The 70,524-nt window shown below is 48.8% G+C and overlaps 2 protein-coding genes across 3 annotated transcripts; both read right to left on the minus strand.

The window, feature by feature from the left end:
• Positions 1-12,512: 12,512 nt before the first annotated feature.
• On the minus strand, positions 12,513-15,927 carry INS (insulin). The gene is made up of 3 exons (XM_086472201.1): positions 15,741-15,927; positions 13,791-13,793; positions 12,513-12,649 (listed from the first exon to the last, which is right to left on the minus strand). Exons 1-3 carry the CDS (start codon positions 15,925-15,927, stop codon positions 12,513-12,515), a joined length of 327 nt encoding a protein of 108 aa, XP_086328327.1.
• A 17,066-nt stretch (positions 15,928-32,993) lies between these two features.
• TH (tyrosine hydroxylase) lies at positions 32,994-51,283 on the minus strand. Of its 2 annotated transcripts, XM_086471991.1 has the most exons (14): positions 51,194-51,283; positions 47,102-47,113; positions 46,645-46,848; positions 42,390-42,564; positions 41,323-41,411; positions 41,039-41,106; positions 39,251-39,301; positions 38,216-38,361; positions 37,676-37,811; positions 37,473-37,542; positions 37,073-37,129; positions 36,375-36,470; positions 36,074-36,207; positions 32,994-33,153 (listed from the first exon to the last, which is right to left on the minus strand). In XM_086471991.1, exons 1-14 carry the CDS (start codon positions 51,281-51,283, stop codon positions 32,994-32,996), a joined length of 1,488 nt encoding a protein of 495 aa, XP_086328117.1. The 2 variants fall into 2 exon arrangements, with proteins under 2 accessions (XP_086328117.1, XP_009951616.1); XM_009953314.2 differs by lacking the exon at positions 47,102-47,113.
• Between the last annotated feature and the right edge of the window lie 19,241 nt (positions 51,284-70,524).

Consider the following 70,524-nt stretch of genomic DNA (forward strand, 5'->3'; position numbering starts at 1 on the left):
GTTCGATGAGACAATACAAAAATTAGTGGAAATAATGCTCTCGAATTCAGCAGGCCCCAGTTTAGGGCATCCCTAGGTGAGCCTCTATAGCTACGCAAATACCTGGACGTGATTAATGATTAGCAAATGTAATTACAGCAATGGAAATTGCATCCCTGGTTCAAATCTGCCTGCCACTCCTCCCTTTATTTTTCTAGGTGGGTCTTTTGCTAAGCCATCTCAGTCCACCAGGTAGATCTTTAGGCAGAAGAAGATTCTTTTTTTTTGCCTGGAAGTAAGTTGTGTGGATTTTTGTTTAGATTTTTTTGCATTAAAGGCAACCATTTCAAATATGTACAGATCACACGGATGTTTTTTAGTCAAAACAAGCACAGTAACCACAAGAGGTGCCAGACTGGAACAACCTCTTCTCCACTAACCTAATCCAAAGGGGAAAAAAAAGAAAAAGATGTTTTCCAGAGATAGGATGAATTCCTTTGTCTCTGCGTGCAATATAAGGAGAGAGAAAAATCTAGCAATGGATAGCAGGCATCCCCTAAAAGGGACTTCTAGAGGAAAGTTGCTTTCCCTCCAAGAAACCTTAGTGTCGGAGCTGGGGAACGATTTCAGGTCAGACCTGCTGGGTCCTGCTCCAGGGCTCCCATCATCGGAGACGATGAGTGCCTGCAACTGCTGTTTCTTACAAGCTGCTTCGGAATCCCTTTCTGGGTGAACCTCACTGTTTCCAGTGAGTCAGCCCAGGGGCTTCAGGCTCATTTGGGCAGGCTGACTACTGCCCTCACTCCCTAATTAACTTACATGAACGTCATCTCATATTTGCCTGCGTCACTGAGGTGTTTCAAGAGCTCCCGTCCCAATCCCTTGTTGAGACCCTACTCATGCAGGGCAGCAGGCCCTGCCCCAAGCCAGAACTGTCTTGGGGAGGACAATATTTCTGGGGATGCCTCACTGGTACCCCCACATGCAGCAATGCAATCGGGTCACAAAACCCCTCCGGTGGCTGATGCCTGTTTCACGGCCGCTTTCTCCCACCCACCGCCGCCCTCGCCGTTCCTGGAGACCCACATAAAAGCAGTAATAGCACTGTCGGGGTATACAAAGTAAAAGATGACTCACTGCGAAGCCTTTGCTCCCACCTTCGGGATGCAACCAGATAGGGAGCAATCTCCTGGGGAAGGGGGGTGGAATTTAAGTCAGACTGATTTTTTTTTTCCTGAAAACCTTTCATTTAGTCTAAACCACCAGCTTGGGATGTTGGCATTTGGCTTTTAAATTAAAGATGCTTTTCTGGGTATGGTTCTGCCAGGAGCACAACAGCCGGAGCCAGGTTCTTGTCTTGGGAGTGAAAACAGCCCCAGATCCCCGCAATGAAATGGGAAATCAGACCCTGAGCTTCACTAATTGCTTTGGAGGGTCTGCCCTGGCCAATGGGTAATTCATGGGGAGGTGAGAGCCAGGGAACGATGCTAGCTTCCAAACAGGCTGCAATGAGGCCATTGCAGAAGGCTGGGGCAGAGAAAGTGATTTCCACCGTGCCTGGAGGGTTTTGGCAGTGGTTCCCACCTTCTGGGCTGTTCTTCTCCCTGCCCCTGGCATGTGACCTCCATTACCAAACATGCCAGCCCCTGTGACCTACCTCTCTCTGCCCACCAGTTTCCAGCATCAGGTTTGATCCTGTGATGCTTTTCAAAGACCATCTGCTAGGGGCGAGAGCATGGCGAGCTCTTAAGCCCAGAGGGAGGACGGAGCTCCCTTGCAGGCAGCAGCACCCCTACATCTCAAACCCATCTGCCCCAGCCACGGGGACTCCCACACAAGGCTGCGAGAGCCACTTTGACCAGACGCAATGGGCCGTGGGGTGTGAGCACTTCGCTCGGTTTAACCTGGCCGTACTCCAGCTGGCTTTGGCGTTTGGCGCCTGGGTGGGAAGGCACTGCTGCCACGCGTTTACCCAAACACCAGCTACTTTCTCACCTGCCTCTTCGCCGGCTTTGCCACAGCACAGGCTTTGGGGAACCAGCCTCCCAACCACAGCTTTTTTTTTTATATAATACAAGTTGCTGCAGGGCTCTACGACAGACAACCACTTCCCTCTGGGGCTTCCTCCCCAGGGCTGCTCCTGGGCTCTGCAGCCACCCTGCCGCAGTTGGTGACTTTATCGGGGAGGGAAAGCAAAGCATGCAAGCTGCGATCCTGAACAGAGCAGGGAAGAACAGCTCTGAGACTGTCTGGCTAGAAGCCCCTTCCTGACCTGAAGCCCTAGGACCTTCACGAGCGCTTTGAACCTCGCTGCGCCCCGGCGAGCGCCCAAGGAGGAGGCGTGCGCTGGTGTCCACGTCTCTGCTGGGCTGCCCGGAGGATACACGCTTTGGCCATCAGACAGAGACAAAATAGTTTGCAGCACAGGTTTTGTTACAGAGGTGTGGTGAGGTAGCCAAGGGGAAAGGCATCGCCGCAGAGCTCCCACCTCCCTGGGGGCTGAAGTCTTCTCCTGCTTCTGCACCAGGCATTGGGTGTTGACAAGAAGTGAATTCGTATTAGGACACATGGAGGAAATTATAGGTTAAGACTGATTTTAGAGGGCTGCTCATACCTAAAATGGATTTGCTGACAGCTTGGTGGTGCTTTCTGATTTGGAGCTAACAAAAGTCCAAACAAATCATGGCTTGAGTCATTTTGCACTGATTTTTTCCCCCTATTCCTTCACTGAACCCATCGCAGCTTTTGCCATCCCATCTTCCTGAAGGCCTCCCAGTCCCGGTTTGCTGTGAGTGAGGCTCAGGTTTTGAAGGAGTCACCCACATCACAAGCAAGTGTTGGCTGTCCTCTCAGATTTTATTTTGACTAGCTATAAACTGGAAATACCAGGCTGTCTTGGGTCAGGGCATCGCCACCTACAAGCTGGGACCAGCTAACAGCACATGATATAGTTGGTGAGGCAGAGAGTGTCTTCTGCTGCGCAGCTGCATGAGATTTCTGCTGACCAGGGAGGAAAATCAATTGGAGAGCAAGTGCAGGGAGGAGGAAACTTTTCCTTCCCAGGGATTTATTCTCATTTGATCCTGGCTTTGGGAAGGGAACAGTAACATCAGCGTTCACTGCCACACCTCAGCTGCGAGGGGGTATGGGCTGCAAAACAGGGTGGTTTTCCAGCAGAGATCTTCACTGCCCATGGCTCTGCCCTCATCTGTGTATTGCTTTTCCTTGCAGAGGAGGCCCTTGCAGCGATAGCATCACTCTCTGGTGGCTCCCACACCCTTTCTTTGCAGGGTGTAAATACTACTGCCACCCCCACCTTCACTTCAGGGGCTGAAGGGGAAAGAGGGGCAATGGATCTGAGGCACCAGCGAGAGCATCAGGCACATGGGAAGCCTCAAACACAGGTTTTGAGTGGAGAAAGGGGGATTTCCTACATGCCATGGCCAGAGAATTGTACCCAGCTGCTCCCAGAGCAAGCACCAGATGCTGGGGTGAGCAGCCAGTCCCACTGAACAAACTTCATCTCCCATTGATTCAAGCAATGCAAATCTTTTGTGTCGACAGCTGAACTGTCCTGCTGAGTAGTTGCCTCTTGCCCACCAAACACCACTCCAGTCCAGACAGGCTTAACTTCACCTCCCAGACATTAAATCTCAGAAGGCTTTTGGCTGCTTGTGCACTGGGAGGATTCTTCTCATACCCACTGTCTCTGTTGTGACCAAGTCTCTCTCAATCCTTTTTCAGATAAGTAGAGTGAGCTTCCTTGCTCTCCAGTAAAAAAGCAGGTTTCAGGCAGGTCGGGTCGTTCCTGCTGGTCTTTTCTGCTTCTTCCCCCAGCTCCCTTTCATCCCTGATGTATTTAGCTGTGAGAACGTGTCCCATTGTCTTTTATCAGGCTTGCAATAGGCTTCACAAGGGGTGTTAATCAGCCTGTGGCTGTGTTCACCATCCACAGCATCTTCCCAACACTCAGTGCTCCGCTTTCCCTACTTAACCTCACTTTGCAAGTGATTTAATGACATATTTATCTCATCCACATCAGGATCCCCTTGCGGGCTTGTCCTAACTCAATCCTAGAGACACCTGACTTAGTTACATGACTCTTTCTAGTTACTGATGTGCTTAGAGACAAGTTGCAAAATTGCCCACTGGCGCTTGAAAAGCTTTTGTTTAAAAACCTGAGGGATCCACACAGATAGGAGGGACCAGGCATGAGTCTTTGCCAAAGTGCATTTGGGTAACTAATTATATTTCTATTATTGTATGTGAGTGGAGAGGTCCCCCCAACCACTGAGGCATTTCATGGAGAATAATTTAGACCTTTTTCCTAAGACAAGAGGCTGTTATAGATACTGCCAGATGTTAAGTCTTTAATTCACTAAAGTAATACAAATTAGCTGTGTGTTGCTGTCTTTGGCCTAAATTCACACGAAGCTCTGCCTAAAACGCTCAGCTGGTGGGCAGAGCTGAGCCCGAGCTTCCCACACCTCCCAGCCCACCAAGTCCCTCCTGGCTCTGGCACCGAGGTGAGGCACAAGGACTGAGCTGGTGTTGGGACGGAGGTATGAATTGCTTTGGAAATAAACTACTATAGGAGTGATTCCTTAATAACTGAGTTGCAGCAAAGATGTCGGTTGGAAAGCCCAAAGCCAGAACTGAATTAATGGCAGAATTTCACTTGACAGCTGGGAGCAGGCACTGCAAAATGACCCACGTCTAAGAGGCTCGAGCATATCCCTTGCTGGGAATCCTCATCTCTGGCTCACCCGCTACCCGAGGTCTCCAGGGGGTTTTGTGGCAGATCCATTCCCCCATACTCTTACAGCTGAGCATCACCAGGCTGGTGGCTGAGCCAGGGTGAACCTTCACTTCAGCTCCCTATCGCTCCAGCCAGGGTTTCATACATTTTTCCGGTGCTTCCCAAGCCACTGTCGTGCGTGGCTGAAGCTCTGAGCACTCCCTCTGCTGGCTTCAACATCATTTCATAACCCCTCGTTAAGGCCTCGTCCCCACTGGGAAGAGATGCTGGCTAGGGCAATGGCTAATCCCCAACAGCTACAGCATAGCTGATCGAAGCTGTATCCCGGCCAAGGAGGAGGATCGTGATGCCATGAAATGCCTCGTGAGCCGGGTGAGAGTGAGGATTTGAGCACCAGCCCTGCAGTAACACTGGGTTGGGAGATGTCCCAGCTTTGTTTGAAACATTATCATTTATATTCAGGACATATATCGATGCTCTGGCAGTCCTTCAGTGCCAGGGAGAGTCAGAAGAGCCCAGGGTTTGTTGCACAGCGCAGGCTTTTTGGGACAGGAGGTTATTGTGGATCTAAACCTAGGTGTGCTCAAAAGTGAGTTTCTGACTCGAAAACACATGCCCATCCAACCCAAAGCACTCTGTAGGTACATGCTGCACCAGAGGAAATATTGGGCAGGTGGAGTTTCCCTAGAGCATACAGCAGAGAGGTGTGCTGCAGGGCGGCAAGTGAACTGGTGGTGAGGGTGCCCCAGGGTGTGAGAGCCGGGCTGGCAGTCCCATCTTCAAGAGCCCAGAGGTTCAAAAAGGCAACCTAAATCCTCCTTGGAGAAATACTGCCCTGAAACAAAGGCCAGAGCAAGAGGAACAGCAACCCAACTAGTTGTCACTCCAGGTCACTGGCCATGCCAGCAAGGGCTGGCATTACTGTCGGGAGCCACCCCATGGATCAGCGGGCAGTTGGTTCGCATTGCTCCGGCCATCTCCTTGCTGCCCCAGCTCCCTTGGTCCCACAGCCTTGGTGCAAGGTCTTACTCCAGCATCACACCTCCGGCGAGTTTTTCTCCGCCACCTTGCATGGTCTGCATTTATTAATCTCTCCCCTCTGTTTTGGGGGATCCCTGGTGCCCACGCCACCTTGCCCTGCCCTAGACGGTGCTGGCAGGCAGCTGCAGGCAGGGGTGCCGGATCCAGCTGTGGGCTGCCCTGCGCTCCATCCCCTGGCAGCAGCTGGGACTGCAGGAGAAGGGAATCTGGCTTCAACAGATTCCCAGCATTTTTGTGGTGCCCTATTTCGGTGACAGAGCCACGGATAATTGCTTTGCTCTGAACAGATATGTGAAACCTCAGGATCTTTTCCAGGTTGTGAGGACTGTGAAGCCCAACAGGAGAGGATGAATTCCTCAGGAAAGGTTCCAGAAACTAAAACTGCATACAGGCTAAAGGAAGAGATTGTGATGTAAAAAGGCTTTTTGGAGGCGAAGAAGGCTCAGTGATGTGAGGTTAGCAAGGGCCAAGGCGAATGGCTTGAAAGTTGCTCCCAGTCCTGTGTTCTTAAATGGGATGCACAGCAAAACAGGCCAGTCAAAGCAACAGCTCCGCGGGGTGAAGATTAAGGGCAAGCATCTCGAGAATGACATCAGGGCTCTGTAGTCAAAACTATAAAGGAAAAATGGGCATAACGTCAGTGCTCGGTGCCGCTCCATGTCCCCGGGGTGAGGTCAGTGATCTTGCAGGAGCAAAGGAGCTGCTGGAGGAACGCTTTCTGAGAGGGACTTCAGCCTTCGGTGGTCCTCCCACCTCCTTGGCATAAGCCAGGCTGAGCCAAGTGCTGCCTCCCCACCTCGGCTGCATGAGCCAGAGGGTGACCTTGTCCCCTCCCCACCACCAAGAAGCACCCACGCTTCAGTTGGCCAAAACACACGTGGGTGCACAGGGAGGCACTTTGGGCACCTGCCTTGTATCACCTGCACCGGGACTAGGACTGAAAAATAACCTGTCTACATTTCATCAGAATTTTGTGGGTCAGGTTTTTTCCTCGTTTGGGGTTGAAATTCATTATTTCAGGGCAAGGTGTCAGCATTTTGAAAAATGTGGCCAGTTTTAGGTTGCAGACATTGAAAAAGTGACTGGAAAAACATTTTTAGAGGCAGAAGAGAAACACACTGTGACTTGCAGCCTGGGTGTGCTTTTACTAGGTGTGGGTCAGGTCTCGAGCTGTTTCACCGGGATTTCTCTGCTGGCTACTGAAATCAGTGGAGCCCAAGGGCCAAGAAAGTATTCATTGTGCATAAGTTTTAAAAATCCTCTCCAAACGTTCCCATAGCAGGTAGGAAAAGCTGGAAACTGGGGTGTACAAGATCTGCTGGCAGGCACACCTGCAGAGACAGGACCCTGCTGGGTCCCAGCCTCCAAAGTGGAGGAGTTTTCTGATAAGTGGAAAAAAGGGTAGAAATTTTTTCCAATGAAACTTCCACAAAATGGTTTATCGTCAGTGTAGGGTGGGTGGTGTCATTTATATTTAATTTTCCGTTTTCTGATTAGAAAAGAGGAAGCTGTGTTACTTTCTGACAAAAAGTTTCAAAAGTTGGCAGTTCTGTAAAACACCCCCACCCCCAAAATCCAGCGTTACAAAGTCCAAACTACAACAACCTGGAAATCGAAAGCCAAATTTGTATCTGCTATCCGTTTTCTTCCAAAATCCGAAAACATTTTGTGAGAAATTTCAGTGTGAGCAGCCACGTGCATCCTGAAAGTCCTGGCATTTACCAGGCACAAAAAAAAAAAAGAGCCATGTTTTGACCGGCTCTTTCAGCAACAGAAAGCAGGTTGGAGGAGCCCAAATGGTTCATCCACCTCCTGCTGCCGCTCCTGAAGTCGGCTGGGGATGGAGGGAAAGGACTGAGGCTCGGATCATTTCCTCATGCGCTCCTACGGGCTTGCTTCGCTTCCCGTTATTGTCCCGGATCCGATCCTGCCCGCTCTGCCCAACAGGACCGTGGGGATGCAAGAGCCAGCCTGGCATTGGGCTTGGAAAAACCGGCCTCCTTCCTCCCTGCGGCACGGAGGAATGATTTACCCAGAGACAATACGCTGGCAATGACTTTCCAGATCAATTTATAGCCTGACTTAAAGCTTTCTTCCTGCCCAGGGTGACAAGAGAAGGAAGAAGTGCTATTTTTTGTTCAAAATAAGTGTCTTTGGTAAGGTTGGTCTAAATCAGAGGGAATTTGGTGCGTTAACACTGAATCTGCTCGGTGCATGCTTTCCAAGTCATCGCTGCAAGTCAGTTATTAAGAAATCATGCTGCAGATAAGGAGAGAGGCTGTAAGCAGGTTTAAAATTTCCTAAAAAGCTGATAAGATGGTTAAAAAAAAAATAAATCCCAGGGTATAGTCTGGCTATTTCTTATATAAAGTGAATCTGTGAGTTCCCAGGATAATAGACAGCATTCTTCTATCTGTGCCTTCCAGAAAAGGAAATAATACAGTTGGAACAGCTCCGGGAAAGTGGCAGCCTTCCCTTCCTCTCCAGATAAGCCGGAGCAGTGCAGCCCATCCAGCAACCTGGAGGACATGGTCTGTCACCTGGCCCCTGGGGACCCCACCAGTCAGTGCCCCTCAGCAGCTCCCCTCCATTCCCGTTTCTGTGCACATCGATCTCCTTTCCTCGAAACCGGAGCGGAGCGCTTTTGGGTAAGGGTTCACACACACAGCAAACAGGGGCAACTCTGCTCCTTTTCTAGGCAGTGTTAACAACTCGGCAGCCCAAAGAATTTGTCTTGCAATCCCCTCTGTGGCTCAGCTTTCAATTCTCTATTCAAGCAGCATGAATGAACCGAAGCCTTTATTTGCATTCTCTTCAAATTGCCCTCCACCGCTAGCATGAGACCTTTGGAAGTTTGTTGCAAGAGTAGCAGAGCCAAGATATTTTAGCTGGGCATGATGCCCCACCGCTACCGCAAAAAATCACTTCAAAGCGACTGCTGAGTCAGAATAAAGGGGGCTGGATGTATTTGCTTCCCAAAGATCACAATGCAAAGCCCGGCAGGAGGAAGAGCAGGGAAGGAGGTCAATGGATGCAGCATTCCCTGTCCCTGAGTCACTTCTCCTGCAGGAATTCATAAGGTCTGGCATCTTCCAAGCACATCTGAGAGCAGGGAATGGGCTGGGCAAGGGCACGGGGGTTTGAGGGGAGCTTTATGAAGAACTCCCATCCTGAACCACAGTTAAGGACACCCTGGGGTGTTGCCCATCCTCAGGTTTGGGTGGGGTAGGGGACTAAAGCTGCCTGCCCTGCCGCAGCGCAGGGTCAGCGAGCCGGCAGCATCACGTTTGCAAGCCGAGGAGCCATGTGCTCTGGTGTGGAAAGCGCGTAGGGTTGCCTTCAGGCTTCCTTCCCTGGAGTCCCAGAAAAAAGGGGGAAAAGTACCTTTGTTCTCCTTTGGCCTTCACCTAGCTGCAGCTTTTAAAAAGGGAAGAGCTGGCCCTTTATGTTATTTTCAGTTCTGGAAGGCAAAGTGTACTCCTAAGGACTTTTTTTTTTTTTTTTTTAGGTTTTCCACAGCTTTTAAATTGATGCAGTATTTTCTCCTGCACCTCCTGGAGAGCAGTGTAGCTCACCGTATGCCTCCAGGACACCTCTTGTTTTGGGGAGGAAGGGAGCCATGGCATCTGCATGTGCTCTGCAGAGAGCTCAGACTGCTTGGGACCCCAAAGTGGATGTGGGGCCATCCCTCCCTCTCCTACCCTAGGTGGTCACCACTCCCTCCTCTTCCCTTCTCCACCAAGGGACCTGCTGACTCTTTTTCCCAGGAGGCACAAAGGCAGGGGAATGGTACAGAATGTCCATCATGGCCCCTTTCTGCTCCTCATCTTTCTCTTTTCTGCTCCAGCCCCAGGGAATCACGAGCTGGGCCTCCACCATGTCCAGACCCCCATCTCACCTAGCGTTCAAACCCACTGAGAAAATACCAGACTGCATCTTGAGCTGGGTAGGAGAGGATGGTCCTGCCCTATCTTAAGATTTCAAAACAATTCCCACTCCGCGTTTGCTGAAACCTCCTGGAATTTTTCAGCAGGAGGAGACGAGTCCACCCTGGGGTAGCGCAGAGCCTGGTGGTCAGCACGTGGTCTTGGGCAATCAGGCGCAGAGGATGAAATCCTGCAGAGCAGGCACCTGAACCTCCCGCGTCCCTTCATCCCTTCGAATCCTGCCTTGTCAAAACCAGTCCGGTCCTGTGGGAAGTGCTGGTCTTGATGAATCAACATTTTCCAGCAAAAAACATGGCATTTGCAGTTTCCCAACCAGTCCTAATTGAGAGCATTCAGAAAAAGCAAACAAACAAACGAGCAAACCAAACAATGGCAGAGGGCAGGAAATGAGCTGGGCATCTCCAAAGAGCTGTCCTCGCCCAAACATTGCTGCCAGGGCAGGACTGCCAGCAGCTAAACAGCTCTGGGGTGGGTGCAGGCACCACCATGCTCTGTTGCAGGAGCTCTACCTGGCTGCAGGTGACTGCTGGTCCCTTTGGTGCTGAACACGTGGAGGCTATCTCTGTAATGCAAGATGCAGCTCTGATACTATGCATGAAGGCTCTAGACTGCTCTGGTCTACACCTGTCCTTGGCATGACCCATGTGCCCCATTCCTAGATAAGCCAGAGGTATCTCCACAAACTTGGTTATATCCCTCTTCTTCCAGCTGTTTCCATCACCACTATGCAGCACTGGGAGAAGTGCTAGTACCAGTCTGGCAGTCAGGCACTCAAGGCTCCTCCTGCACCACCTCTTTCTCTTCCAGTTTCCATACTTCCAACCTTTCCCATCAGCAGACCTGTACAATTTTGTCAGGTAGGTATGGATGAAAATCTCAGATTTGCACTAGAAAGTCTCAGGCTTGTCTCAGAAGAGCCTCTCCGCTCACTTGCTTTCCATGGGCCCCTGGTGCTGAGTGCAGGCTCTTCTTGGTCTTAGGTGACGCAGGACAAACCCAAGTGACTCCAACAAGTCTTGAGTTTTCGGCTGTGGAGGGGAGCACTTCTCTTGGTTGTGCTTTCCCTCCAGATCATGCAAGTGGACCCAATGGCTCTGCCTTTGGGATCAGGGTGGCATCTTCTTGAGGCAGATGGATGTATGGGATTGCTGGAACTCCATTGCATGCATAAATATGATAGTGACCTTACCACGGTCAATATCTCTGCTATTTTTGCTGAATTAACACCAGTCCTGATCTCATGAGGCACCAGGACAGGTAGAAGAATTGTTTCTGGGGCGTCCCCCTTAGAAACCACTGGAGCTATATGCTGTGAGGTTTGGTGGGAGCCAAGTAGCTCAGAAACAGCAAATGTCTTGCCATGCTTTCATAACCACAAGATTTTGGCCCAAGGCTGCCTGTTGCAGTTGCAAGCTCTGCTGCTGGGAATATTCAGTGGGGCCCAGAGGAAGGGGTGATGGAGAGGGGTGGAAGAGTAGTCGGGGGGAGCAGCACTGGCAGAGCAGCGCTGGTGTGGCAGCTGTAGGAGCGGGGCCCTGTCACAGGCTCTTGGATGCAGGAATGGAGCCCATACGAAGGGTCACCACAGGGGATCACTGGTGCTTTCTGATTTCCTGTTTTACGGCTGTGTGTTCTTCTCAGCAGCTCCTCTGGCTGCTTTTCCAGCCCTTCAGTTTGCAGTGGTTTTGCCAGTTTTGTGCTCATGATAGCAGCAGGAGCAACGCATCCTGGCAGCTTCCGTCTGTGTGGCTCTGATGGGAGGCAGTTGGATCTGGTTTGGGAAAAGAGGCTGTTAAAACCACAGCCTCCTCTCAGACCAGCTTTCAAAATCTACCACGGGCAAAATGCATCCCTGGCCACTGCTGCCACCTCTGCCAGGCTGCGCCCATCCCACGGGGACCTCCTGCATGGCTTCCACTGCACCTGCACGGGAGTCCCTCGGTAGAGGGGACATCACCCTTCCCCACACTCTCTGCCACCCCAGCCAGCTGGCATTGCCATGGCAGCTTTTCCTCCCCGAAAGCAGTGATTTTGGGGCCAGATACTTGAAAGAGGTTTGCAGGAACAGGAGCAGTGATGCTGCCCTGAAACACCCAGCTCTTGGCCAATACACTCAAAACTCCTTTTGGATGAAATCTGCTTTCTGCATGTGACTTCTCAAACACTTGTAAACAACAAGCATGTCCCACAGCAGGGACTCTGCCTGGGCCTCCCACAAGCAGAAGGGAGAACTGGACACGCTTTCTAAATTGGTCATGGCGGTTGTCCATGATTTTTCTGGGTACAGTTAATAGGTGACTTAATTCTTTGCTTAATTTGAACTGTTTCCAGTTAAGTTCAGCCTCCCAGCTTCCTGGCTATGTTTGGGCTGTGAACTGCAGGAAGTTGATCAGCATGACGTTGCCACAGATATTGCCCTGTAACATTTCCCTAGAAAGAGAACTCTCATTCAAATGTCTCTGCCCTCTTCTCCTTGTCCCCCAGGCACCTGGGGTACCAGGTGCTCTGTGTACCTGCTCCAGCAGTGCATAATCCTCCTCGAGTTCATTTGGATGGCAGAAGTGAAGTGGTGGGTGGCTCCAGAACCTTTTAAAACTGCCTTACCCGAGGACAGAGGATGACACCCTAAAGTAAATGTCAGTGCCCCCTCTCCAAGATGTGGACGCATGAACCAGCACAGTCCTTCAAATAGATCCACAACATTTATTGAATTGCTTTGAAGGTGCAGTAGCGTAAGTGCGTGTTTCTGTGTGTGGCCTGTGAGCTGCCCGCCGCTGGCCTTGCTGCTAATTGCAGTAGTTTTCCAGTTGGTAGAGGGAGCACGTGTTGTGGCAGCATTGTTCGACGATCCCTCGCTTCACTTTTTCAAACTCCTCCTGCTGGAAGGGCAGCTCTCCTACCTCACCATGCAAAGGACCACTCACTGCCAGGAAAGAAAAAGAGAAGCTGTGGGACATGGCACAGCGACAGCCCTGGTTGTTGAGTCCTGAAGACACCAGATTTTCAAGCCAGAGTTGGCTGGAAAATGAGGAGGAAGTTGCAAAGTTTTCCCCAGGTTGATGTTGCTTGTAGCACCTTCAGGCTCGGTGTCTCCTCTCCCAAAAGAATCCTATGGTGCTTAGAAGGAGCCAAACCAAGTGGATATCAGCAGTGTGAGGGACAAAGGGATACAGGGGCTTTATTGTCTCACTACCAGAACAGCTTGCCCAGAGAAGCTGTGTCTGCCCCCTCCCTGGCAGTGCTCAAGGCCAGGCTGGACGGGGCTCTGAGCAACCTGGTCTGGTGGGAGGTGGGTTGGAACTAGGTGATCTTTAAGGTCCTTTCCAACCCAAACCATCCTATGGTTCTGTGATTCTATTGAGGAAGGTGTGTGCAGACAAAGAGAAACCCTGCACCCTCCCTGGGGTGAGCAGCTAGTAAGTAAGACGATAAAACAGGCTAGTCTTCTCCAGAGAGATGAGCTGCTTGGGACTGCAGCCCCCCTCGGGCAGTTACCCGCTCTTCTGAAAGCCTGGGCAAACAACTGCTCCTGTTGGCTGCCTGGATGTAGCCTCGAGCCGATGGCAAAAGCATTTGTGTGTGTCCCTGTTCACAGCTGGGGACAAGTTTTTAGAAGGAATGATGAATTGCAGTGTTTGGACAGAGAAAAAACTCAACAGAATGTCTTGTTCGCTGGTGTGAATTTGAAAAATTGTGGAAAAAACTGTTCAGGTTTTAGTTGCCCAATGAAAACATAGAAAATGGCAAATAAAACAGTAATTTTTTCCTGTAGGAAGAGAAGAGCCCCTAACAACGAAAAGAAAATGCCTGGAAAGCGAGAATGAGATGTGGTTTTTAGGGCAATATGAAAGTACAGCACAAGATGCAAAATCCCCAAGCCCCCAAAGTGTGACGCAATAAACGAGGCACAAGAGTAACAAGAAATCATTATGCTAGTGTGCTAGGAGGAAAATTTGGGAAAGATTTAGTCCAACATTAAGTAGAGGAGGAAATAGCTAGTCAATGTTTCGTGATTTACTTGTCTTTATCCTTCAAGCCAGCTGTGAGCAGACTGTAAACACAACCAGCTTGTGTGACAAAGAGAGGTTGGCTCAGGCAAAAGTCCTGGAAAAAGAGGCAGCGAGTCCTCAGATATCTTCAAACTGGTTGTCCCTGACAAAATTCTCCATGCAGTACTTCGGGAATTTGGCTAACGAAACTTGCAACCTATTTGTGGTGGTCTTCAGAAACAAATAATCAGAGAAGGGAGCAACTAACAGCCCAGCTGGCCATTCAAAACAAATCATGGCAAACCCTCTGCTACGACATTACCTTGCTTCCCCTTCTGAAGACCTCTAAGACTATTTCACAGGATGGTTACATACACAGGAGAAGGAATGGGATAGGAATGAAACCAGTGTGTGATGGGAAGAGAAATTGTGGGAGCAGGGGAGGTTAAGTGGTGGTCCATCTTGAAACAAGAGGATTGAAATGGCTGGGATTTGGCAGCAGTCTCTTGCGTATCTATTCAGTCTTCATTAGTAGCCTGGAACACAGAAGAGAGGCTGTGCTTGATGGTTTCACAGAGAAGCCAAAGCTAAGAGGAACTGCAAGTACCCATCTCCAGGAAAGACATCACCCTTGCATTACAGCTGGAGCGTTACAGGTCCTGGCCCATCTAGATACAAACCTCATGTTGAAGGGCAGCTCTCTGGACTGCCTCATCCCACCTGCATTGCCATGCAGACACAACATGCTGGACCGGGGCAATGAGCCAGCACAGCACACAGGGTGGGCAGGCAGGGTTGTCATCTCCTCCTGTCATCTCCTAGCTCTTGCACTTGGTCAGTGGTCCAGGAGTCCTTAGAAGGGGAGCCAAAGAAGCTCCACCAGAATTTCACCACCATGAAATAAGAGATGATATAAAGCTGTGGGGGCTGCAAGCCTCTTGAAGGGCAGGATTAGTACTGAAAATTACCTTTGAAGCTATAGAAACACTGAAAAGATGGGAAGCTGTTCAGTAAGAAATGGGAAGCGTGCTAAAGGCAGGCAGGAAGACTGCATTGTGCCTTCAGGACAAGGGTTTGACTGTGGTGGCAGTCCTTCCAGGACTGCTGATCCACCCAAGGGAGGGTCAAGGCATCCAAGGAAGACAGTGATCGTTATCAATCAATTAACAGTGCAGTGTTGCTTTGAAAAAGGCAAACCACTTGTGTAGACAGGAACATGGTGTGAAAAATATGCAATACCGTTCTTGCAGTTTGCTCACCCTGGCAAGGCCTCAGCTGGGATCCCGTGTGCTTCTCCAGGCATCACCAGTCAGTAAGGATGTGGAACAAATGCAGAGCCATTTGCATGGACAGAGATCTAGAAAATATGACCTAAGAAGGTAGTGGAGGGGTGTAGAGGGGGTTTAGCTGAGAGCAGGTTAAAACTAGACATGGGAACAGTCTTCAAATATTTTGAAAAGAGTCCCTAAAGAAGAAAGGAGTAGACTCTTCCCCATGTCCACTATGGAGAAGACAAGAAATAATTTACAGCAAGGGATGTTCAGGTTAGCTCTTGGGAAGAAACACTCAAGAAGAAGGTCAGTTAAGCATGGGAACAGGCAGTTTCAGAGGGCAGAAGAAGCTTTCTCACTGGAGGTTTTTACGAACGTACTAGGCAAGCATGGCTCAGGAATAGGATGGGGACAACTGATCCTGTCTTGGGGCAGAAGTAGGCTTCCTGGGTCCCTTCCGCCTTTATTTGCTATGAACACTCCCAGGCTGGTGTAATGGCCACACAAAGAAATAGACAATTTTGAGGTTTCAGGCACAATTCCATTTGCCTCATAAATCCTCCTTCCCTGCCTGCCCTCCCATCTACCTTCTTAACCTGAAGAGTTTTCATTGGCAATGTGATGCTGTTGGTACGTTAAAGGTATTCCCAGCATTCCCCATCAAGGACATTCCTGGTGTCACTGTCAAAGATAGGCAGTTGTTACGTTTTGCATTGCATAGCATACAACTGCATTCACCGTCAGCCTGACTCACCTAGAGGCTGCTCAACATCCCGTCGGGCTTTGGGGGAGTAGAAGAAACCCCGCTCTCCACACACCAGGTAGAGAGCCTCCACCAAGTGGGAGCCACAGAGGTGCTGGTTGGCAGCTGCATGGCTGGTCCCAGGGCTGGAAAGAGCGAGAAGGGCCAGGAGAGGCAGCGATCGGATCCAGAGAGCCATGGTGAGCAGGGTGAGGCCTAGGGTTAAGAGGCAGAGGACACACAGGGAGGTCTAGGAGGGAGAAATAGATTGTCATCGAGCATCTTACGTCCTTCAGCTCCTTCAGCAAGAAAGTGAGACTGAAGTAGCCGATGGACGTTCCAAAGATGCCCTAGCATGAGAGGGAAGGAGAGCTTTCTGCATCAGGCTTTACAAGTCACAGTAAATGACTAACGATTATAACCAGAATTCCATCTCCATCCACATGCTCACATCAGTCTTGGCCTCCCTGCTGTCTTCCCCCAAAAGGCCAAACTAGACTGGAAGAGCCATCCCACCAATCCCTGTAGCATACATGCTTGGGAGAGCCAAAATCAGCAGACACCTTCAGGGGAAAAACCCTCTCTGCCAAATCAGAAGGGGCTGTTATTTATGATGAAGGCCCCGAAACAGCACAATGTGCTCAAAGACCTGAGGAGATCTCATTTTCTTGGGCTAGGGAGCCAGCACTTGTCACCACTAGCTACATCAACTTAAGAAAACAGCTCTGCAAAACAGGTGGAAACTAAAAGAGCAGCAATCAGACTTACCCAAAGAAGTGGCAGCAAAAGATGGAGAGAAGTTTGCTCTGAGAGATGAAGACTGTTTGGTTGGTAGTAATATCCCCACTCTCTCTTTCCCATATTTATATGCTTTACATTAGCCCAAGTGACCCAAGAGCTAGCGCAAGCCCCACCTCCTCGATGACACTCTAGCCAAAATTTTTGCTGCTCGTGCACATTAATTTCCCTCTACGTAGCATCCACAGGTCTTTGTGCAAGTTAAGATGGAAGCAACAGTTTGCAGTTTCCATCTCATTTCATCTGACCTGTTTTTGCTACCCTGAACCTGTGTCCTGAGCCATCAGTGACCCTTTTAGCAGGAGATAATGGTGCTATTACAGCTGCAATGATTACTAATGACACTAATGCTGGCAATAGGCACTGCTGGCATTGAGGTGGCTCAACAGCTGTTTCTAAAATGTAAAATTAAAGGCAAACACGTTAATCTGTTTGATTAATATCACCTTGGAAAGTATGCAGCAATAGGACCAAGTTGTGGGTGAGACCATGCTACTGTCAGGTGTTAGAGGAAGGAAAACACATTATTGCACTGAGGCTGTCTGCGGTCCCACTCGCTGGCCATGCGGCACACAGCGAGAGACACGCGTCCACAGCTTGGGCTGGGGGAGGAACAACATCTGCATTTTGCAGGAGACCTTGGGTGGTCGTTTTAGCTCAGCACGGGGCCAGAGTTGGAGCATTTGAAATTTTGTATGTGAAAAAAATAAGCTTTTCCCCCTTCACCCACTGAAAGGCAGGTCCCCTTCTTCGTCTGCCAGGTGCCCTTTCGAATTCCTGTTTGGGATTAAGCAGAGCAGAGACTCAGTCTCTGCTGTTTGCAGGTGAGAGCTCTGAGCACCTCAGCTCTTCTCTCTGGGGCTCTGCCCAAAATTGTGTCTTTGACACCAAGAAACATTTCTGGTAAATCCCAGCAAAAAACAGGAGATAGCTGATTGTCTCCATGCTGGCTGGTAAGTTTGCTTTTAGTAGGAGATGATGGGCCAGGGGTGGTCCACTGGCTTTCATGGGTCTGATTTTGGCAACAGATCTAGCTCTCTCTCTCTCTTGCACAACATCACCCCATTTTTTGAATACCTCTGTGCTCAACATTTCTGCCACCAATAGCATGCCTGTACCTTTTTCTGCTTAAAGCATACTTTTGTGGGTTTTTCTGCCTGAAAAGGCCCATTTTAAATGCTGGGGATAAGATGATCTTCAAACTTCCCATTGCTCTAAATTTTGAGACTATGAGAGCTCAGCACCACGGAAAAGGAGACGTTTTCATTTGTTTGAACTCTGCTGCTTGTTTAACTTAGAATAAGCCTGATTCTCCATACACAGTATAAATCAGAAGGGAGGTCATTGAAATCAGCAGAATGCCTTGAGACTCAAACCAGACCCTGGATTTCTTGAGTAGTCAAAGCAATTCCATCCATCAGCATCTAGGAGGTAGGAAGTCCCATATGCCCCTGTCATGGCTTTAAGTGTGAAGTATCATATGTTTGCTAAATGACTGTGATTGCAAAAAGGCTCCTGAGAAGTGCTAAATCTCTGATGAGCGTACAGGGGAGGGGACTCATTTGCTCAAACGGATGTGAGACAAGGTTATCAGTTACATCCTCTGCCATGTAGGTCTTTCGGCCTCCTGCTAATAAATCCAAGTTGTGGTGCTCAACTACAGTTAATAGCATTTCTGCACAATGTGTAACACTATCTCTGTTTCCCTTCCCCTCAAAAAAGATATTGGATGTACTTGAATGACCTAGGGGTATACTCATAAAGAGGGTCTCAGGTTTCAGTAAGATATGACACTTACTCACACATTCTTTCTACTGGGAGGAGATGGGGAATTAGCAGCTACACAGGATAAAACCTGGCATTTCACCCCATTTGAAGTAGGTTGTCAGAGCCAGGAGCCTTGTGCCATTCGCGCCTCCTCCAGAGCAGGGAGCCCCCACCCGGCATCTCACCCGAAGGGGACAACTTGCAGAATTACACACAGCCCCCCCACCCCCCCCCACAACCACACCCCCCACCCCCGGATCCCCTCAGCAGCCATTCTCCTGTGGTCACTGCCCTGCGTGAGGCCAGATGGACCTCAGTCCAGTGGTCGCTTCGGAAAGGCTCCGTACCAGGGTGTTCCCCAGGTTAATCAAATGCTGCAATTTGCCTAAATCCTAAATGATTTTCCTTCTTGCACTTTTGAACGTTATCTGAGCTCAGCTGAATTCATGTTTTATTGACAGTGGGATTTTGTAAGGAGGCTCCTCTACCCACTAACTTCTCCCTTCTAGGTATCTTCCCTGCTGGGCTTCCCCTTCCCCAGGGCTTACTCCACTGATGTAGCAAAAAAAATCTGGTTTATTTTGTGTTGGAAGTGCCATGTTATTAGTCTGTTGCTTCTCGTACTCTTGGCTAACCAAATCCTGGAGGCAGCTTTGAAAAGCTCGTGGCATTTCTGCAGCATGCCCCAGCAGTGGAAGGGCTGACTATACCCAAGTGTTCAGGAATCCCTCTTGGCTCGCTGTAGTTCGGGTGCTGAAATAAGCCACAAGATTTATTGGAAGGAAAAAAGATATCATGCTAGCTCAAAGTTCAGCATGGGCCAATTTTTTTTTTGTAAAAGTTTCCTACTATGACTTTCCCCCCCTTCCAAAATATGATCACTTTGATTATTTATTGGAAATTGTATTTTCTTACCATAAATGGCCCTTTGGAATATGAAAAATGCTAGCTGTGATATAAACGGATATAAAAGGGATATAAACTGCGGAAAGTTTTGTCTTAGAGGGAAAATTCCCATGTCAGCAGCGAACTGAGAGAGAAGGCCAACAGGGGAGCCCATTTCTTGATGGAAAAGCTGTTTCTACAGAAAACACTCTGTAGAAGTAGAAAACTTCTGCTCACTCCTTCCAGGTTGGGCTTCCCCATAACTTTCATGTGATCAGGCAGCAACGGACCAAACGCTTATTTGCTGTTTCAACTGTACATGCCTCTGTGACCCCCCAGATCCTCAGCTCCATGTTAGGCTCACTTGGCCGAAGGGTGGGAGGGGCTGGGTGGGAGTGGGCTGCTCCTGGCTCCTGTCCTTCGTGATAAACTCCCTCCAGACGTGACTCGAAGCCGCCTCCCTCCCTCACATCCCCCCGGACCCTGCGCAGTTGCAATAGTGGGAACAAGGTTTAGGCAATCCCCAGTGTCATGTAATCGAGTTTTACAGTCCATTGCCAGCACAATAAAATCTTTACTACTGTAGATGTCTAGCATTTTCGAACCCTGTCCTGAAAAAATAACAAGCTCACTATGGGGGAACTAGTTAACAATTACAAGTTTGTGCAAGTTTTACTGACAGCAAAGGTCAGGTCTGGAGGCAAGTGAGTTCTTGGAGAGCACCCGGGCACCCCGAATTGTCACCTGTGTCCCTGCTGCTGCTCTCACACTCGGCAGCCCCCACTGGGGCTGCTCTGCCCATCCCCAAAAGCAGAGCAGAGAGCAACACAGCGGTGACCACATGCCTCCTTTTCCCTGGAGAGCAGATTTGGCAGCTTGTGAAACAAATAGCCCCAGAGGAGGTGCCGTCTGCCAATGCACCCCTGTGCTGTGCCAGCAGCCTGCCGAAACACCGCCCTGAGGCACCCGGAGAAGTCTGCACCCCTAAAAGCAGCTTTTAGGGGTGGCCAGCCCACGGGAGGTGCCCCAGTATGGCCACTGGTAGCCGGGGATGTGTAGCTGGGACAATGCATTCAAGCACATGGGCCATTTGAGCTACAGAGGTGCAGCTTTTCGCTCGGCTTGGGGAAATGAGGACCCCACCCCAGGTCTCAGCGGTTGTCCCCTCCAGGCTTTGCTCCGCTCCCCGTGCGTGGTGCTGCAGCAGCCAGCAGCGTGGAGTGGAGTGAGGAAGCTGGCCTCCTTGGTGCTCCTTGTCTCCGTGTGGTTTCCAGCAGCTTTGCTCCCGTTGGCGTGTCCGAGCATCCAACTGCCCCACCGGCTGCAGTGGTGCGAGGTGAAGGGCGGGGAGGTGAACCTGGCACCGAGGAGGGTGCTTAGTCATGGGAACGCTTGCAACCAGCCCCTGCGATGCCTGCAGAGATACGTGGCTGGTGGGGCAGCCACTACTTGCTCAGGGGGAGGGGAGGAGAAGGGGCTGCTATAGCAAAGGGTGAGGCTCTGCCGCTTATCTGGAGCCACACAATGAGAGATGCCCTTGCTTCAAAAAGGGGCATTGCGCAAGCAGAGAAGGGGCCCACTCACTGGGATACCAGTAATCTCAGCTGCTTCTATCAACTAATCCAAGTGGCCGCCGCCTGAGTGCAGGGCATGTGAGCTGTCCCCATTGCCCCACCAGCCACCAGGCTCAAGGGAGACACTCCTGCCAGGCCGTGGATTTCACAATTTTCCAGGCTCTTCCAGGCCAGAGACATTATCTTGCCGCTTCGGGCACAAAGGGTTGATTCATAAAACAGAGGGTGTAACCTAAAGCCCAGTGTAACCAACCAGGTCTGACCCATTGGTTTCCGTCGCTTTTGGGTTAGCTGCAAACAGTGGAGAGGGTCCTGAGTACATCCGCACCTCTGGAGATGCAGCTTACTGGCAGAAGATGCTCCAGGAACCAACTCCGAAGAGCCAGTAGCTTTCATTAGAGGACGAGGGAGTTTCCCAGGTGCGCTGTGCCTCTGAGAATGGCCTCCTGTGACCCAAACCCTCTGGCCACCCCTCCGGAGCACATCGCACCTCTCGGCAGGGAAATGCTGACCTTTGGCCAGCCCAGCTCGCCAGGGACCATGGAACTTGCAAATTGGTTTGGCTGTACCTTGCTCAAGCCTCCCTGGCCTCTGCAGGCTCAAACCTCTACACAAGTGCAGCTTCCCAAGCAAAATAAACCAAATTTAGTGATCTCTAGAGTAAAGCTCCCAAAACCTTTGCCATCCACCTTGGAAAGAGCACATGCAAGGCTGGAAATATAGATGGAAAAAACAGGTATGCTCCTTTTAACCCAATTAAAATATTACCGGCCACGTATTTTTTGAGAAGGTAGAGGAGAAAATAGCGCCTAAAAGCTGCTAATAGTTCCTAGATGCAGCTATTAGCAGACGCAGCAGAACAAATTTGTTTGTTTATCAATGAGAAGATGAAATCTGTGGCTATTAATGACCCAAAACTGATCTTTGGCGTAGATAGAGAAACATTAGAAGAGATGATGACACCCTGCTAGAAGACAAGTAATCAACAACAAAAGTAACAAATAACTACCACAGAGTGGAGAAGCACTAGAAAAGTAGCCTGATCAGCACTAATCCAAAAATACACGTTTTCAGCACTGATACCACATCTGTCCACAAGAACAACCAAATCAGACCTTGACCTGATCCTCAGGAACAACCATGAGGGGGGCCATTGAGTCCACCAGGGAGTTTTCTCCAGTGTCCACAATTGTAGGCACTAAAGTCTCATGGTGCCACCACCATGGCTCCCACAGCAGGTAGCATCACATGCACCTCTTGGAGAGCTAAGGCATGGATGAGCTGGAAAAGCGTTTGGTGAAATAGAGAAGATGACCTGATCCTTGGCCACGATGCTGGAAAGCATGGGCAGGCCACCAGAGAGCAGCAGACATAGCAGTAAGTGATGGGTGCTACAACCGTCTGAGGCAGCAAGGGGGTAAAGAGAGAAATGCCAAAAAATGAAGGCATGGTTTTTGCTGGCTGGGACTGGATTTGGCCCCTGCTGTAAAGTGGTCTCATGGATTGAAAATAAATGATCATGTCACATAGTTCTGTGTTTTCTGCTGCTGCTCATCTCTGCAGCTGTGGGTGCACTGTGGACATCCACCACGGTTTCCCTGACGATAAAACTGGGGGCTGCAGGTGATGCTCTGAGAGGACATTGAGGAATAATGTACTCATTCTCACACCACACTTTCCACTGAGTTTAAATATGAAGCTTTGAGACCCCGTTTTCTAGAATAAACTTCACTTTAAAAGCCCCTGTTTTTCTATTGGGTTGCTCTTGGAAATTTTGGCTATTGCTGCCCTGATGCTGCTACCTTGAGGCCCCCACTTTTCTGCAGGGGATGTAGCTTGCTATCTGGATGTGCCGCTCACTCCTTCACCTTCACAGAGTGCCCCAAGCTTTAGCACTTCAGGTGCCTCCAGCTGGGTTGGGACCCACGACAAGGAGCTGCGATTTCTTCCTCCTTCCCCCTCCCTCCCACAGCATCACCCACTTGGGAACTGGTGCTTCGCCGACTGGCACAGCTCTGCACCAAAGGACTCTTCCTAAGATGGCATCTGGCAGTGAATATAACCCAATCCACCATTGCTCTTGTGAGTGACGGCTGCTCCCAGGCATCCATCTCCCTGGCGGTATCGCAGGTTATTCCTCGCTCCTGGGATGCTCCGCTGGTGCCGGGCTATGCTGAGGACTTGCAGAAGGGCTGACCCCCTCCCTGCTCGCGGTCGGCCAAACCCCGCTGTAGAGTGCTCTGATCTCCCCTGCCATGGCAGGGGGACTTCCAGGTCTGATATCATTAATTATCGCCGGGTAAGTGGATTGTTTTGAGCACTTAAAGCTGCTTTAAGGATTTGGATGCACACCGGTAACCGGTCCGCAGGCTTGCCTGTGGCTTCCTAGACAAGGAGGTGTAAATCCTACTGATAAGGCTTGTTAGTGTTAGGGGGCTCGGGAGGGGGAGGCGGGGGGGTGTTTGGAGCCAGGCACAGGGATCTCCGGGGGCCGGGAGGGGTGAGCCCACCACTGCAGCCCCCTCCTCCTCCCGGGGAGCCCCTGGCCGGGCGGAGGCACTGGGGTGCTGCGGGCAGTCGGGGTCAGGCTGATTTACAGCAGCAGAGGAACCGGGGCTGTTAATTCAAAGTTGCCGCTTATCGGTGTTTAGAAAGCAAGCTCCAATCTGCTGGTTAGCGATTTGGCCTTTGCTGTAAATAGAGGGGCCCTGTGCTTTGCTCTGACATTTTTGTCCTTATTATCTTGTCTCAGCCTCCAAGGGAGGTGGGAGAGTTATTTAAGGCTGACCTTAGTGGAAGGAAAATGAACAACTCCCTTACCCCACCCTGTTTTTCTCTCCGCTGTCCTGGGTAACAACTGTTGCATTGAACTATCTGTCTGAGATACTTAATCCTCCACCATCCCTGCAAATATTTTGTAGATCAATTCACCCTGCTGTGCCCAGAGAAAATAATCTCAAAGAGACCAAGTAGAACTAATGTCGGGAGTGAAAAAAATGGATTTTGCATTATTATCCCTCCAGGAAAATCAATGAGGATGGGCCTGGACCCCATCAGGTGCTGGAGCTCACCACTGAGCTTGTCCAGTCTCACATCGCTGTGGTTCAGGTCTAATTCAAACCTGTGTTTCACATGAGTTTCAAAACCAGTTGCTCCACCCCAAGCTGAACCTCTGAACATCACATACAGAAACACGTGATAGTGGCTGGTTGGAGCTAGAGGGAGCATTTTGGAAAATTTAGATCAAGACCCAAACCCTCTACAGTTCTGGAAGAGAGGATTCAGGGGGATGCAGGAAGAGTCTGGGTGGGTCCAATCCCTGTTGGGATGTACGCAGTTTTGGGAGGCTTGCAGTGCAGAAGTCAACACATGCACATCCTCCAGCTGCTCCTGGGTGATATACACCACGTACAAGATGGTTGAAGTGAATTTGTTAACAGATACATGAAGACAAGAAACCCTCATTCATTTGAAGCACAGCACCTGCAAGTCTGAAAAATGTCTAATCTCCAAACGCCCATTTTATTGACCTGCCACCGCCAGCCAGCTGCACAATGAGAGTGCTGCAAGGCTATGGTAGCACATATGGGGTGCAGTCACATAGAGTTAGTTTTTGCAAACCTCTCTATTCAGTTAAAAAAAAAAAAACAAAAAACAAAAAAAACCCCACAACAAACAGCAACAATAAAAATCTCCTGATCCATTTTCAAGTCATTTCCGATACTTTCGGCTTTCAGGCATGCCAGAAAAATGTCAAAAGATCATCTTTCTCCTAGAAAACCCAGCATTTTCCCAGACATTGTAATGAACAAGTGTAGGAAAACTGAAAACAAATTCTTTGCAGTGGAAAGTGCAGTACCTTTTCTGGTCCCTGGGGAAAAAAACAAGTCTGATTTGAGCTGGGTTAGCAGCACGAATGACAGCTCAGGTCAGCCGCAGCCTTACCCGAATCAATTCCCGTCTCCGGGGGGGGCGGTGCGTGTGTGCGCGCATACCTGCAGCTATAGGATTTGTAAATAATTGAGTTCTTCTGATCCGTACCATCACAGCACCAGAAGAAAGATTTGGTCCTGAGGGGGCTGACAGAGGTTCAAGCCCCAGATCTGCCACTTAGACGCTTCTTCCCAAAGCTGTTTAGGCATGTAATTACTTTTCAGGCTCTGCGCCTGGTCTGAGTCTCTCTGATTCTCTGCCTCCTTTTATCTGTCAGCCTTTTACAGGGACAAGAGTACTCCTCTACCTCCCAAGCGTGTAATGAAGATGAATTCATTACAGCTGTAACACTTTAACGAGCACTGTGAAGACACAGGGTATCCTTACAAGTCCTAAATTAGGAAACTCCCTCTCAGAGAGTGCTGGGGTGCCTGGATGCAGGGTCCAGACCTGTGCCGGCAGTACATTAATCCACCTCTGTCCATGATTCTGGAAGGGATTTAACCAGAGAAAGGGTCTGGCTTTCACATAAAAGCCAAGCTTGCAACAGTGACTGGAATTAGTTTCCTTAAACATCAGGCTAACTCCGGAGTAGGAAACACTTATGTAGCCGTGGGCATCTCTTCTGGTCCTCGGGGGTGCATTCCAGTTCCTGGGCATTCTGTATCCCATCCACCACTCCCACACGGATGCAGCAGATGCCATAGGTCACCTAAAATAGTCCCTATGCTTAAGCAAGCAGGATCCACCCCTTAGAAGGGTGGATCCACTCTTAGAAGGGTGTTCAACACCTTTAGCATTGGGGTTGCCCCGCCTGGTTACACGCAAACCAGACTCCAGCACCAGGCGCGGCGCGTACGCCGGCGTTCCGACCCGGCCAGCGTTACTGGAACTGAACAGAAAGGGTGAGAAGTGCCGGGGCGGAAAGCACGCAGGGAAGGCAAGCCCCCTGGTGTGTCACTATTTAAAAGAGACCTCCCATGCATAATTGTGCAATTGGTAATATCCTGGCAAAGATCAGCTCGTCTGCAAACAAGGGACCATTTTCCACCTCCAAGTTCACATTTCGCATGGATTTTGTGTACTACCTGCAGGCGAGACGGCCGACTTGAATCTGGACAGCAGAAGGATGCAAGAGCCAAACTCAGGATGCTAGACCAGAAATATATTTTTTTTTTATTCTTAATATCATGTCAGCAGCAGCACAATTCCAAAATTAAAAATAATTCTGTTTTGTTATTTCTTTACGCAGAGAGACGGACAGACAGATCCACCCACAGCAGCAGCAGCGACAACAGCGAGAGACTGCTCAGTGAGGCACTGGGACACGCAGACACCAGAGGGTACGGTGGGGCCTGGCTCTGAGGAAGGCTTTTCTCCTTTCTTCCTCCCTCGCCAGCCCATGCTCCATCTAGGGAAGGTTTAACCTGGGCTCACCCATCACCTTGGCTTTCTATTTTTATTGAGATTTTTATTGAGCTTTTTATTGAGCTTGCAGCCACGTTTGGTGAGGTCTGGGGACATGGCATGAAGGCTCCTATGACCCATCCAAAGGACACGAGCTCATGCTTACCTCTAAGCAGCCACATAATCCTACAAATCTGCTCCACGGTCAGGAAAAGGGAATTTATAACATCTTTTGGTGGAGGGTGGGACTGGGTGGATCCTCAAAAGTCTTTTCCTCTGAGCGATCTTGCCCAAGGCTCTCTCTACAGATCTGACCAGCCTTGTGCACAATACTTCAGGGATACCTTAAGATGAAATTGAAAGCATGGGGGAAAAAAAAAAAATCTGAAAAACCTCAGGAAAAAGCCTAAAACCAAGAATATTAGAGGGCTACAGGAAATCCCAACAATATCAGAGATTACAGCAGGGGCTGTGGGTGCCTCTCCAGCCCACAGGAAGCCGATGGGTGATAGAGACCAAATGTTCCCCGATACAGGAGAGCGGCTGAAGGGAGACTCAAGGATATGCCGCCTCTATTAGTGGGACTGATATGGGAAACAGCAATAAAATCTTGCCAAATGAGCCAAGGCAACATCAGAACATCAGCTGCTTCAATGGGAAAACTGTGGCTTAAAAGAGTCTATCAAGTGACTTGAAATAAGTTTGTCTTCAGAAAAGGAATACCATCTAGTGGCCCAAAAAGGCAATAAGGAGGTGCAGTGGCAATTAAAGAATCAGATGAATTTAGAAAAAGAAAAGGCAAAACTGCAGAAGGAAGGAGAGGGATTAACATATATAGTGCAGTGATTCACCCTGGAGCAAGGGAGAGCTCAAAAGGGGCCTGATCATAGTAAATGCAAAACTAAAATTAGACACTTGCAAAAGCAGATTGGGATGCAAAAATTAAAAATAACTGCTGTAGCTGCAGGAAGGGGTGGAGAGAACTGGATCGGGAGCCATCAGAGGAAGATGATTTCAAGGATGATATGGGCAAATGGGAAAAGAAAGAGAAGTTGAGAATAGCAGCATATGCCACGAAGACCACAAGTGCCGTCCCGGGGCAGACAGGTATGGCAGGATCAAACTGCTGTAGCTGTTAAAATGAAAAAAAGTGACCCCCCAGGCAGGTAGCTGCAGATATGAAGCCACTCAAAGAAAGCACAGGAGTAGAGTGGAGTGTAGGACTTAGAGCAACTGCTTCAAATTTTTAATTAAATGGGAATTAAGTGGTAAGTTGATTAGAGCCTGTGCTCCACCAGCTTTTATTTGTTGCACGTTGGGCACCTCCTTGATGAAGATTTAATCACGCCATCACGGGCGTTTAATCAAATTGAATCAAACAGCCCAGCAGACTGGTAAGACAAGGATGCAACTGGCAGCATTAACATCAGTCTATAAGCTTGAGGAAGATGGAGAGTCTTTAATGACCCGATGGGGAGCTGCTCAGGTGTCAGCAGGACATGATTCCATGTACCAACCACCCACTCCCAACGGAGCACAGGTATCTGCATTGCCCCTGCCAGCCCCAAGGCTGAGCCAGGCTCCTTGGACTGCAGAAGAATTAGGAAAGCTAGCGGCACAAATGCACCCCCATGATGCACAGCAAACTCCCATATGGCAAAATGCAGGGGAAGAAGCAATTTACAGAGTTGCTTTCACATTAAGAGACAAACAATATACTTTTACTTGCATCCCACAGGGCCGAGCACCTGCCCTGCTGCACAGGCTGACGTTAGGAAAGAGTTTGAACGATGGTACCGAGGGCACAAAGGAAAGAAATTGGTTTATGTGGATGATATTCGGGGGACCACAGCTACAGAAGAAGAGGTACAAGAGCGAAGTAGCTGAGTTTTAAAATTAATAGACCAAATGGGATTTAAAGTCAATTTGAATACGGCACAATTAACGCAACCCCAGGTTAACTGCTTGGGAATTGGAACTGGTGAAACAAGAAGATGGATAGATGCTAGAAAGGTTAAGCTTTCGGTGAAATAAAGACTCCCACTAATCAGTCCCAACTCTGAAGAGTGCTAGACGGATTTAATTTCTTATGACAGCATATCTATAACTGTGCTAGTATCTCATGGCAGCGTATCCATCTTTGCTACTACCAGCAGAGCATTATGGAAATGACAGAAAAAGAATCAGGAAGGGAGCTGGAGCAAAGAGCAAGACGATGCTTTATCTAATGTGAAAGAAGCTGCTTGAAAAGCTTCTGCACTAAAATTCCCAGCCTAAGGAAAATTATTTATAATAAGAATTTCAACACAAGCTGATTCTGTGGGAGCAGTACTGTTCCAGAAAAATAGTGAAGGAAAATGGATACCAGTAGCAAACAAGTCCTCCCCACTCCAGGGGCTGGACCAAAATCTCCCTGGTCATAAGAAAGCCTGGTTAGAGGCAGTCTGGGCTGTAATGGTCTTTGAGGCTCTCCCCCCAATAGTCCCATTGCACCCCAGTCTACTCATACTCTGCTCTCAAGCACAAAGAGAAGAAATGGATATTAATGTGGATATCCTTTTAAAGGAAACTGGTAATAAACCAAAGGTATTGTGCACTCATGGGCGTGCTAAATTTGAACAAGGAGGAAAAATAATCCAAGATACTGCTATTAGTGGAGTGAGGGAACAAATACTGGGGAAACTAGAGAAAGGATCATGCGAAGGAGCTTACAGGCTGTCAGTAAAAGACAAACCCCTCTACACAATATCTCTCTACAGATAGCTACTATGCTGATAATAGAATAAAATACTGGATGCATGATAGGGAGAAAAGCGATTGCAAGCACATAATGGGACACCCATGGAGAAAACAAGAGGTTTATTTTACAAGTTTAGAAGGAGAGTGGGAATAAAATACACGTAAGGGATGTTAAAGTACATGGGAAGACTGAGAGCAATACTGAGAAAGAATTTAGTGAGCAAGTAGATAAATTGACTCAGACAAATTGTTTACTGCAGCCTCAACCAGGAATCAGCCAAAAGAAAAGATGGGATGGATACTGTGGCTGGCCAAATGAGAGCAACTTATCTTAGACTGTCGTAGTAAGTTACACGAAGGAGTACAGGGTACTCTGGAAAGAGTGTAAAGAATTTATATTTGTCCCCAAATGGAGCAAGAAATAAAGCACATAAATAAAAACTGCATAAGGTGTGCAACGATGCCAAAGTGGACTAGGAAAATAAAGCTGCCGAGTCTCCCGCGTTGGCTCAACAAAGGACCTTGGCAAATACTGCAAAGGGATCATCAGATAAACTGTCACAAAGTAAAGAAGGGTATCAGTATCACTTTGTCACCATGAATATCTTTCCAGGATGGGTTGAGGCTCTTCCACCTAAAAGGAATACAGCCACTGGAACTGTAAAAATGCTGTTAAAGAAAATGGTCCATAGGTGTGGAACAGCAGATGAGATGAAGGGGGGGGGGGGGGGGGGGGGGGTGTGTCTGTAAGTGAAGTAACTCGAGCCTTAATGAGTAACCTGGGGATTAAGCAAGGACTGCATATACCCTATCACCTGCAATCCTCCAGACTGGTAGAAAGAAATGAGTCAGACTATTAAAAATAGACTAAAGAAAATTGTAGGACAATATCCCAAATGATGGGCTAAAAAGTTAACCTCAATATTACTAGCTTTAAGAAGCAGTGACAGATTAAGGACCGCTTTACAACCCTACCATATTTTGTTTGGACAGCCTATTCCTTGGTGGCCCTGTGTCCAAGACCTTAAAAATATTATGGCAGGATAAAGAAGAAAACAAGGCTCGAGTAGAAGCAGCAACATGAGAAAAATAGGTAAAACTAGAAAGGAAGAATCCAATTCATATATGGCTTATGAAATAAGGGGCCAAGTAATGATCTGAAATCAGATAAAAAGGAACAAGCCTTAGAGACAAAATGGAAGGGGACCTATTATGTTACTAATAGGATAAGTCCTCTAAGATATTAAATAGATGAGGGCAATGGTAAATACAAACGGGTTCATGTTTCTCGGATGTCCCCCTCAGGGGCCAAAAAATTCTGGAATCTGTCATGAATTTGTCAAGAACACAGACACAGAAAATGCCCCAGAGAGGAACCTCCGGCGCCTGTTCAGCCTGAGCCCCCGCGCTGGCAGCACGCCCCAGCGCAACCTCATCTCTCGGCAGCAAGGGGGTGCAGCCTGCGCGGTGGTTACCTCCTGCGTGGCTCCAGCAGATCTGTTTATACGCTTGCATACTAACGGGGCTGGTTTATGCTTCGAATTTGGCTTATTTTCTATTTTCGTAGGGCAACAGATTTTACTACAGCTCCTCAAACAAGCAACAGCTGACAGTCTCGGAGCAGCAACGCAAACCCCAAGGCAGGGCGGAGGAGTTGAGGGCTCCTGCAGTTGCAAGGATTTTTAAACTTGCCTTTTCACTCCGTATTAATAGCTTTGGTCTTTTTATAAATTACATCAATTTTAGACATTTAACAAGGCAGATGATGACTGTGAAGTGCTTTGGAGAGCTAGAGGCAACCACCTTCAGACCTTTATGGGCTTTGAGGCCAGACCAGGAAGCAAACGCCTCCACGGAGACTGCCAGCTCGGTCCTGATCAGGAGCCTGGCATCACTGCAGGGTTTGCAGCATCCTTGCTGCACCCGCAGGCAGTAGCCCAGGGGACTACCAAAGGAGAGGAGGAACAGCAACCTGCAGGCCAGTAACATAGCATTGCTATTGCTAACAAGGCCATAAGCTGTGCATTAACTATACAGGCTTCAAGGTTACCTGTTGCCTGTTTGGAGCTTTATTTTAGCCTGTTTTACTGGAGTCACCAGTAAGATTTTAATGACTAGGTAGCTAACCTATGACCTAACCTGCCTTAGTCTTGCATAGCTTGCTGCAGCTACTTAATCTAATAGTAATAACTTAAGAACCCAAATTCAAAATTGTTACAGCTCTTAAGGGAGCCTTGAGAATTACAGCTCAAGATCTGGATCCACCCAGATTGGGAAATCATAGCTGAAACTTTGGAAAAAGTGCTCTAAAATTACAATAACTGAATGAACTCAGGAGTTTTATTCATTTACGGGACAATCCTCTCAGGGGGAACAACCTGAGGAGACACAGCTAGCCCTAGGGTTGAACTGCTGATTTCAGTAACGGCCTTTTGAGCTGTTTAGGAAGAATTTCAGAGGTCAAATAAGAAAGGAAACAGAAAGGAGGGATTGAAGCAGGTGGGAGACTAAGTGCTGTCAGTAGCTAAGTAGTTAAAATATGAGAGAACTGGGGGTTATGTATGTGAAGGTCTGAAATGGGATAAAGTGTAACTGATTGTAAACTATTATAACTGAGCCACAGTAGAAGTAACACTGGACAGCGATGGTATATATAAGCATTGAAGGATACTTATACCTAATAGCCAAAACTTAACTGCTAAGCCTTGCATTTCTTTACAGAGGAAATTAGAAAAATCATATATAGTGGATAAGGATATAGTCTATACAGAAATGTTATAACTGCTCATGCAAATAACTATGTGTAATTCTCCCCTTCACTGTCCCCCACAGCTGTTTAGCTGCCTCCACACATCCCAAGCCCAGCTCTGATACTGCACAGCTGCATAACCTTGGGCCAAACTTCTGAGCAAACCGCTAAGTTATGAGACAGCCTGCAACAAGATAAGGAGGGCAAAAGCAGGGGGAGGAAAATGGAGAGCTTTGGGTCAGATCAAGCCATTAATATCTACAGTGAAAGCTGGATGAAACTGGGTTTGAACATCCTAGCCATATGTTACCTTCCTCAGAAATGGCCAGCAACAGCACTAGTCATACACCTGAGCTACATCAGGTGACAGTGGTATCGGGATATCTAAGAACAGGACAATGCTGTACCTATGTAATAGACTGGAAAAGTGAAAGTGTGTGAAATCTTCCCAAGGACTGAAACTCAGGACACCAGTGCCCCCACTCAGACTGCAATAACTGATAAACTCAGGACACCAAGAGTCTGCCGAGGCTACCGACAGCCACTGGCATGCAGGAACATCAATAGCCGTGACTGCTGTCTGCTCTGAAGAAGAGCAGGCAGGCTCTTGAGCATTCCCTGCTGCGGGAGGTTCTAAAAGAGGGCTTGAAGGGGGTGCCCACGGCTTGCTTTGTGGTGCTTGTGCTGGGGAGGATGCAGGTAGATCAGGGCTGCTCTAAGCCAGACAGGCGACTCCTGGCTTAGGTCGATTTAGAGGTTCAGGAGAGCTACAGTGTTTATTGCAGCCCGGTGGGGTGGTGCTGCTCAGCGGTTTGTGCCTAAGCATCGTCCTGTGTGGGAAGCTGGGAGCTGAAATTTCAAACCTCATAGGTTTGGTTCAGGCAGAAAAGCTTCTACAGCAGCTCTGCATTTCCCAAATGTACGAGGCTGTAAGAGGCAGGAGATGGGGGCGACTGAGGGTCCCTCATGAAGTTGCTATAAGGGTTGCTTTGGGGCTAAAAAAAAATCAGATTAATTTATTCTTTCAAACTGAAAAAAAAAAACAGATTTTCTCTCTTTTTTTTTTTAAATAAAGAAGATTTTCTCCTCTTTCTTGCACCCAGGAGCCTAGCACACAGCTCTCAACTTCAACTTTGTAGCTCAGCCACACTTTTGGTCTGTGCTAAGCCTCTTCTAGCAGTCAATCAAAAAGCTACCCAAAAAGCCAGAAGGCTTCGGGTCTGTCCCTCTGCCCTCCTCCAAGCTGGCCCTACATACAAAAGTGGAAAGCTGTTGGGGTCGCGTGGTGACAGGCAGCGGTGCAAATGTTTGGAGAAGACAGGTAAGAGTTATCAGCTGGGAACTGGGTGAGGGCAGAGGGGACAATTTTGGGGCTGCGAGAGAAGAGGGGAGGGAAAGAGCCCAGTTCTTATATTAACTGATAACACTGAGCGCGTTAATCAGTGAGTGAAGCTCATCCCTTACGCTCTCCAGGGAGTGACAGATCATCTGAGGGCTGTCCAGGAGCTCGATGCTGTGGGTGTAGGGCTCGTATTTCACCGAGAAGGGCCGCTTGATGTGTGCCGCGTAGCTCCTGCAAGGAAAGGGTGCAGAGGGCTTGGTACGAGAGATGGGTCATGCGTCTCCCTCCTACCCATTACCATTTACCCAGATCACAACAGGTTAATGCCTCCTTTAGGCAGAGTTTCTGTGCAAAAGCCCTGGTTTCCCACCTTTCCAGCTCCACAGGTCTATAGCAGTAGTTGAGATCCCTCCTGTTCAGCAAGGAAGACCATGAGTTTGAGTGTGAGTTTCCATGGGCTGAACGCATGGGCTTGCATCAAACTGGAGGTGAACTGGTCACCTCCATGGCCATTGCCAGGCATCCTTTACTTCAACTTCTTTTTTTTTCTTTTTCAAAAATGCCAAGGAGATTTAGAAGCTAATTTCAGGGAAAGCCTCTGGTATTATAATATCATATTCCTAAATCCTTTCTGACATTCATTTATTGACTCATATGTGCTTGAGGAGGAGGGAACTAGCCACAAGCCATATTAAGGATGGACTTGACAGGCAGTGGCTCAGGCCTGGGTGAGAGGCTGGGACTAGCACCACTGAAGCCATTTGCTTGAGCAAAGTTGCACTACTGCACCCAAAGCCAACTAGAGTCTAGATCTCAGTGATGAGCCTGACTTTACCTGATACCTCTCAAGAGCAAGACCTGTCACTCCCTTTCTAATAGAGAAATACATGGTCAAGTGAAAACAAATCAAGGGTAAGGTTTCCCCAAAGGTGCACATGTTCACCTCCAACACTAAGATTTGTACACTTGACAAGGCAGGGGTTTTTTCTTTATAGTGGCTGTGTTACCTATGGAGCTGGGAATCTGTAATTAGGTACTCATGGCTACATTCTCATGCTGGAAGGACCTAGGAAGACGAGGGGACAAACAGCACCAGCAAAAGGCATGTTCCTCACCTCTGCTGAGGCTTCACCCTTTCGCTCCTGAATTGCTTAGCTTAGGGTACCCTCTTGTGGCTACCGTGGGGCTGCTCCGGCACAGGGCTCGGGCAAGCACATCCCTTTCTCGGAGATGCTCCTCTGGCTGGTACTGCATGCCGCAGGGAAGCCTGGTCCTGAATTGCCGGGGGTTGGGGGGAACACCAGACAGGGCCAAGGGGCAACATGGCCAAAGCCGCAGGCTGGTGCTCGCAGGGAGCTGCCACACTTGCAGGGAAACAAAACCAAGCGCAAACGGAAAGGTTTTCTGCATACTCACATTGTCCAGCTCCTGAAAGATGTGGCTTATCTCAGTGCTATCAGGTAAGGTCCAGCTCACCTCGGTTATTAATGCTATCAGCCACAGTGATGACTCGCAGCACAGCTGCTAATGGTTAGAAACTTGCCCTCCAGCATGGGTGTGTTCACTTGACACCTTTGTGAAGCATACCAGTATGACATAGGTGCCTGGAAGGGCACTGAGGGTGTGTGTCCACCCTAGAAAACTGGTGGAAAGTTTTCTTTCTGGGAAAACAGGCTTTTCTTGAGGGATAACACTGATAATCAGGTCCACAGTGGCAGCTGCCAGTAACGCAAAAACTATAGATGGTTTAATGTTTTCACCTAATAGAGTAACATCTGTGTGGTCTCTGAGCTTTGCAAAGAGAACCATTTACAGTGCTTGTCACTGTCAAAACCCTCTAGCCTAACCTTGGCTGTGTATATGGTGTATTTTTCCCTTTTTAAATGCAAGGAAATGACTCATTAGGCTGGGGGGGGGGGAGGTTAAAGCAGCCTAGTGTGTGTGAGAGGACAGGCTGCCCCGGTGCTTGTTTTTGAGCATCTGGACTCTGGGTTGTATGAAAGGTGCAAGTGAGGGTAATAAAAGCAGAAGTTGAAATATATCAGTCCTCACAATGTTATTTATCTTAAATACTCCACATGCAGGAACTGCAAAGTCACGTACATTGTGTAGTACTCCATCTCATCCTATCCCTTTCCTAAGCTAAGCTAAAATGGTATAGGCAAAGTTTTCCTCTGTCAGTCAAATGTTAAAGGACTGAGCTTTCCTCCTGTGGGCAATTCTGGGTATGGCCAAGAAAATGCTCTTCTGAGCAGATGTCTGTGGGTAGAGCTGCCCCTCTCCATCCTGTTTGCAGTCCCATGGGATGGAGAAACCCAGTTGCACTGGTGGAATGCTGTCTGGGGTCTGCTAACCTATGTTAACCAGCCTAGGAAGCAAAAGCTCCCTTTTTTCCATGGATAAATCTATTCATGTCAAGCTAAACTTTTTTTGTTTGTGTATGAGCTACTAACAATGCCTGGGTTTTTTTTGCTGGTTGAATGATAAATGGGTAAGTTATCCAACAGATGCTCAGAAAGACAAACAGCTTTCTGCATCCTAAATTCAGAGAATGCCACCACTTTAAGCAGCTGGTCAGCCCTCTCCTAAAACTTTCACCCACAGAGTAAAATTTTTACATGATGCAGAAGCCCATGTTTCAGAAGGACACATGCGGGCAAGATGCTCCCGTGAAGGACAGCCAGTACCTGACCTGTATCACTTGACCCTTCTGCAGCAAGGAAGCAGAGAGGGTCCTGGTGGGTGGTTTGGGTCTCCAATTGCTGGACCACCAGCCCTCTGTTAAGTTGCTTGGCCTGCCCTGGCAATGGGAGATAGTCTGCAACTCCTTCCTATAAGAACTAGGCAGATGAGCTGGATTTGTCCCTTCTCTTGCTCCCTCGGTCTTGTCTCCAAGAGTGCCTCCCACTCCATCCCATTCTTTCATAACCACGCTCCCCAGCATATTTGGGGGGGGCTCTTGGATGAATCCAAGGGACTGAAGCTGCACCCCATAGGAACTAGAGAATCACGTTATTTTGAAAGACCTGACAACAGTTTCCAAAGTACTTCTGAGACCTTGAACTGAAAGCAGCCATGGTGTCAGGGCCTCTTTCAATAAATTATAGCTTTATTTCCTTCTGTTTGGGCCTCTTTCACTGCCCTGTCCTACCTCAGTTTACTTTTGGCATCGCTGAAGCTCTCAGACACAAAATATACAGGCTGGTAGCTCTGGTCCTGGTAGGGCTGAACAGCAGCAGCATCGGGGTCGAAGTCCCGCACCTCTGGCTCATCTGACAAGGAGTGCTATGGACACAGCAGAAAAATGCCAGCATGAAATTAAGGAGATGGGAGAGCACGTGTGTGATAGAGGTGGAGAACAGATTGAGTAAAGTCCTTGGGGCTGTGCAGAGGAAGAAGGTTTTTTGCTGCACAGGGTCGAGAGCAGAGAGGCAAGTTTTGCTGGGACTTACTATGAGCTCCCCGTAGGAAGACAGCAGCCCAGCTCCGTAGGCTTTGACTGTCCCGTTCTGTCTGCAGAGCCCAAACTCCACTGTAAACCAGTAAAGCTGTGAAAGGAGAAGGAAAAACACATAGAGGACACAGCTCCTCATCTTCATCTCCCTGTCATTTCTGAGCCCTTGCATCACGGCCAGGGTCTGGGGTTGTTTAAGTGAATGGGTGCCTGGCAATTTGCCCCCTCTCCTTACCCTGCACTCATCAGTGCCAGAGAAAAGTGATAAAATAAATATCTGCCACACTGGGACAGATGGAAACTGTGTCCCTGGGCTGGTCCCCTGCGTGCTTGGCTGCTGTGCGGTGCTGCCGTTTGGTGCCCTTGGAGCAGGACAGGTCACCTTGCTGAGGGAGAGCCAAAGGAAGTGGATGTCATTTAATCCCATCCCAAAGAATCCCAGCAGTGCTGTCATTAGAAATACAATGCTTGATGATACTCTGGTGCCCGAGAAAATTGGGTTAATGTGCAAGCGAGCTCTGCTGTTTAACTGATCTCTGCTCTGCACAGTCATCGTGAAAGTGCAGGGCTGGGCCAGCTCAGGTAGGGGCTCTGAGCCTGCAAATCTGGGGAAACCGGGCTGGACCAGTACCCTTGATATCGCAGAAGGGCTACTGGAGGAGTCAGGGCCCCCATCCAGCAAAGAGGAAAACTTACCGTTGAGAGTTTCTCAATTTCTTCATCAGTTGCTCCCAGAGACGCCAGCCCAATGTCCTGGGAAGAGAAGGGAAGGGGCAAAGGTCAGGCAGATTTGGTCTGAGGGCCTTATGTGCGGATTGCTCTGTTTTATTGCCTTGAGACAACAGGTATTGTTGCCCTCCACTGCCATGCATCTGCTGGGCCTTCATCATGCTTAGTCTAAAAATGCTTTGCTGCAGAGTCTGACATTTTTACTTGGTATTAGGGTTCTCAATCCACCACTAGGGCTCCTGAATATCGTGTTTAATACTAAGAAATCCTAAAACAAGAAGGGTTTGGGTGGCAAGACTGGGGTCAGTTTGAGTTCCCACCTTGTGCCCTGACCTCTTGGCAGCAAGGAAGCAGATGACCAACTTACCTGAGAGAACTGGGCAAACGTCTTGTCAGCCAGCATCGGGACGTGCCCCAGCAGCTCGTGACAGCAATCCCTGCCGACGCCCAAGGGGAAAGGAGGAAAATGTGGTCAGCAGCAGATAGAGTTTGTCCATTAGGCAGACAGTTTAATTGCTGCCCAGGTGGGATGTTCGGGAGGGGAGGCCATCGGGGCTGGGCGATACTCACGGCTCGGGGGAGTGCATGGGTGAGGACGCGTGGCGGATGTACTGCGTGCACTGGAAGACGCGGAAGGCCAGGCTGGCAAGGAAGTCCCGCGCCGACAGCAAGCCAGCCACCGGCCGGAGCTGGAAGCCGGTCCTCTCTGAAACAGCGCACACCGTCTCTGCGGGGGTGCATGGTCCTCGGGCTGTGCTGGTGCCCATGTTCCCAGCACGAACAGCAAAAGCAAAAGGGCTTCTGCTGTGCTAAGCCTAATCTTTTTGCTCCTACTAGGGAGCAACATCTGTTTTTCAGGTGCTCAGTGGGACCATTTGAATATAGGCTTGACCTTCAGTTGCAGCCCACTGTGTTTAGCTGCAGTCCCCACCACCTGGGGTCCACCTCCATCCTCTGTGGACAACGGACAAACCTCCACCAGCTCTCCTCCCAAATCTCAGCTCACACACTCCTCCTTTGGGTTGGGTTCGGGCTTCCCAGCTGTAGCTGCCAACACCATGCTGGAGCCCTGGCAGACCCTGGACCTGGGTCTCCCAGGCTCGTACCCACCTTTCAGGAAGCGGGAGACCTCCTCCAGCTGAGGGATGTTGTTCTCGTTGTAGCCACAGAATTTCTCCAGTAGACTGAAAGCTTCGAGGTACTCCTTGCAGGCGTGGGTGGGGTACAGGCTCTTCAGGGTGCTGTACACCTCCTTCCTTCAGGACGAGAGGGGGCAGACATTCAGTGACTTGATGTGTCTAATCCTCTCCTGTCCTCTGGTTATACACTACCAAGGACTCATGTCTCTAGGTTTCTTGTGCTTTTGCCTCTCTCCACCACTAAGTCTATGTCTATGCACATTCACAGGGGTATGTAAACATATAGGCACACATCCAAAGGAGCCTGCCAAGTCAGCAGCTGTATCTGCACAGACCTATTTCTGACCTTGAAGGTCAGAAGGCTGTATGAAAGGTATTAACTGGGATTAAAATATTCCCTGTAGGTTAGCTCCTGAAGTTGCACTACAAAGACAGTCAATATAACCAGGAGACAACCTTGTTTAGGAGCCTGTGTACTCAGTGTGTATGAGCAGGCCTTGTTTTCAGAGTTACTCCTGCAGCAACACTCCTGCGAATAATCACATTCAAAGGAAGCATCTTGCCAAGTGAGGCCAGCAAGGTGCCATGCAGATGTTCACCACGGTTCTCGCACTTCTTTCTGCAGCCATAACTGCCCTTTGTTTGGAGGCTGCTACTAAGCCAGGTCCCCTTCGAGAAGTGGGACTCCAAATTATCTACCTCACTTTCTGGGGAGGCTCCTTTGGGGGAAACTCCTGGGGGCTGCAGTGTGAAAGTGCTCTCAGTGCAGCCCCAAGAGAGAAGAAGACAGAGCATCACTGTTTTGGAGGTAGCTTGCTCTCCCAAATGCTGTCCCTACCATAAAACGCCATGCAATGAGTTACTTTTTTTTTTATAACAAGCCATTCAGGAGGATGCTTGCACTCCTGATGCATTTTTCAAGTGGTCACACCCTAACCGTTTAGGTTTTGACTCTCAGCTTCCAGCGGTGAAGCCAATAAAGGTCACAGAATAAATCAGCGCTCACCAGGTAGCGATCTCCTCTGCCGTGTACTCCACATGAGGGATCGGGTCCCCACTGCAAGGCAAACGCACCATTACTGACAGCAGCAGAGCACAACCAGGCTCCTCTTCCCTTTGAGAAGGAAGCACTTTGGAGCAGCTCTGCATGATGATCAATCTTTAAGCCAAATAAGGGGGCGACAGGAAAGACAAAGCCTCAATACTTGGTCATTTGTACAGGTGCAACAAAATACATAGACACAGAGAAAAGCATTAGTCTAGCCACAGGTTATAAATGAACAAGGGATGAGCTAAAGCTTAGCAGACATAATATTTTCCAGGAAAAAAAAATGTTTTTCACTGGAAAAAATTGAAAATTTGTGTGAAAATAAATTATTTTCATGTGCCTGAACTTCACGGGGCTGACGGCTCCAAGAATGAATCAGTGTCTGGGAAACAAAAGCAGCTAATAAGGAAAACTAAATTCATTTGAACTGCAGAAAAATAGATTCTCAGTGAGATTAAGGATGGCAAGAAAAAAAAATCTTAGCATTGATGTAAGTGGGAACTAAAGAAGACTGACACTTTTGCCTTTTCTGCATCATAATTAGCAATTGTATTTCCTGAATCCTTCTGTTCTGTACTTGAACAAATGAGATATTCACATATTACAGCGATAAAGCATCGTTCCTGTTCCATTAACTGCCTGAAGGGATGCTACACAGTGGCTCATAAATGCTAACCTGCAGATGAGATGTGAGAGAAGACATCTTAAATGGGCACATCATCTTAGGACAGCATCTCTTCCTGTGTCCCTTCAGACTCTCTTGCGACTTTCTGTGCATTCAGTATTAGTACAGGATTAAAACATCAATGTCTATAGTCTGGGCTTCAAATCCTCAAAGAACATGAACCTAACAGAGCAGAAAGCCATGCTGGGATCACACCCATTGCAGGGGTAGCTCAAGAAGGTGACCCATATAATTTCCACTGCCTGCTTTCAGCACAGCTCGCTACAGAAATCTACATTTAAAGTCCTGCTCAGAGAGGGAGGTGCTTTGGTGGAAGGCACTGTTACTGAATAGCATCTAGGGAATATTTTACAAACCCAGCTGAATATTAGAGCTCTGTTTGATGTTGTAGTGAAGGGGCTGAGTGCTATCACTGCATACATCAGAAGAGAAGTACTAAATAGGAGTATGAGATAGTCGTAAATCTATATAAGACAATGATGAGACCATTACTGGAATCTATTTAATTTACAAGAGAGGGTTAGGATATGAACTATTTAGTCTATAAATACCCTCATAGCAAAAAAATCTGATAGCAGAATTCAATCTAGCAGATGAAAGGCATGTATGATCCACTGGGCAAAAGCTAAAGCTACCAGCATTCAGTTTAGAAATAAACCCCTCATTTTTTCACAGCCAGGATAATGAACCATTGGAACAAGTTTTCTGGGCACATTGTAGCTTTTTCAGTATTTGTAACACTGAAGTTGAAACTAGATGTCATTCTAAAAGAGATGCTACATTTCAAAGAGAAGTTTGAGGTCTGATGGAATTATACACGGCTTTTGTTAGGCAGGAGGTTTATTCTGGCTTTATCAATGTATGAATTCATGACCACAGACATTTTTTAGTTAAGAAGAGACTGGAATATATAGAGAGAAGGGCACAAAAAGAGCTGGCAAGGCTGAATGGGGAGACAAAACATAAAAGAAGGGAAGTTTCATGCAGGTAGCACAATGACTTCCCAGCAGGCTGCATTGACGTGGCATTACCCCTGCACAGGTGTTAGGAAAGAGACTTACTGCTTATAGTGAAAAGCGATTTCTGCTATTGATTTCCTTCTCTGGCGATACACTTGGTCAGAGTAGCCCTGTGATGACAAATAGGAACACAGACAGGATTTTTAATCAGTTACTAAAATTTCTCACCCAACAAAGTTCATCACTAGCTGGAGAAACTTCTCTCATGGTGGTGACTGCACTACAGTTCCCTCATCAGCTGCACTAATAGATGTTCCCCAGCTCCCTGCTTCTGAGGGAAGGCTCAGGACTCCATTGTGAGGATGTGCCCACACAGACTAACTCACCGGGTGATCCAGATCCAAGTCAGGGTCAAACTTAGTGACCAAATGGTGGCACTTGTCCAGTTCACAGATTTTTCTGGGAAACCAGTGAACTGTGGGGAGAGAGAAAGAGAAAAACTGTCTGTGGAAGTGACGATGGAGCATCCTCTGCTGAGATGGAGTCATGAGGTTGAACAAGATACATCTGACCTGGTGCACCAAATGCACACACACAACAAACAGCACATGATGCAGCTGTGCCTTCCGGGCAGTAGTCCCACACTCTCAACGCTCTGGTCCTAGAGTCAGGTCTAATGATATGCATCTGCATGACCTCCCTGCCCATCTCTCAGCAGAGCATTTTGTGACAAAAGTAAACAAGAAGATGAAAATTGGATTTTTACATAAAGATTCTAGACTTCACATTAAAAACAAATCCAGAGGTCCAACTGGAGTGACCACTGCAGATCTCTAGGGATATTTCACAATAAGAATCACCCTGTCTTCAGAACAGGATGGCATGGGGAGTGTCTTGGAGTTTACTGTTGGACAGAGCACTGGAACAGGCTGCCCAGGGAGGTTGTGGAGTCTCCTTCTCTGGAGACATTCAAAACCTGCCTGGACGCATTCCTGTGTGACCTACTGTAGATGCTCCTGCTGTGGCAGGGGGGTTGGACTAGATGATCTTTCGAGGTCCCTTCCAACTCCTAACGTTCTGTGATTCTGTGATCTGTGCAGAGTTCCTGACACATAGGTAGAAAACTACTTTACATTTATAATATAAAACATTGGAGTAGGGATGAAGAACTCTGTAGGAGAGGTGTGAACAAAGCACGAAATTTCATCTCCTATTTCTATTTTTTTTTTCAATCTGGCACCAGAAGAATGGGCTATAGACTCTGGAGTCTGTTGAGAAATGGACAAGGAGGGAAGTGGCTTTCAGGATTCACGTGTCCCAGAGTCAGTATTTTCTGGTTTGCTCAAATTTAGGACACAGTGGCCCTTCCCCTTTTCCAGGAATAACAAAGTCTCGACCATGTTTCTATAGCTCAGCCTCTCCGCAAAAGTGAAACAGTTTGTATGTTCCTTACATTTGTCTTCCTTAGTGGTCCTCACGTCTTCTGCTACCCTCTTGATGGAGCTCATGAAAGTATTCAGGTCAGAGCTGTGGACTTCACAGCGCACAAAGTACTCCAGTTCAGAGGTCCCTTCACGGGGCTTTCGGCTAAGCCTGGTCTCCAGGTGGTGAATTTTGGCTTCAAATGTCTTTGGGGACATGGAAAAGGAGCACAAAAACATTAAACAACACTTGAAACACCTGCTGGTACTTCCCAAAGATGTCCCTATGGATACATTTTGGAGGGAGTCCCTCTCCTCTTTTTCTTCTTCTTTTTTTTTTTTTTTGTTTGCCCCCCTGGCAAACACACTTCTCCAGGAATTGCATAGTGCTTCCTTCTGGCCAGACAACCAGGGTGGCTGGTGAAGAGCTATCACCGCGAGACGGCCACAGCACGGAGATCGTACCGAGAGGGGAAACTGATGTGGCACAATGCCACCTCCTCGGACCCCCTTTCCTTAAATCTCCCAATTTAAGGCAAAGGTGCTTTTTTTGCTGGTTGGGGGGAGGGGTTGGCGATGACGTAGCAGGGGCGGGCGCGGGCAGGCGGCGCGGCGCTGGCCATGGTGCTGAACCGGGGGCGAGCCGCGCCCCGTCCGCAGCGGCGTTAAACTGGGGCTGGCTATAGGAACTGGGATCATTTGGGCTCATTATCAGAACTGGCCTCCCCAAAGAATAAGAAGGAGACAAAATGCAGTCTATAGTCTTCCAAAGGGCCTCGATAGATCTGTGGATGTTTTCAGCAAGTTTGCCAACGACACCAAGATGTGCAGTGCAGTTGACGTGCTGGAAGGGAGGCCATCCAGAGGGACCTTGAGAGGCTGAAAAGGTGGGCCCATGCAAACCTCATGAAGTTCAACAAGGCCAAGTGCAAGGTCCTGCACATGGGTTGGGGCAATCCCAAGTGCAAATACAGGGTGGGATAAGAATGGATCGAGAGCAGCCCTGAGGAGAAGGAATTGTGGGCGTTGGTTGACGAGAAGCTCACGAGGACTTGGCAATGCGTATTTGCAGCTCAGAAAGCCAACCGCATTCTGGGCTGCATCAAGAGAAGTGTGGTCAGCAGGTCAAGGGAGGCAATTCTCCCCCTCTACTCTGCTCTCATGAGACCCCACCTGGAGTGCTGTATTCAGCTCTGGGGCCCTGAGAGTAAGAAAGACATGGACCTGTTCAAGCAGGTCCAGAGGAGGGCTATGAAGATGATCAGGGGGCTGGAGCACCTCCGCTATGAAGACAGGCTGAGAGAGTTGAGGTTATTCATCCTGGAGAAGAGAAGGCTCCAGGGAACCTTATAGCAGCCTTCCAGTACTTAAAGGGGGCCTACAGGAAAGATGGGCAGGGACTTTTTATCAGGGAGTGTAGTGAAGGGTAGCGGTTTCAAACTGAAAGGGGGTAGATGTAGATTAGATGCTAGGAAGAATTTCTTCACTGTGAATGTGGTGAGACACTGGAACACGTTGCCCAGAGAAGCTGTGGCTGCCCCCTCCCTGGCAGTGTTCAAGGCCAGGCTGGATGGGGCTGGGAGCAACCTGGTCTGGTGGAAGGTGTCCTTGCCCACGGCAGGGGGGTTGGAACTGGGTGGTCTTTAAGGTCCCTTCCAACCCAAACCAGCCTGTGATTCTGTGGTTCTATGACTCTTTAGCTTAGTGAAAACTGGCAGTACAAGCCCAAGTCCCTGGACAATGACCCAACCTTTCCAAAGTCTCTACAAGATCTTTGGTAGAGGAAGGGACATGATTTCTTTTGTTAATCAGAGGCAGAAAGATGAGAAGGAACAGATGCAATGCCACAGGTAAATTAAATTTAGAACTGTGTTTTTTAATGTACCTACCAACTTCACTATTACATTGTCCCCTCAACAATCAATACCTTTGCATTAATCTGACAGCCGTGATTGCATTACCTATGCTTTGGCTGCATGTAACACATACAGAAGAGTGAAACCAGCTTCCCTGCAGCCTGGTTCATGATGAGGCAAATGTCATTATGCCTGTCTGCTTTCATATCTCGTACCTGCATTGCCAGAGGGATCTGGGAAATGAATCTTCCTCTGTTGTGGCTTGACATGCTTGTCTTTTTATTATATTTAAAGCTCTCTCTGTGACAAGCTCAAAGAGCTCTTTTACTAGGAAAGCTCATGATGCAGCAAGTAAATTGCTCCAGGAAGAAACAATATTTGAACATAAGCTGTCCCTGCTTCTTGCTTCATGCTTTAAAAAATTGTTTAAATTATAGACTTTAAATGCAGTGTAACATAAAATGTACCAAGTACAACAACCTACACTTCTATGTTTCCTACCTACTAAGCAGTCTCTTGCATTTGAAATGTTACACTGATGGATTGTTCATGCCTTATCTGTCAGCTTCTAGGAAGGAGACCCCCACCAGGGCTTAGAGATCCTTTCAGCAATCATATGTTGCCCAGAAAACAGCTTTACTTGTAACGGTCCTCTTAGAGGAAGTGCAAGATGGTTTGTAATCGCTGAAGATCTTAAACACTTTCCATAAGATTATCAGAGATTGTACAGCATGGGCAATGAATAGCTAGAATGCTGTACAATTTCAGGGAAATACTTATCCCCCAAACACACTTTTTGTATGTGTGCAGCTGTTAGGTAGTGGTTTTGCTGTATCGTGTGGCTGGTGATCTGTTTTTACCCCAGAAGTGATTCCATTTCATGGGGAAGAAGGTGTTTTATAATTATCATGTGTACTAACACGTGAGCTAGCAGCAGACCCTTGTGACAAGAAAGGCCAACCACATACTGAATTGCAGGAGCAAGACTGTAGACAATAGGTCAAAGGAAACGATCCCTCTTTTCTGTCTGGGATGAGGGAGACCATGTCTGGAGTATCATGCCCCGTAGAGAAAGACATTGATAAGCTGCACAAGGTATAGTGGAGGGCTGCCAAGATGCTCAGGGGGCTGGAGCACAATGTTACATGAAGAAAGACTGAGGGAACTGGATTTGTTCAGCCTTAAGTGAAGGGGCAGGGGAGACTGATTCACTGTCTACTAGTACCTGGTGGGAGCGTGTAAAGAAGACCACCAGACTCATCTGAAAAGTACACAATGGGAGGACAAGAGGCAATGAACATAAGCTGGAAGCAAGGACATTAAAAAATAAAAGAAAAGAGAAAAATCTTTTTACCATGAAGGCAGTAAAGCACTGTTCAAGGGGTCCAAGGAGACTGTGGAATCTCTACCCTGGTGATATCCAAAATGCAATAAGAACAGCCCCCAGCAATCTGCTGTGACTGGACCTGCTCTGAGCAGGAGGTTGGACTACAGACCTCTGGAGGCCCCTTACAACCCACATGATTGATTAATAGGAACAAATTGTCCTCTCCTCTCACTGCTGAAGTCAATGAAATTAAACTACTGTAGATAAAATATATCTCAGTACCTCAGTTTGCAAAACACTTTTGAATCTTTCTGGATGAAAATGTACTAGATAAACGCAAGTTGTCATGTTTTGATTACTGTTTAAATAGGCAGCACTTATCTCAGTCTTTCCATTCATGGTACTGAGATCCCAGATAATGCAATATTATGTTGCTGGCTAGGGGGAAAAAGCTCAATTAGTTACCAGCTTTCCTTGGTATTAAAGCCATATAGAAGGTACATCTCTGAGGGGAACCAACAGAACCTTTAACATGTGAATCACATTCATCCCTGAAGTAGGGAGGTAATTTTGAAATCAATATACCAGTTTTACACCCAGGGTGAAGCTGTTGCTGTAACTCTTTGACCAAGGACCAGTGTGGCAATGCCATTCAGAGACTGCCAAAGCTCTGACCCACAAGTAAGGCGGGTTTGGTCTGTAGCCATGCAGGGCACACAGCTTGCTTTGAATGCGGGATCAGAGCCCCGCGCATGAAGCTGAAGTGCTGAGCAGTGGAGGGGGCTGTCAGACTATGCTACAGGCCTCAAGGGTGTGGACTGTAGGTGTGAAACTGTGTGGTTGAATCCAGAATTAACCAAAGTTAAGCCCAGAGTCTTAACAGCACTATTAGACAGAGGTATGGCTCATTCTTAGTAAAGGAAAGTGAGGGCACGCTGGGGCATGAGCAAAGCATGACTGTGGGGACATCAGACAATTAACTGGTAACTTGCAGTAGGCAGACCTAGTCTGAGTCTTCTTTAGTAGACTCAAGTGATATTTCTCAGTGAGCCATGAAACCTGTAGTGTGTTCCCTGAGTCCCATACAACAGGTTAGGTACTCACCTCGAATACTTTAAGTGCACGGGACAGTGGTGAAGTCTTGGCTGCCTTGAGCATGAAGAAAAGGTTCAGCATGGCTCTCCCATCCTTCTCCTCAAAGACAATGGTCTCTGTAGACTCTGCAGCATCAGTGGCTGCAGCTGCAGCCTCTCTTTCCTTCCTGGCATCTTCAATGAGGCTTTGACGTCTACCAATGAACCGCGGAGACTGAAGGCAGAACAGAAATAAGTAACACTTTTAATAGAGCTGTCGGGGAGATCAGAGGCATCCCCAGTAGCTGGATGAGGTGTGACCGATGTGTCTCAGCAGAGAAAGAAGGGGAAGGTTGGACTGACTTGCCTGGCATTGTAGAGGAAGATCTGGTGATGAGGACTGAGGCTTTAGAATTGAACATTCGGAAATGTGGAGCTTCAGGAAAAATCTGTGTGAAACATCCTTGTAGCATGACAGGGGAGTGGGCTTCTCCCCTCACCTTCCCTAGCAACATTTTTCAATATCCTTCAGAAAATAAAGATCAGAAACAATCTTATGCAGTTTTCAGGTGTCTGATGAACTCAAGTGGAGAGATGTCAGATAAACGTGAAGTCATCTGAGCAAAGATACGCTATGAGGGACAGCTGAAGCCCACAGCTGTGGCCTGACCAGGAAACACGAGCTGTTCACAAGTGTATTAGCAGGACAGCTTAGCTAAACTGCTCCCAGGATCCAACATGACATTTTCTTCTGACATTAAGTGGATGCTTGCCCACTGAAGTGTAATTGGAACCACATCCATATACCCCAGAAAATAAATTCAACCCACTGATCTATAGAATTGTTTTGTCTCAATGAGCTCCTGCATATTTCTGTTACTTGGAATTGCACCTAAAATGCTGCAACTCTGTGCCTGGGGTCGTGTTAGGTCACTCGTTTATATTTATAGTGAGCTACAAACTATTTCAATCACTGCTGTTTCTTTTGTTATACAAATAGCTCATATACTAACTTATCTGGTCGTGGTCTTTTTACAACCAGTTTTCCACTTAGAGGAGGCTCAGCTGTTTCCAATTTTCTGTATACAATACCCAAACCAGATGACACACCCTCAGAACTTGCTAAAAGAAACCTAGGGCAGCAGTGAAGAAGGAGCAGCACATAAAGCCATCCAACATTTGCATGTAGAGTGGGACTGGCTGCAGTTTTCCCTTCGATTTCATTGAAAATATCTGGAAAAGAGATAGATGCTAACCAAGCAGTGCCTTCCCTACCTTGTGAAAATTTGGAGAATGTTTTCCTTTTAAAAAGACAGCCTGCTCAACTACTATGCCCATCTTCTCTCTGATTTTCAAAGCCCACCATCAGTAAGTAATATTTCCTGTAAAAATCCTCTTGGATGCTTTAGCAGCGTAAAGCTGACATTTTACATGCAGCACATCTAGGCAGCAGCCTGCGCACTTCTATCCAGACCTTTTTTAATAAGTTACCCCTCTGAAATTATATTTGCTGAACCTCAACCCCTTTATTGCTTGTAGCACAGAAAAACACCTTCTTACAAACAAGCACATACTGCTCCTTGTCTAAATCAACGGCATTCCTGCCCGAAAAGACATCTAATAAGTATCCTCAGCCATAAGTTTTAAAATCTTGTGAGCATGTGCTCAGCTTTAAGCATGTGTTTTATATCACTACTGTGTTTAAAGCTAAGCCAGTGTTTACTTTAAAGTGCCTGCAATAAGCAGGGCAAACAACCTTGTGCTAGCCACGGGAACTGGGCTCTGCAGCGGTCCCAAGCCAGGCAGTGCCGTAGCTAAAGGTGGTCCTGGAAGCTGCTAAGCTCCGTGCTGGCACGTTTTGGGTGGGTAAATTTAAAAAAAAAAAAAAAAGAAAAAAAAAAGAAAAAGAAAGAAAAAAAGAAAAAGAAAAAAGCTGAATTTTGCTTGGGAGAAGAGGGCTGGGAGGGGTCTGCCTGCCTGCTGCCTCCTCTGTCGGGTAGAGGCTGCCTGGCTGCGCACTCCCCACCACACTCTTCTCTCCTCTGCCCCTCACATTTACGCTCATCGGGTATTACCTCCTTTTGCTGAAAATTAGGAATCTGGCATATAAACTAACCTAACTGATCTCTCATAATAAATGCCTTCCTCTCTTCAGAAGGCACCGTCACATGGCATTTCTGAACTGGCTGGCAAACTAGCTCCCTGAGTGCATGTCTAGCTACACTGAGAACTTTAATTTGATTTTGCAAAGCATTTATTTACCTAACTGGAGCCTAAATCTGACCCTCTTATGAAGGGTTCATTTGCATCTCTTATGAAGGGTTAGTTAATTTTTGCTGCTTTGAATTTGCTGCAACTCAGAGGGCCCAGCCTGAGTAGTGTCATTAAAAATACTGTATTCTGAGTTAAAGTACTGTGGCTTTTTTTTCCCCCAGTTCATTATTTGCAGCAAGCAGGAAGGATTGTAAAGACTATTTCCCTCCCTGCAGCATGGGGACAGTAATGTCCCACCCCTGCTTCCCTGGGCGCTCCTTCCTGCTGGTTTGCCTCCAGCTGCTGTCTCCTGCCTGGCTCTGCTTGTCAGCTCAGTAACCAAACCCTGCCCCAGCTACAGTCCCAGGGTGTCTTGTAAAAACTATCAGCAGCAGAAAAACTAAATATGTAACAAAAGATTTTTCTGCAGTGAGAGTGTGACGTTTGTCTGACCCAGCTGACACGTAAAATACCTGCCAGTGTAGATGAGTTCTGGGATTGCAAAGGTCTGGTTTTTTCCCCCCAGTTTGCAGTTTCCCCTGCAGTGGGGCACTGGTCCCTGGGGGTTAATGGCAAGGGAACAACTCAGACCTGTCAGAGCTGGTGCAGCGGTGGGCAGGGGCTGGGTGGCTGATTGCACATGGTCACGCCAACACCATGAGGCCCCGGAACACACAATGTCACATACAAATGCAGAGTCACGCCTCTTGCCTGGTAGAGGCCAGCAAAATAAGTGACAGGGTTGTGGAGATCTCCTGTGCTAGGTGAGATCAAAGGGCAAAGCCTTTCACACAGCCCGCTCTCAAAGTGATCCTCACTCACAGGACTAAGTTTGAATTTTATTTTTATTTTTCTGAGAATTTCCATTCAAAGAAGGGATGCAAAGATGGGCTGAGGATTTATGTCCACCCCAGGCTGGAGGAGCTGCTCACCCCAGGCAGGTTGCCACGCTCCTGTCAGCACACCTGGTAAGCCCGAATTCCTCTGGCCCCTTTGTTCAGTGGCCTGTTTCCCATTAAATACGAAGCAGCACCCCAGCGTGTATAATAACCAAACACTCTTCCCTTCTCCAGGCAGCAACAAGCGTCTCAAATACTGATTTGATGAGCAGCCTGGAAAATAACAGGTTTTCAAGAACCACTTAAGTGTTCATTATTCTGCCAGAATGAAAACGGTTGTTTGAGAGGCAAGCCTTCCCTGATTTCCATTTATTAGAGAAAGCAAGCTTACCTCCTTGTTTCCTAAATGTTTTGTTTCCTTTCCAGCACGCTCCACTCTCCAAAACACCTCTCACTGCCTATATAGTGGCTAATTTTATCGAGTCAGAGCATCGCATAGGCTTAAGAGGAGAGCGGGTGAAAAAGGCAGCGGGCACAGGAGAGGGAAAGGGGGAGCTCTATAAGCAGCCTGCTGGGGTCACCCTGCAGACACCTGCCAAACTCATCTGCTCCCTAACCCACCTCGATTCCCAGGTTTCCTCCTGCCGAGCACCCCAAGGGAGTCCCCTCCTGCTGCACCCGCTGCCACCAGCTGCTCTGGCTCCTCCAGAGTCACCCACAGCCTGGCCACATCTCTGACCCACAGGACTATCCCATGCTGGGAGTCTCCAGGCTCCTCCCTCCTGCCCTGGCATTTGGGTTAGGAGGTGAAATATCCTTGTCCCTACAGCCAGTCCAACAAGTTGGCCAGACTTGGCTTTCTAAAGGCACTTGACAGCTCAGCAGGAAGTTTTCCTCTCCTTTCCCTGACACATACAGATCTGGTGTGTGCAGAAGCATTCCGTAGGCTAAACCCAGGGCCGAGACCATGTCAGAGAGGGCTGGGAACAGAAACAGGGGCAGGATGCGCTGGGAGAGAACGAAACTGCAGACGCAGCAGCAGCAAACAGATTGAATTGCCTGTGCCTCGTGTGTTGTCTGAAGTTAACAGCCACACTTTTTCATTATGCTGGAACAGGTGAAATCTCTGCAGTTTATTGCCTTGAAACCAGGAGAGCATTAAGATTTTAGAACTGCCTTTCACACGGGGGATTCCTTGTTATCCCTGCCTTAGGTCTACGGGTTATTTACCTTACTTTTGGTTGGTAGGGGTGGGGGTTGCATTAGTTCAAGTTTTCATCCCCTTAAACATTTGCATTTCACATGTGCCAGTATGTAGATAGAACTGTTCGGATAATTTCCCTTTGCCAGCCTGGAGCCCAGAGGTGCCCATGTCAGGGAACTCCCACAGTGTTGGTCCATCTATCCCTGCCTGCCTCTGCCTATAGCTACAGGAAAGGCTGCGGTTTTCAGAGGGGGAGAGAAAGAAGTGGGGTAGGGTTGTCTTACCATGATGGCCTCAGCTTGCTTCGAATCCAGCTCCGACACCGCCCTGCGGAAGCCTTTGGCTGCAGAGGTGGAGATGTTCGGGGTTGGCATCTTTGCTCTTCCACGAGCTCTGCTCTCTGCTTTCCAGCTCCTTGCCAGCTTTTTATAGGGCAGGGCTGACGTCAAAGACTCTTTCAAATCTTCTCTCCCCCCGCCACCTCCCCATCACCACCTCCCTCCTTTCTCCCCCTCGGGCTGAGAGGAGGAGGGGACGTGAAGGAGAGAAACGCTTCTGTCCCATTAAATCTAATCGCTACAAAGATTGCAGACACCCTGCCTTTGCAAACCAGACGCTCCCCCCCACCTGTTTGCCTCTGCCCAAAAGATTTCTACTCTGGTTTTTTTCTCCCGCTTCTTCTTGATGGAGTTCATTCTCATGCCGTGTTTCAGTCCCACACGTTTGCTTTCCCAGCTTGGGAGTTGTATGAAAGGATTTTGATCTGCGAAAGGATGAAATAAAAGAAATTAAAAGATTCAGCCCTCTCCAGCCCTTTTTTCCACTTGTTTGCCTTGTCATTGAGGCAGTAAAGGAATAGGAAAATAACAGTGATTCCCCTAAGGCAGCTACGGGATGCTATTCTCATGTATGCACCTCCTGACACCCAGCTCCTGCAAACGCTGTGCATTTCAGTGCTCTCCCACCACCTCATGCCTTGGTTTGGCCACGTAACACTGACAGCGGAATGGCAGAATTTGGCCCCTTGAGTCCTCAGAGGTGAAAAAGGCTTTAGAGAAAATAACTTGAAAAACCCCTCTCAATCCTGCCTTCCCAAGGGCTTTGCTCCTCTTGCAGTAATTCCTAAGAGACCAAATGCCTGAGGGCAGCTGGGGCTGTGACAGCGGGCGGCAGCTCAGGACCCATCCCAGGACTCTGCTTTGCCGCAAGTATAAGTGGCCTTTTCCTCCTGAGGGATTTCGAGCAACAATCCCACCCCAAACAAGCGCTGTGGGAATGCACAGTCCTGCTTCGTGTGAGCCACCGCCACACTGGGGACAGGCCACCAGCTGGGCACAGTTCCCTGTGGTGGGGAAGCCAGTGGTGTTTCACCAGCCAACAGCCGGTGAGCTCACCCGCAGCCTTGCCACCGCAGCATTGCTTTGGAATACATCTGCTGAAGACACCTGGTTAGCATTGGTGGCTTGTTCTTACAGTGGCAGGACAGCTGAGTTCATGCTGAGTGTGCTGGTGGTTTTTGCAGTGCCAAAAGCCCTGGAGGATCAACATCCCATTGAGCTCCTTGAGGCTGCAAAGCTCTTGACGTTTGCCATCCCCCACAAGCACCAGGGAGCAGACAGCATCATCAACGCTGCCAGCCCCACCAAGGCAGTTTGGGAAGCCCCAGCTGGCAAGAGGTTGGTAGAAGTTCAAGCTGAAGTAAGCAGTTGGAAGCAGCTAAAGATTTGGTCCAGTAGCAAGCCAAAATTCATTTTAAGTCAGATGGAGCAGCTTCTCCTATTGCAGGTGCAGTTTGGTACAGTGGAAACCAAAGGAAGGAGTTAAACAGCCATCAGGGCTCCTCTCTCCCCAGCCTCTGCATCCCCCTTGTGGTACCACCTCGTACATCAAAAGCAGCCCTTGCTTTTGCTTTAATTTCATCCCTAATCCCCTCTGAGTCTCCTAAACCTTCTGTTTGCCCTCTGCTAAACTCTGGATGCTCGAAACACAAGATAAAACCCCACCAAACTGACAGTGGGTACTGCTGCCTGGTGTTGCAGAATCTTCTTGGAAAACATTTTGGGGGCAGGTCCCGAGTCATCCCCGCTGCCCAGCAGCTGGGCAAGGAGCAGCGTTGCAGGCTCAGTCACCTCCCAGCTGCTGAGGTGACCTTGGAGGCCCCCTAGCTGCTGGGGTGGCCTTGGAGACCCCCTTACTGGGGGATACAAATTAGCACAATCCTACAGTTTACCTTTTTGTGCCACTGGCTGAGGTGGACCATGGTAGCTGGACAAGCTGGGGTCTGGGTAACAGCGCTCCAAGATACCAGTCCTCACTCCTACGCTGCCACCTTAGCCATGTGTCCCTGCTGCACTCACTGCAGGCTGCACCTTTTCACAACACTTTTGAGCCTGTGTTTTCCAGCAGATGCAAAGAACAGATCTTCAGCATTGCTTTGTGCTGCCACTGAGCAACTGCTGTCACCTAAGTAGTGATGGCTGCCTTTGACAGCCAGGCTCGCCAACCTGCTCAGCAATTGATTGCCTCCTGGCTAAGTGAACAAAGGGGTTTGGGGGTGACTGCGGGACAGCATTCATTTAAAGTTAATCTTTCCATGAAACTTAAGAAGATTAGGATCTCACACAGGTTGCCACCCATGCTGTCTCATGTTTCCACATCCTGTCCTGATTTTTTGAAGCAAGGCTTTTCTCAGGGATCTCATAGACAGGACTTTCAAGCAGTATGATGCTTATTCCCATGCTGCAACATTTCTGTCGTACCCCAATCACAGCCACAGAGTGTAAAGAGGGATGCTCACCCCAGACAGTCCTGCAGAAGTCAATCACAGCAATTCATCCTGATTTTTACCCCACAAGAGACCTGGTCCTCTCCAGAGACCAAGGGCAAAATTCTTGGATTTTTGTGAGGTTTTAAGTTTATCTTCAGTATCCTTTCTGATATAGGAGGGTTTAACGACAAGCAGAAACAGCTCCCTCAAACAAGCAGGTGTCTGTCCTAGGTTGCACCAGTGTCTTGCCTTAGAATGACTGAATCCACTCTGCTGTTAGTGCTTCCTAGTATGTAGGAAGTAGCTCTCATATGGAAATGTGTGAGTTAAAAGCAAACTAAGACCATATTGGATATCTGAAGATAATCTATGAAGACTGGCAGGAAGAAGAACCAACCCCAAAAGAGGCCACAAAAGTAAAACCTACGTATCTTTCACGTTATACATCAATGAAGAGCCCTCACCGGGGATTCTGTAACTCCATCAGTGCCAGTAAAGTAAAAATATAAAGAAAGCAAAGAAGATGCCTCTTGCAGCCATTGCCTGTTTGCTTTGCTGAAGAAGTTGTCCTGTGCAGCTTTACAGCCACACGAGGCCATCTCATGCAATGGGGGTGTTAGGTAGTCTAGGATGAAGCTGCAAAGGTGGTAAGGGCCTAAAGCCATAGTTAGGCTAAGCACTCAAGAAATGTTTAATTAAAGCTATAAAGAGACTTTACTAGTGTGCTACATGGTTCCAATGTGAGCGTTGTCCATAAAAGGCCTTGCCAAGATTGGGCCAGCTTCGCTGGGATTTCATTTGTGAAGGAAAAAGAGACTTGGGGAGGAGGAGAGTTACAAGAATTGCATTTGAATACTTTTATAAAAAAACTTTTAATTCTGGATGAACTTTTTGGGATTGCACTACCTTTAAAACAGCATGTAGAATACGGAATTTCAGCATTTTTTGTTTGAGGTTTTCAGTTCAATTTTAGCACAAAGACAAATTTCGAATTATTTAACAAATTTAATCTTTTTTCCTTCATACTCTTTTCTTACCTTAAAATCAGAAAGAGAAATCATTTTGCTAGACCTTTTATTTTTAACTGACTTAGTTTAAAGGTCTCTTTAGAACAACATTTGCCAAAGATGATAAACCTAAAATCAACCATCAAGGCAAGCTCCACTTATCCAAATTTGTAATCAATTTGCTGAAAGGATAGCCTTAAAATGTCAGTTCATATAAAAAATTGAGAAAATTGGTAAAGTACTTTAATAAATACGGGAACAAAGCGAGTCGCTTAGCCTTCGGGCAGGCTGTAACATATTCAGAGATCACATATGAAGGCTCTTCTGACAAACAATGGCTTTAAAAAGCACCAATAACATCAGACAAGTTTTCAAGACTGTTGTATGAATAGATGGGATTTCTTTGAATGTATTTCCTGTTTTCCTTTTGTCTCATTACATATTGTTTCCCTCCTTGTGAAATCCAGTACTTTATTTAAGCTCATCAGTTCTTCTACTTAGTTATCTCATCCCAAAGCCCTTGATTTTTAATCCCTCTTCTTTATGTGGATAACAAATTAGGCATACAACTCTTTTCTTCTTTAAGCCCTGCTAATCTATCAGCCCCCATGCCTGTCTGGTGATGGGAGTCCTGCATTGTACGGAAACGCTCTCCAGCACAGAGGCTCCACATAGCCCCAGTGAAGTCCTGCTTCCCATGCAACCCAGCATAAAACTTCCAGATTGCCATGAGTGATGGCAATTTCCTCCCTCTGATAAGAGTAGGAAAATCAGGTTGGTTCTCCTGTGCTGGAGGAGCTGACAGAGGAGGTGAGCTGGAAGAAACCATGTGGAAGCATGTTCTCCTTTTGGGCAGGAAGGTGGGCAGCAGGTGGACATCCTTCAGAGCAGTGTTATCAGCATAGCTGCAAGATGACAGGCATTGCTTTTTCCCAGCCAGTCCAATGCAAAGCTCCTTAACACATTTTCCACCTGTGTCCTTCCCAAGCAAAGTCTCACCTTTTTGGAGACCATCCACAGCTTGGACATTTCCATCTCTTCATGTGTCTACATCTCTATAAACCACCTGCTTGGGTCCACGTTTAAGTTCTGCTCCTATCAGACATGACTTCTGGAAGTTGTGAGCCTGTTTGGTTAAGCCAAGCCAGGCTTGTCTCAGCTTTTGTCATGTTTGACTAACTACCAGATTTGCTAATGAGGAAGAGGAACCTTTAGGAAGCTTTATGAAGGAAATACAACAGATGGATGTGTCTTCATCACTGCTTTGTTTCTCACACTCCAACCATACGACTGTCCTTGAATGGGTGTGGGTCTATGTGTATCCAGCTGTGTGTTTTAAGGGATTAATCTGACATAAAGCAGAAAACAACAAACACTGTTAAACACTGCTTCACTGCACTAGTCCCCAGACAGAAAAGCCCATAAATTGAGCAGGTCTGACCATGCCTCCCTCAAGGGTAAAGCAGACCCAAAACCAATCCAAAAATGGAATTAAGGTGCAGAGCACTGCTGGTCCTCCAGAGGCTCGTTTCACCTGTCACTGGAAGCAGAACTGGCAGTGCAGAAAGAAGAGCAAGATATCATCTTCTTCAGCTGGATCCATGTGGTCATTTTGTGCATCCTCAAGCTTTGTTTGCAATAATCACCATTCCTGAGCACCTCAGCACGGGGACCAAGAGGAAAAGCCCATCTGCCAAATTACTGTCCCTCATCATGGGAGTTGGAGACATCTCCATGCAACAGCCTGTGGTCTTGATGTAAGTCCCAGCATGAATCAGGGGCAAAGGCACTTACAGCCCAGCCTGGCAAGGGTGGGGGTCTCTCCATCGGCCCAGAGAGCCACAGGGACAGGGTTTGCACTGTAGGAGTACCCCACCAAGGGCCAAAGAAAGGGATGGTGTACAGTGATGTGAGGGTGAGCTGCCATCTTCCGTCACAACCAAGTCAACCCTGATGGCCATGTGGGGTGCCCAGGCCCCCTTGTTGCTCTTTGTCCCACCCACCCACTCTCTCTCCTTCTTCCCCTCCACAGCCTGAATAATTACAGTCTGCCACATGAAGCAATTACAGGGGGTGTTAGCCAGCTCCGTCAAGAGATGTTTTTTTTCTCTTCTCCCTTCACAGCTCCATTCAACATCCCCGTGTGCCACAAAGGAGTTTAATAACACATAATGACACCTCCGGCCTCCACGTCATTGCAGCCTCCCTAGGACTGGGGCAGCGGCGGGAGGTAAAAAAAAGGTAATTAAAATCCTCATCTCCCTCTTAACTTTGCAGCCTCCTATTATCTAGAAAACACTGACTTTCATGCTCATGCTCTCTCACAACTGATGAGCCCAGAAGAAGGGGGGCTGAAAGCAGCAGAGATGTGCTAGCTTTTCAGTAAGGGCAGCAAGACGTTTTCTGCCACCCTGAGAGAAAAGCTCTGCCAGATCAGGTGATCCTGGCCCTCCATTCCCCCCACTGCAGGGGTGACCACTGGGACATGAAGAGCAGGGATTGTCCTCCAGCCAGTGGGTAAATCCCAAGGCAAAACCAAAAAAGCCACCTATGTTAAAAACAAACAAACAAAAAAAGCCAGAAGACACACTTTCCTAGAGGAGATGGAGTAGGGCTGTGCAACCTCCTCCAGTGCCTTTTTGCTTTGGTATGTGCCAGTACATTTTCATAGTGTAGTGTACAGGACAGATCTGCTCCGCAGACACAAACCAATTACTTAAGGATCAAGACCATATCCTTATCAGCTGAATGCAAACCCCTGTGTTCAAGATTTCACATTTCAGAAGGCCAGATTAGTCTTTAGCTAAATCTGAGAACATTCCTATTACCCACAAAAAATGCCCTTCCGCCCCCAGTTTTGAAGCACGGCCCTGGCTGGTGTCGCAATTCTGGTTTCATCTCTACATTCAGATACAAAATTTTGTACTCATGCTGCTCAAATTTTGCCTCAAAACCCATTGAATCTCCTCTTGTTGGTCAACAACAAAACTGAATTCTGGGAAGTTTTTACAGCAATCAACTTTTCAGAGGAAAATAACTTGATTTCCATCAAAATAGTGAACGGTTTGGGGAAAGGGTTTTCAGAGGGAAGGGAGGCTGCTTGGCTGGAGGAAAAAACTCAGCATCTACCCAGGAACCGAGGATTTAGTCCCAAGTTTTTGGAAGCAAAAGCAGCAGCAATCCCTCTCTCTTTCAGGAAATGGACCTGGAACAGGCGAGTGAAAATTCAGAAATATTGTATTGATGATTCACCCACTGCTGCAGAATCCAAAACAACCATCTTGTCTCAGATCAATGGGGAAGCACTTAGGAGCAATTTTCTCCTTGGAAATGTGAGCAGCAAGCAGACAGTCAGGAGCGGGTGGCAGAATAAAATGCACCGTCTCTTGGAGCATTCCATCTTGCGGGGTTGTAAAATTCACTGCTGACACCTCTGGCCCACTGTGTTTCAACTCATAGACATCTTCTTTAACAAGGTCATCAGGGACTGTCACCTTTGTGTGGAAAGGTAGCCTATGTGTATTGCAACAGGTCCCCCATTGTACTACCAGTCCTTGTGGTTTTAATTTATGTCTGTGATACCAAATATTTTACTCCCAGCTCCTGAAGTAATCTTTCTCTTTTTAAAAAAAAAAAAAAAAATCAAATGCAGTCCTTTTGAGAAGGGAAAAAAGACTGAAGAGGAGTCTAGGAGCTCCCAGAGAGGTGGAAAAACACTCCAGAAACACTAATTATCACATAGAGATTTGGCACAGCATTTTTTAACATTGAGTTTGACAGTGAATTTGCTTTTCTGGAAAAAATAAAAAGGTTGCACAGGTAAACAACTGCCTGAAAACATCAGAAACATTATGACAAGAAAAATCAAATGTCTGGTGCTAATCCTATTGCCAACAACCAGTGCAGAAAACACGGAGCTACTTTTCCGACTGCTCACCGCATGGCCGTGGGCAAGCTGTTTAACTCACTGCCTTCTGCCTCGAGCTGGTAATTGCTGTAACCTTCAGCTGGGAAGAATCAGGTAATAGTGGGCAATAGATGTAGAAATTGATGGAAATATTTGGCTCTCACCTCCTTCCAGTCCTCTTGCCTGATTGCCCATCAGGCCTTTGCATTGCTGAATACATGTGGAAAAGGGACTCTTGCTACTGCTTATTTTTTCTCCAGACCCTTGGAATTCCCAGCACTAAGAGGTTTGCAGTGACCTGGATCCTCCAACTCTTTCTCTACATGAAAAGAGAAAGTTGAGGGCATGTTCCCATTTTATTGCCAAGTCCTACTGTACTAAGTCATTCTGGGAAGTGGGCTTTGGGGCGCTTAGTCTCTTCAGTGCTAGTGACCATGGTGTCTGGCCTGATGTTTTTAACTCTTGCTCATCCACCCACGCCATGGAGTACAACATAATTCATCTAACTCATGGCAGCATTAGAACAGAGAAAGACAAGCCACAGCGAGGGACCCAAAGCAAGTTCCCATTGCCCTTTCAGAAGAACTGGAAACATTTCACTGTGTGTTGGTGCGGTGTTAGCATGGCCAAAGCTGATGGTGTGGACCCAGAAGGGACTTTGACTCACTGCCACCAGTCCTCTATGACTGTTAGGACCTGAACTGCAGGGCTGCAAGTGTGGCTGGGACGGGTCTGGACCCCACATCTGCTCTTGAGCCATTCCACTAAGCGCTGTTTTTCCCTCGGTTTCCTGGGCACCCACCCCTCGGTGCTCCAGCTACAGAAGCAAACGATTCTAGAAGCAGCCAAGGATTTTCCATCAGTGCTGTGTCAGTGTTTGCCCAACATGCTCCTTTTTCATGAACATGTCACTTCTTTGACGTAGATACATCTCCTTCCCCCTCCTCCTACCCCCTCCCTCATCTTCCACAACGGCAGCTCTAGGTCAGCAAGGTGAATCAGTGAAATGCAGCTCAGTGCTGCTTCTGTGTGAACAGAAAATCGTCCACTTCTTACCCACTCGGTTCCTTCTCTCCTCGGGCACTGGAAGATAAAAACCATCCGCCCATCAAACAAAAGGTCTGATGTGATTTTAGCATTAGAAGTCACACAAAGGGTCTCGGACCTACGAAAATGTCACCATATTGACTTCATACAAATGTTTATTCATTGTTCTGTTTATAGGCAGAAAGGCGTTTTGCATTCAACATCAAATGGATGAGATCTGTTATGGAGACACAACCAGTTCTGAATTGGAAATTGTCACCAGCATTTCACAGTGCAGTCAATGCTTTCCTACTGATTCACATCTGCTCAGGATCTCATCTGTTATTCCTAACAGGTAGTCATCAAGTAAATACATGGGAAAGAGCATGAGAAAATATTTTCCTCTCCTTTTTAGCGGATGAATGTAAATGTATCACCCATGGCAAGGTTCATTCCACCCAGCAGGCTTAAGAGGATGACTCATCAAAGCCCTGTGCTGCTCTTCTGGATCTTCAAGGTGTATCAACAATGTTTTATTGATCCACGGTCATGGAAAGTAAAGAAAGAAAAAAGCCTGAGACCTACACTGGTACAATATGCCTGACTTCAGTAATTCTGCCATTAAGCTACTGGGATGACGTGATGGAAAAGCAGGGTCGATGAGATTACATTTCCTATCCTCCCAATGATAGGATTGCCCTCCACACATACAGATCCTTTAATCTAGTGAAGAAGAGAACAAAAGGATCAGTAGCTGAAAGTTAGGCAAAGAAGAAAAGTTCAAGTCAGCAGTAGGACATCCATTTTTAAAAGTGACTGTGAGCAAGCCCAACGGGCATTGGGAAAACCATGTTCCTCTTTGCTTGAAGTGCCCTAGCCAGAATGGGTACTTCACTCCAAGATTGTGTCTATTGGAGTAGGACTAACGGGGACGGCACAGCCCACGTGCTGTGCCAAAGGAGATATGGCTGTGATGACCCATCGCCACAAAGCATAAAGCTGGAGCAGGGTAAGTGCTGTCCCCAGCCAGGAAGGCAGGGCAGACCCCTACCAACGCCTGCCAGCACAGCATGGCTCAAGTCCTTCAACCTTGCACCCAGCCAAGACTGGTCTTGGAAATCTCACATTTTTAGTAAGAAAAGACAGGTAAGAAAACACCATCCCTGCAGAGAGTCTTTAGCCTTCCCACGTGTACCAGCTGGGAAAATGCGTGTCTCTGCATCACTTAGTGTGGTGGAAATCATGTGTTTCGAGTGCTTATCCTTCCCCCTTCCCCTGTTGGTGCAGGCAGTGCCTGCCTCAGGAGAGTTAATAGTACTTTCACTTATTTAATTTACATTAGGGACGTGCTAGATGGCAACGAGGTGTGCTGGTACAGGAGGAAAAGCACCACAGACAAGAGGAGGCTAAAAACTCTCCAGATCTTCGTTGTTCCATCTCCCTTCTCATTCCTACCCCCAAAACATCACCATAAGTAAATAAATGCCAGGGAGGGGCAGTAAATTATAATCTCCAGCAATCTCCTCTTTCTCATATTGCTTCCCTGCATCTCCCATGGGTTTGCTTTCCCCCAGCTCCCGGCCCCCTTCCTCCCCACCTATGTCTGACCCTCACAGCGGCAAGAGCCCGGCCATAGCCCGAAGGGATTCGCCTTGTGCCTTTAGTGGGATGGCGTTTGGTTTCCCTTATCTGTCCCCAGTAGGGCCATGTGTTTTGTCTCTGCTCCCCCTCCCTGCAGATGCGTGGTTGAGGGCAACGAGAGACAAGGGGTCCTTGTAAGTGCCTTATGATAATTGCAGAGCAGCAACTGCTCTGAAAATCTAAATTCCTCCCTGACATTTCCAGTCTAAAGCTCCCACTGACTCAGCTGCTGCCTGTGATATTTAAACAAGGATTATCTCCTTCTTTTATTCTTTTCTTTTTGATAATGGGATGGCAGAAGGTTAGTTTAACACTTTCCTACAGTTTGTTTGGCTGTTGCGGACCCAGCGCTCTTCAGGACTGTAACCAAACCTCCGCTTCCCAAGTCACTTGTTTGGCATGACTGCAATGATCAAAGGCTCCCATGGTAGAAAAACAAGGATCTTTCCCTGGATTGTCATCTTTTCCAGATTTTTCCTCAGTATGAGCTTTAGCATACTGGGAAATTCACTACTTTGGGTGTAAAAGGACTTATCCCATTGGCTTCAGCACAACTGCACCCAACTTGTCCCCCTGGGTCCTCACGTATTCCATTGTACAGTAGCTTTCTGTACACTAAAATACATTTCATTTTGTAGGGATGCTGCGTAGCATCTCCACAACGGAACCTTAAGGAAAGCTCAGGGCACTTTTTGATCCCTAAGACACACAAGTGTGGCAGCACTGGGGGAGACCATGCACAAACCAAAGCTCTCCATCAGTTCAGAAACTACTGGCAGGCAAGGGACAGCATGGCAAGTAAGCAATACCCTATCAGAGCCCCCATTTCAGTGCTTCAAATGGATATCCAAAATGCAGAAAGTCAGACCCCCTTACGACCACACAAAAGAGACATCCACCCTCAAGTCTGGGGTCACCCCGAGCGAGCCTTCCATGCCCCAAAGGATGCCCCAGAGCAGCCCCAGGGCACAGAGACTCTGGGAAGCTGCCATGGGGCTCAGTCTCTGGGGGCTGTGGGATGCTGCAGCCTTCTCACCAGCGCTCAGAAATGGGAGTGGGATCAATGTACCTGATAACCTGTCATTACAGCATGCGCTGAGCCGGATCAGCCCTTCCAGTGCCCTGCCATTAGCCAGCTGTTTATTCCTGTAATTGGCCAACAAATTGCTAAGGACGGGATGAGGGGGAGCCGAGGGGGCCAAAGCCGGGATGCAATCCCAGCACTGCATGTAGGATCAGCTTCTCACCCTGGTGCGGGGGTTTTGCAAACGACTGAGAGAAATCTCAGCATTTCTCTCTGCTTTTCAAAGAGCTGGAGGGGTTAGGAGGTAGCTTTCCCACGCCCCTTGGTGGAGGTTAGGGTGGGGTGGACCAGACAAATTTAAGCAGTGCAGGCATGTTTAAAAGCATGCAGAAGGGCACACGGCCATGGGCTGGACCCTGTGGAGGTTTGGGATGGGAGCGAGGGTCTGCCTGTGTGCATGGGTGTCTGTAGCACTGACACTGGCAGCGGGGGGTGGCGGGGGCCCCCCGTGTCTCACCGCAGCCCCTATCATGCTGCCGCAGTCGGGCAAAGCAAACACATCCCTAAATGGAGACGCTCCCGCTGCCCTGCCGATAAGCAGCGCAGGGTGGGTGCAGAGACAGCTGCCTGTTGTTCCCCGTGCCCCCTGACGCAGGGCTGCTTTTCAGCCCTGGAAGTGCCTGGAGAAGGTCTCCATTAAGCCTCTGTTTGATCAAAGCCAGAGCTGTTTGCACTTCATCCCTGCTGGGGGAGGCCAACACCTTCAGGCACCTTAAATGAGCAAATGGTGCAGAGCTGGTGTGGCCTTGCTGTCTGTTTTAGGTCACCATCCCGCCCTCATCATCCTCCCTCCCAGTGCCAGACCTTCCTTGCAGGGCAGGGGCGATACAGGTCGCACCAGACCTCAGATGGGCAGAAAACTTGGTCTCCATCTCCATCTTGCGGTCCTCCCCAACTTGGGGCACCTGTTTCCACTCCTGGGGTGTCCCCATGGCAATTGCAGCTGCCAGGCAGCAGAGACCTAAGGCTGAAATCCAACGCTGCTCACCACTTTGCTCCTTGAGAACAAAGCTCCAGAGAAAGAGCATGCTCTCCTCTTCCATCATAACCTGGGGAGCCAGCAGTGGGGTATGGCTGTGCACTGGCTGTGCACAAGACCTCCTCTCCTGTCACTATCCTCTCTCCTAGAGAGAAGCAGACAACCACCAAAACATGGTCAAAGCAGTGCAGCTTAGACAAGGAGCTGTAACAGTGGCTTGGGTGCAAGGGTTATCCTTAGAGCATCTTTCCTAGCTTCTTCTTTTCCCAAATTAACATCTCCCTCTGGCCCAGATCTATTTGAAAGGCCTTCTGTGCAAGCAGCTCTTAGAGTATGTTTGGGGCTGGTCAGGTGAGAAAGTGGTTTGAATTCCTCTATTAGGGAAGTCCCTGCCCCGAGATGGAAAACCCCTTGCCTGTAGTTCCCACTGGTCTCCTTTTGGGCCTTAGTCACCTCGACAGCCCCAAAAAGGACCAGGGCGACTCCTCATGCCCAGGAGAAGCTTAAAAGTTAGACTTGAATTGAGCTTAGCCTCCATTCCCCAGATGGCCTGTGACACGCTGGTCAGATGGTCATGGTGCCCTTCGGACGGACCTTGGCAGGCTGGAGAAGTGGTCAGATGGGAACCTCAGCAACTGACAATGTAAAGTCCTGGCCCTGCAGGGGAATAATCCCATGCACCAGCACATACCGGGGGCCAACTGGCTGGAAAGCAGCTTTGCATGGAAGACCCGGCCCCATGGAGCTGCTCTGCCTGAGCAGGTGGATGGACCAGGCAATCTCAAGATCCCTTCCAGCCTCAACAACTCTTGCCATTCTGGGATTGTCAATGGAGAGAAAAACAAAATAAAACAAAGCAAAAAAGTAGCTCTTGAAAAAGATTCTGTTGAAAAGCCCACCTGAAAAACCTCAAAAATGACAAAAACCACCAAACAACAGAAAAGAAAGAAAGAAAAAAAAAAGAAAGAAAGAAAAGAAAGAAAGAAAGAAAAAGAGTCTCCCTCCAGCTGTTAACTGGTCAATGCACTTTTCAGTGTGCTGGGAAAATTTTTAAATAAGGACCACTTTGTGCTCTTGTCAATAATATGACACCTCACCACCTTCTTCTAAATGCCATGACACGTCAGAGCTGCTACCGGATCAACTGCAGGGCTCCTTGCTCAGTGCCATCAGGTCCCCGATGCCTGCAGGGCAGCCACGAGCCGTGGGGACGGAGCAATGGCAGGGCCAAGCGAGCACAGGAACGGGATGCCAGCTGCTGCTTGTGACGTGCCTGGTGGCCTGTCATCTCCACTGGCGGTGGCACAGAGTGACTCAGTGCTCCAGGCTGGACCCCACATTGAGTCATGGCCTGGGAGCCTCTCACCCTGTCCTCCAGCCATTGCTGGCACAGATGGACCAGGAGAAACAGTGGCTCACGTGGCTGATGTTATCTCTGGAGAAGACTCCTCCTCTCCTTCCAGAGCCTTTCCAGAAGATGGCTGATATTTGTCCAACTCTGCAAGGTGCTTTAGAGGTCTTAGAACAGGAAAATGCTGCATTTCTGTTCAATAGTAGCATGGGAAGTCATATCCACATCCTCTCTAAGGCTCTTCTGTAATTATGACACCACGTGCTGCTCCCTTCCCTGTCTCCCATGATGTTTGCCCCATCAGGCCTCTAACACACAGTGTGCAAAACAGGTTGTGTTCCTCATCGGTGCCTCACCAGCTCTCATAATCTCTCTGTTATTCTCTCGTCTCACTGTAGGTGGTAGGATTGACCATGGGTAGGTCAGTCTCTGGGCTTCTACTCTTGCTAGCAGGACCTGAAAAGCAGATCCCCTTCTCCTAGAGTCCACAGCTGTGCAGAACACTAGAATTGTTTTATTTCTGCCCACATCCCCATGTGCATAGCTCCATTCTCGTGTTTTCTTGAGCAGTGGTGGCCTGGAGATGTCTGCAAGATGGCCCTGAACCTGCAATCTCCTTCTGAGGGCCAACTTGCCTTAAAACGAGAGCTAAAGCTGGTCTAGAAACCTACTGTATCTATTTTGTATGTAAAGCAGATATGAAGTCCCACAGCCATCTCCACCCTGCCTTTCAGTCAGTGATATCAAAACTCTTAGGTCTCAAAGACACATCTGGGAAGAAGAGAAATCCAAACTATCCTCTCAGCTCCCTTTCCACCATCTGCAAAAGCAATGGGTCATAAATGTGCCTGATGTTGCAAGTGTCTCCTTACCCTTCCTCCAAAGCCTTCCCTCTGCCCCAGCGCGGGTTGCTGGTGGTCAGCCAGGGGTTGAACCGGAAAGCAGAAAACCAGAGCTGCTCCCATGGGTCCTTATACCAGGCAGGCTCTGCCTGGGGAGGGGATACATCAAAGGAGGATTGCAAAACCTCAGCAGCATTCAGGTCTGCTCCTCTCCCCTGACAGCTGCTTCTACCAGGAGTTGTCCATAAGGAAGAAAAGGTTTCCTGAAACAAGAGGGGCTTGGAACAGCTTTCCTCCTTTCAGTAAACACTCAGTTGTTTAATGGGTGGAGACGGGCATGAGGGAGCCTGAAATCTCATTCCCCTGCCGAATTTCCAGGAAGGCAAGTGGGCTGACTCCAGCTGGATGCACAGGCCCAGCCCACAGAAGCCTCCTGTCCCTTGCCTGCTCATGACAGCATTTTCGCTCGCCCTCTTTCCCCCTTGTTTTTACTCTTTCCTTTGAATCCTGCTGCGCTTCAGGGTGACTGTCAATAATCTCTGTGGATGGGCACCTGCCTCTCCCTCCCGATCAGCCCCACCTCAAGCCCCTGTCACAGCAGCTGACAGGGAACGGTTCCAAAGCCAAGCGTGCCCTGCAGGAGGGCAGGGCTTGCAGCCTCTCTGCTCCCTTTCACCATGGTCAAAACTCAGGCCACCCAAAAAGGCTTCAGTTCAGACCCCTGTACCGAAGTGACTGATCTGGGCCTGATTTTCAAAAAAGCTGCACGCTTAGGTAACTTTTGAAAAATGATCTGTCTGCTGTGAAAAATGGGGTCACAGGCTTCACCTGAAGTTGTTTCTAAAAGGCCTTAACCCCCCTCTGCCTCTTAATGTATTTTTTAAAACCTGCTTTTTCCTTTCTTCCCTGTTGTCCTTCTTTTCCTTATAACTGGAGGCATGGGGCAGTTTCCCTTCTCCACATTTCTTTTCAGCATTAAATAGCGACTTCCTGAAGTGGCTCAGGGTAGTGCTGGCATTTTGCAGCCTTTTATTAGGCAGCAGTCCACTTACAGGTGCTGAAGAGGGTTCAACTGCTGCAGTTGTCAGGAGGCAGGGAAAAGCGAGAGAAGGGTAATTGAGGGTTTAGACAGCCCTTCACGCTGCAAGACACCTACCATTAAAATCAGGCAGGTCTATCGATCGGCCTCTCAAGTGGTCTACCTCTCCTATTAGCCTTGTCCTGGGTGATGCACAGGGTATTCAAGCAGTATAGATTTTTGGTCACACTTTGCAGCGACACCAGAGGCAGCCAGAACTGGGAGGTGCAGGAAAACAGAAATATGTGATCTCTTTATGGGAAAAAGACAGGGTTGCTGCTCCAGTGGAGGGCAGGTCTTCATGGTGCCATCGCCTTGTGGGGGGCAGTGCATCCAAGCTGGTCTGGGGCAGTCCCTTGGCAAATCACTTTCCAATAACGTAGTCTTAATTTAAGGTAGCCCACGTGACAGGCTGAAAGATTTGCTGTTTAGGGAGACGAGGTAAAATGCAAGGAAGCTAGTTGTGCAGTACAAAACAATGGAGAACTAGCCCAAAGCAAAGCACACGTGGTAAAACAGAGGGCAGCATTCTCTGGCCAATGCTACTTGATGTTTTAAGCAGTGATCTGAAAGAAGATGACTGTGGCTGGTAAGCTCTGCAGACAGGGAACGAACTGGTGGCACAGTGAATACTGAGAGATCTGTAGTTTTCTGTGTAGCATGTCTTAAGATGAAAAACAGATTAAATAGATGACCCTTGCAGGACAGCGACGATCTCTTCATGCCCGAGACTCGCAGGAGGGCATTGGCCGTGATGAACAAGTGGCTTCCTAGCAGGGCGCACCACGAGGTCCTGCGAGGCGCAGGGAAGGAGCGGGGTTGGAAGGTGCCACCCCAGCAGCCAGGAGACCTTTGCCAAAACCCTCCTGCTCCTACGGGCTGCCCCCCTCGGCAGGTGCCCCCCTCGGCGCGTACCCCCAGCCCGCTGCGAGGCCGAGGCTGCCGTGGAGCGGCCTGTGCTCCGCCGCAGGGCTCCACCGCCACCGCCCGCACCTCCTCACGCTTTGCCCGGAGGCGGGGAGCCGGACAAGGGCCGCGGAGCGGGACGGGAGCGACACGCAGGGGTACGGAGCGGGGGGACGCCATCCCCTGTGCCCCGTGTGCCCCAGCGCCCCGCGGCGGGGAGGTGCCGCTGCTCTGCTGCCACCAAGGCAGCTTCACCCCGCGGGGGGGCGCGGGGGGGGCAACACCGGAGCCGCGGGACGCGCGGGCCCGGAGGCCGCCCTCCCTCAGCGGGGTGCGGGCGGAGCGGCCGCGGTACGGCGGCGGTACGACAGCGGTACGGCGGCGGTACGGCGGCAGCGCGCCGGGCGGCGCTGCGGCTCCGCCATCCCTGGGCCGCTCGTTCCCCCCCTGCCGCTTCCCCGGGCTGTGGGGAGCCGCGGCGGGAGGCGGGAGGCGGGGAGCAGCGACAGAGGTGCTGCCCCTCGCAGCCGGGCGGTGGCGGGCAAAGGCGGTGACTCTGCGGAAAGAGCGGGACCCCGTGCGGGGTTAGGGACAGGCCCGGGGGATACGTGTGGGTCTCCCTGTTGGGGGGCTGCAGCTGTTCTGGCTGTGGGTGCCGGGGTACGGCTGCAAAGGCCCTCTCCAGCATTTCATGGTTTGCTACAAGATGTAAAAGAGGCTTTTTTCCCTTTGAGTTTGCATGCTGCAAATGCCCTAGGGCACAGGTTGCGCTTCCAGAGTTGTTTTCACAGGGAAAATAAACCAAGGAAAGAGATTCTTGCTTAAAGAGTGACAGAATTCTAAAATAGAAAGTGTTGGTAATCCTGTGGCAGTCTCCTGAGGTTGACAGGGATCTCCATTTCACGGCAATCTGCCTTGAAGTCTCTGAGGAATTCTGATCTGAACTAAGTTTAAACAAAATTCCTACAAAATTCAGCCAGTTCTTCGGCTCTCTGCCTGCCCCGGGCACCCCATGCCATTGCTGGGCTCCTGTTGTTTCTGATTGATGGGGACCTGCAGAGAGGAGGGTGATGCGCAGGTGACAAGTTATTCAAGAAGGCAGCGGGGCGATGACTTACAGCAGTTCCTCCCCTAGATGGCCGGTGACCCCTCCAGTAGCCCTGGAATGGAAGATGGGGGGTTTTGGCACTGAACGGATCCCATCGCAGCAGCCTGGGGCAGGTGGCTTTGAGGGACCGAGCTGTGACTGTCAGCAGTTCGGGCTGTTAGGAGGTGGGCACCCATGTCTACAACACCCCTTAATCCCTTCCTGTTGGCTGTGACGGCAAAGTCCCCTGAGTAAGGCTGTTTCTGCTCTTTCAACACTGGTTTAGCACTGCTCCTGAGAGGCCAGCTACTCTACCCGTGTCCGGACTCAGGAAAGCAGTCCTGACCTGGGCGCATCCCCAAAGGACACTTTAATGACAGCCATGAGCCATGCCCAGTGCTACCTCTCCTCTCTTGATGCTCCCGGCCCTTCACAACCCTCTGAACCCCAAGAAATCATAGAATGGTTTGGGCTGGAAGGGACCTTAAAGACCACCCAGTTCCAACCCTCCTGCCATGGGCAGGGACACCTCCCACCAGACCAGGTTCTCCCAGCCCCATCCAGCCTGGCCTTGAGCACTGCCAGGGAGGGGGCAGCCACAGCTTCTCTGGGCAGCCTGTGCCAGTGTCTCACCGCCCTCACAGGGAAGCACTTCTTCCTAATACCTAAATCTCCCCTCTCTCAGTTTGAAACTGTAACCCCCCCATCCTATCACTACACTCCCTGATGAAGAGTCCCTCCCCATCTTTCCTGTAGGGCCCCCCCCCCCAAAAAAAAAAGCAGCCTTTGCCTGGAACATGGATATTCCCAATTTCTGCTCTCTTTGGGGCTACAGCAGCTCCCTCTGCCAACACAGCGGGACTGGCCGGTGCTTTGTGAACACACTGGGCAGACGCACCCGCCCAAGAGGGCGCGTTTTCTGCCAGGATGCTGGCAGAGGTGCCGGGGCTACTATCGGCTTCAAAGTTTGGGTTTTTTTTAAAGATGATTCGAAGCTTTCAAGGCTGTCTTAAGGGTTTGGATTTCAACGCCAGCAGTCAGGTCTAACCATGCGCCCAGTCTGTCCCACACTGTTGCCACCACTGCAGGATTTGAGCCCTTCTTACTCACTGATGCATTTTTCAGCCCCTGCTATGGCGCTGCGCACCCCTGTTCCTTGCTGGTTGCAGCATTTCCCAGTCTCAGTCTAAGTGCTTGAAGGATTGTAGGAAACCCCGCCATCGTTTTTGGCAGAAGACAGGCTCGCCGGGCTGTGACAGGCCCAGGCTGCTTCTCTGCATCTCTTTCCATTTCTGCTGGAGCTATGGTGGGAGTGCAGCCCGTTTTGTGAGGTGTGACTTGCAGGGAGGTTGGGCGGGAGGGAAGGAGGGGAATCAAGGAAGGGAAAACTGCATCAAGTTTGCCGCGAATGTGACGGTGTCACGGTCTTTTCTGCCGAGCAGAGGGCTGGCTGGGAAACATGCAGGTCCCTTGTCACACGCCCAGGAGAGAGGACAAACGGTCAGCCCATAACATCAGTTCCAGCTGATGAATGTGCGTCTCCTTGGGGAGGGGTGTCTGGGTGTCCCCATCACACCATCACCCTCTGCTCCCCCTGCCCCCAGCACATGCTCCTGTCTTTTACCTTCTCTATGGGAGAGCAAAGAGCTCAAGCACTGGAAAAGAAAAGGCTGGCATCCAAAGATAGCCACTGCCCTCGTTCTGCTCTTGCTCTTGTTTGCGTGTAGGCTATCTCCATCCCAGCAGCACTTTCTTTGGATGACCAGAACAATACCAGAATAAACAGGTTTGGAAACTCTCAGGCAAGCATTGACAAGGTCTTCTTACCTGTGACTCGTTCAGGGAAGTGGGAAACAAAATCCAAAAGGAGGAATGTATTCATAACGTGAGTACAAGAACTGTGTTTTACCAAATTGGCACCTGTAATGAACCAGAAGCAC

The sequence above is a fragment of the Leptosomus discolor genome, chromosome 12 (genome assembly GCF_034619465.1).
Source record: "Leptosomus discolor isolate bLepDis1 chromosome 12, bLepDis1.hap2, whole genome shotgun sequence".
Lineage (NCBI taxonomy): Eukaryota > Metazoa > Chordata > Aves > Leptosomiformes > Leptosomidae > Leptosomus > Leptosomus discolor.

Coding starts and splice junctions, on each gene's coding strand:
- INS (XM_086472201.1), bottom strand. CDS start 15,927: ATGGCTCTCTGGATCCGATCGCTGCCTCTCCTGGCCCTTCTCGCTCTT.
- TH (XM_086471991.1), bottom strand. CDS start 51,283: ATGCCAACCCCGAACATCTCCACCTCTGCAGCCAAAGGCTTCCGCAGG. Junction 42,565..46,644: donor GTGCACTTAAAGTATTCGAG/GTGAGTACCTAA, acceptor ATGTCCCCAAAG/ACATTTGAAGCCAAAATTCA. Junction 33,154..36,073: donor GATGCCAAAAGTAAACTGAG/GTAGGACAGGGC, acceptor CTTTCCTTGCAG/GAGCTACGCGGCACACATCA.